Here is a 72,089-nt window from a genome sequence, read left to right as displayed (position 1 = left end):
ATCCCACTTATCGTCGTTCCACTACTGGTTACTGTTTGTTTCTTGGCGACGCTCTCATTTCTTGGCGTGCTAAGAAGCAAACCTTCACCGCTCGCTCAAGCACAAAAGTTGAATACCGTGTCCTCGCTGACACCACTGCTGAGGTTATCTCGGTTCGTTGGCTTCTCGAAGATCTGGGTGCTCCTCAGTCGTCTCCTACTGATGTTTTTTGTGATAACCGTAGTGCTATTTAGATTGCCCATAATGATGTGTTTCATGAACGCACCAAACACATTAAGATTGATTGTCATTTTGTTCGACAACGTATTCTTATTGATGCTGTTCGTCTCATTGGTGTTGGAACACTGGATCAGATTGCTGATATCTTCACGAAAGCTCATCACCCGACTCGTTTTTGGGCTTTGTTATCCAAACTCAAGTTGGTCTCTTTAGCTCCCACTTGAGTTTGAAGGGGAATATTAGAAAATCATTAGAATCAATTTAGATAATCATTAGAATCAATTAGTATCGTCTATATTTATATAGTATATCTGTACATTAATTATATGATTCTATATCTTTATTACTTTGATTCATTTAGTATTTATAAATATTCTTTGAATATTGTACCTTTGATCATACTGAATAATACACTTTTCATATTACTCTTTCGGTCTCTTGGTTCTAACATACAAAATCTAATATATACACATTAACGTACGTGCGAAAGAGATTCATATCAATAAACCATACGCACAATGAGACAAAATTGGTATATATTATACAAATTCTCCTTTATATATCTTAAGTCCTGTTTGAGCTATAATAAATAAAGATGATTTAATAGCTGTTAAGTTACTCCAAAGAAACAATAACTTCTAGCTATTCAAATTGATTTTATTATGGAAAAGTATGAGGAGCCAATGGAATATTTATATAATGTGTATAATGAAGGTTTATGGAGTATTAGAGATATAATTATTAGTGTTACTTTTTTTCATCAGTTGAAGTTTTTGGGATGAATGGTATCATAGTATAGTATTAGAATTTTAAATTTGAAAGGTTAAAAGATCGATTTTTGGTGAACTCTAAAATCAGTTTATTTTGTAACTCAATAATCTATTATACATATACAAATCTCATTGTCTCCCTAGCAGAATCTTTTTATTATTTTAAATAAGTATAATGATAAAACCCTAATTAAAAAAAAACAATAAAGAATTTTAAATTTACTTTGAAAGATTAATTTTGTTAGTCAATGGCATGAGAAATTTTTTTTTTCAATGCCGTTCCTTTGCTATTGAACCGACAAATGAGGGATAATCAAATCAAAATCAAATAGCATAGAAATTCATATAAAAAGCGAAATGCTGATTGACAGATTTCGCAATTTGAAATTCTTACTAGTAAAAGACTAATTATTGCATTTTAATTTATGGTGAAATTTTATGCTTAGTTTTATGTAAATTAATAATTAAAAATTATTATATAATTTAATATATTTAATTAAATTATTGTTTAATAGTGTTTTAGTATTAATTGTATATAAAAATAAGTGTATATAAATTTTTATTTTATCTTATTAGGTAAAAATTTAAATACAGTTAAATTTATGTGAAGTTAATAATTGAAAATTGTTAAATGATAATTTAATTAAAAGACAAAACGTGCATATAAGTCAATTGAATAAACATTTTACACAATTCAGCCAAAAAGAAAAACTGAGATATGAATCAATTAGGAGGATGTGTCTATATAGTTTGAATTAGACTAATTCGATCTAGACCAATGAATAGTAATTTAAATCACTTTATCTCAAATTAGACATGAACATAGTAATTCGAATTGGTGCAATTCGAACTAGGCATGCATGAAAGCATCATAGTAATTCGAATCACCCTTATTCGAATTACACACAAACAATCACATACTAGTTCGAATTGGGTGATTCGAACTAGCACCCGATATATTGGCCCATAATAATTTGAAGCATGCTGATTCGAATTACCAACAAGTTAGTAACCCATGGTATTTCGAATTGCACCAATTCGAATTACAAGTATTTTGCTTATAAATAGAGTTTAAATTAATCTCATCCGAACCACTATTCCAAACCCCTGTCCCACCAAATTCCAGAAAAAAGGACCCGGTACGTGTGTTCTGGATATTATGGTTTTCTCACGCTTATCGTTGGCGACAATAATGTATATCCCACAACAATATTATACAGGTTTTTAATAGGCCATGTAATATGATTCATTGCTGACCTAAATAGGCTTCAACATAACATAAGACAATAGTTGCAAAAAGAACACATCGTATAACACAGTACATAAACTAAATAAAGCGAACTGAACTAGGAAATAGCTAACATACTCAAGTGCAAATACGAAACTAAAACAACTAAACCAACAACTACACATCGACCCCGGTCCCCGTGGTGACACCTCCCTGTGGACAGCTTCGACGCGTGTCTCCTGGTTGTCTGCACAGACCACATTTCTTGGGACTATTTGGATCAGCCTCGTCCATACTAGTCCAAATCCTGGTGGTCTTAGGACGTCTCTCACTCGCACGCCTCTTGGTGGGATCTGGTATGACTGTGAATCCATCATACGGTGGCCAAAAACCTTCGGAGATGGGCGAGGTGAATCCCATCTGGTACACACTGAACACCGAGCTAAGATGATACACCTGGTGGACGTACGACTGCCAAGTGAGCCATGAATACGCACAACATGCTAAGGCGTGAGAGCAAGGATAATGAAGTGCCTGAAAATATCCGCAATCACATGTCTGATCCCTGAGTGACACTTTGTAACTACCAAGTGAGAATGACCCAGTAGGAGTGGTATCTGAGATGGTGAACTCGGAATTATCTTTGTCATACACAGTCATCGTGAAGCACCTCAACATCTTCAAGTTAGCCTTTATACTCTTCACCAGATGTTGATTGAATTGCTGTCCAGTTCCCAGCTGGGCCTCTGCTTCTTTTTCCTTGCGAACAAATAGCTCTGCCAACTTTCTGTAAGTGGCCTTCACTAGTGAGCACACCAGAAGGTTCCTGACCCCTTTTAGATGGAGTTAACACACTCAAAGATATTCGTCATCATGTGTTCGAATCTTCTATCCTCATCCTGATGCTGAGTCCACAACGAATTGTCAATCCTGTTAGCCCAGTCACACATGGCAGTGTCTTCAGACCGTAGAATATCAAACCAGTAATCGAATTCCACCTCAGTCTTGGCATACGCTGCATTCACAAGAAGCCTCCTTGCATCCTTACCCATTAAATGTGAGGGAAAAATTTGCGGCCACATGTTGAATACAGAATGAACGGTATACAGCAGGTGGTAGCCAACCTCCGTTAGAAGCCTCAAGTGCAGCCTTGATACCGTTGTGCCTATCTGATATCACCAGGATACCCGGTTGCGGGGTCACGTGCTGGCAGAGATGGGATAGAAAAAACGATCAGGACTCCGCATTCTCACCCTCCACGAGTGCAAATGCAACATGCAGTATGTTGGAGTTCTCATCTTGTACAATCACAACGAGCAACGTACTACCGTATTTACCGTACAAGTGGGTCCCATCAATACTCACCAACGACTTGCAGTGCCGGGATGCCGCAATACACGTTGGGAACGTCCAGAAAAGTCGGTTAAAATAGGCTTGCGAGTCGTCCACCTGCCCCCCCACTCGAACAGGACTCGTACTCAACACTGCAACACTACTAGGCATCGTCAGCTGCATACCTAAGACCCATCATGACAGCTCGTTGTATGACTCATCCCAATCTCCCTAAATATGGGTGACGGCCTTCTGCTTGGCCAATCAAACCCTCCTATAAGTTGGCCTGAACCCAAAGTGTGCCGCCGTCGCATTCAGCAGTACCTTGATGAAGGCCGATATCACATGATAATCAAGACTCCTGTGATCAACGTTGCGAGACAAGTATGAGGTCTATTATACCGTTTTACTTCCCAAATACCCTTGCACTGTCGGAGACTTAGCTTAATCAACCATGTGCACCCATTCCCAAATTCGGTACACTTCCCAACGTACCTGCGATAATTGGACTCCACCACTTTGCACCGTACCCCGCGTCGGATGCTATATGTCTTCACGCTTAACACAGCCTCCTCTTTATCCTGAAACTCTGCAAGACCTCCAGTAGCTTGGGTATCTCTAGCACCAAATCCAGTGGGTTCCCTAGGAACCCCCTCCTGTCTCATGGCATCCAAGTCCAAAGATGAAAAGTGCGGAGGGTACTACTGTGTCCCAGAGCTAGAACCACCACCAGCCCCAGCTAGATTACTCACTGCAATGCATCGTCACTGTCATCAGCAATGAGGTCCGACTCCACATAATCATCTTCATCATCATCCAGCAATGCATCACCCATACCAGCCGGTGCCCCACACTGTAAAGAAATCGGCACCCTATCCATGATACCAACATCTCTGCCACCACTGCAATTGAGATCAACAGCAAACGACGAGGAGGCAACAGGCTCGTCCCAAGGTGCATTCACAGGCACGGACGAAGATGCACCAACAGGTCTCGAGCTAGAACCGGCTACCGTGCCTATAGTTTGGGTATTCGGGTTCGAACCCCTCGAGCTAGATACCACATAAATCAACTTTGCCAACAGCTCAGGTGTCCTAACCTCGGGAAACTGCCGACGACAATGGAAGAGGACCTGCAAATCCTCGTCACTCCCTATGATGAAACAATCGTACTTCACGTCATCTCGCAACACTGAGATTGAAATGCGATAGAATAACTTCTGAACTCGTTTTACGCCTTGCAGCTCAAATTTCTATATTATAGAATTCAAGAATTCATCGAATCTCATCGTAGGCCTCATAAAAATACTCAGAGGATCTTTATCAGTGAACTTCACACCAGATCCTGTTTTTCTCTTAATGGACCCTTTATAATGCACCAACACTACAAAACTCTCTTCACTAGCCATTTTATCACTCTAATGAAAGAAATTCACGTTCACACCATACTTATACACATCTGGAGTTTCATAATTCGAATCAGCTAGATTCGAACTGCCTATGATTTGCTCACCATATAATTCGAATCAGGTCTATTCGAACTACCTACGAATTCATGTATGCATAGTTCGAATTGATCAGCTTCAAATTACCCTCGCTATAATTCGAACAGTCCTGATTCGAATTACTCCTGTCTATAGTTCGAGTTGGTTTGATTCGAATTACATATAGGCAGCTTTGGTTGATTCATATTTTGTTTTTCTTTTTGGCTGAATTGTGTAAAATGTTTATCCAATTAGTTTATATGCGCGTTGTGCCCTTAATTAAATCTATCAAATCATTTAATAATTTTCAATTATCAACTTCATATAAAATTAACTGCACTTAAATTTTCATCTATTTATTATCATGTGTTTAATTTGTTTTCTCTTTAGAAACGGCGTGACTGTACATGCTCATTAAGATTTTGAAGCCTAAAAAACAATATCAGAGCTGCATCTGAACCCGATCTGGTAACTATGCAGGCCGTGAAAACGTTTTCGAGTGTCATTAGCAATTAAGTTATTGAAAGTCAAAACCAATCTTGCTACGATTGGATTCGTTAGTATTATAAGCGGCGTAGCAAAGTCATCAGATGCTAATAATGTTTCCAAGATGATTTTTTTTTATCATTCAATAAGTCAAATGCTATGTCTAGACTTATCAAACGGATAGATCGATGGCTATATGATAAAATTTGTTCCTAGAGATCACTTGTGTTTTAAATTAATGTTTGAAATATTTTTCAATTAAATTTATTTTTAAAAATTTTAAGTTTGTCATATTAATCTTTTTATTATTTTGTTACTTATAATATTAAAATTTATTAATATGACACTTAGTGATATTATAGTACATAATTAATTATTTTAATTAGCTATTAATATAATATATAAATTTATAAAATTAGATAAAATTAATTTAAATTGAAAAATTTAAATGTTTTAAGATCTCTTTCATTTTAAGATTGATTTGATTTAATTACATAAATTTATGTTTGGATTAGTAAAGTTTTTATTTTTCAAAAATAGTTTATAAAAATTATATTTTAAAAGACAATTTTTTAAAAATTATAACACCTGGCATTTAGTAAAATCAAACTAAAAATAATTTTCAATAAACACAAGCACCACAATTATGTTTAATAAAATAGCTTTTAAAATTAAAAAGAACCATAATAGACATAAATATAAAAGTTAAATTTAAAAATTAATAAATATATGAAGTTATATTTAATAAACACAAGTCAATTTTAAAAAATTTAATTCTATCTTAGATTATTTCAAAAGTATCTTTTTTTTTTAAAGATGCAAACACAAATATATATTTTTTATTTATGAAACAAAAAATAAAAAATTTATATTTTTAAAAAATATAAATATCTCTTCAAAAAAAATTTACTAAATTATACCTTATCATGTTAGCAAATAAATTAGAACTGATATATGTGTGCGCTTTAATTAGTATAATATCACTTAACATACTCTATCGACAAATTTTAATGTCATCAACAAAAATTAATATAAATAATTTTTCAAAAATAAATTTGATCATTTACTGACACTTCTACCATTATTCACTCGTTACCGGTACTATATGCATGATGCGTTAACGAGGAATATAATAATGGCACCTACGTCAGTAAATAGCAGTAATTTAATTTGGCGCTTTTATTTTCCATACAAGTAACTGTATCGCACGTTATAACCTAAAAACTTAAGAGGAATAAATTAAATAATTAGTAAGTAAGATTTTGTTATTTTGACAACGCAGTTACCTATATGTGAAGGGGGAGCAAGGAGCAGCATTGCCGGGCATGCATATATCACAACTCACAAGTCACAAGAGCCAAATAACAATTCAATTTTGGGAAATTGTTGCTACAGAATCATTATATTGACGTCGTGACGTATTACTTACAATTCTTAAACTCAAACTTTTACGCAAATAATAATATTTGTATTTTGCTTTTTTTTTTCCCAAAAAAAAAAAGATAAGGTATTAAAAGGGTGATCATAAGTTTTGAGGATTGTAAAGGTAAGAACAAATATAATGTCAGAAACAAGGAGTAATGCACTGATGCACAAGCATGTAAGCTGACATGTGTGTCAACCTTCAGTTCATCAGTTCCTCAACTCGACCACGTCCTTATTGTTTTTTTTTCCCCTAATAATTTTAATGTTTCTTTATTTTTTTTTTCCCCTTCAAACGGATTAGCTTTCTTTTGGGAAATATATGTTGAATTCATAAAAAATAAATGCAATAAATTAATACGAGAATAATGTATTATAAACATATAAAATAAAAAATATTTCTATCATATATATAAAATACATATGTATTTATATTGATCGATCGATTTAGTAAGAGTAAGATTCGTTGTGTTTCATGTCTCCAAAAATCAAACATACCTTCAAATATCCTATTAATAATCGAGAAAATTAAATGAAAGCTATATGTATCAACAGTAGTGTAACATAATTAACAATTTATCTTGTATATGTAACATGGTATCAAATAAATATGTTCTATCAATAAGGGTTATATGATATGAATACATATAGAAACCAAAAAATAAAAACTTTTGAAGATGTTTTAACGTAAATTATAGAGTATTTATTTCAGAAGATGACACTCACTTCTTCTATGATATGTCTTAATAACAATTTTTTTCATCTAATTATAAAATGTATAATTTTCTCTCCTACAAGATTAAAATAACATACATTTTATTCTGTTTAACAAAAGTATCCTTCAATAATCATTATAGTTATATATAAAGATTTGTAATAATTATTTGGTTGATTTAAATAATAATAATATAATATTATTAATAATGAAATATATAAAAAATGTTAAATAAATATTTTATAACATGTTAACATATTTTATATTTAATTTAATTTTTTATATATTTGATGATTAATGATAAAAATATTTAAAATAAATAAATTGTATTACAACAATAATACATATATGTTTTATATTATTATTGTTATTTTTAAATCAAGTAAATAATTATCATTAATATAATTATTATTGAAAAATATTTAGGTTAAATAAATTAAAATGTATTTATGTTAATCTTATAAAATAGAAGATGTAAATTTTATAAATAAAAAAAGAATACTATTTAAACATCTGATAATAGAGAGGAGGTAATTTTGTATTGTGAAGGATGGCGGAGAAGATATTAATGTAGATGGGGGAGGGAATGGGGAATAGTATTAGCATGAGGAAAGAAACACAATAAAGAGAAATAGTGGTGGTGGACCCAGAAGACAGACACAGAAGATGTTGTTGTGAGGGGCAACTAAGAAATTGTGGTCTATTTATACATGGGCAGGTCTCTGCTTGGGTTGCATTGCCACTGAGAGTCACACCCACTGTGGCTCTGATTTGCAATTGAAAATACAAAAAACAGAGTGCTCTTTAGAGAGTATCTCTGCAGAATACACCGTACCATGCCACATTAACACAAGTTGCATTGGATCTTCATAGCTAGGTGTAGCACAGAATGGAGAGTACTAAAACAGAGCACGATTACCACTACAGCTTCATTGAGGACAAAGAAAACACCTCATCATCATGCTTCTCAGAAATCATGGAAGAACTCAAATCCCTCCTTCTCCTGGCCTTCCCCATCGCACTCACAGCCCTCATTTTCTACTCCCGCTCCATCGTCTCCATGCTTTTCCTCGGCCACCTCGGAGACCTCCAGCTCGCAGCAGGCTCCCTCGCCATCGCTCTCGCCAACATCACCGGCTACTCCGTCCTCTCCGGCCTCGCCCTCGGCATGGAGCCACTCTGTTCCCAGGCCTTCGGGGCCAACCGCCCAAAGCTACTCTCCCTCACACTCCACCGCTGCATCATCTTCCTCCTCCTCTCCTCCCTACCAATCTCCCTCCTCTGGCTCAATATCTCCGCCATCCTCCGCTCCCTCCACCAGCACCCTGACATCGCCACCCTGGCACGCACCTACCTCCTCTTCTCCCTCCCTGACCTGGTAACAAACTCATTCCTCCACCCAATCCGCATTTACCTTCGCGCGCAGGGCATCACCCACCCTCTCACCCAAGCCTCCCTCGCTGGCACCCTCCTCCACCTCCCCTTCAACTATATCCTCGTCACGCGCCTCCATTTCGGCGTCGCGGGTGTCGCTGCTGCCTCCGCCGCCTCCAACCTCTCCATCCTCCTCTCCCTCGTTGGACGCGTCTGGCTCTCCGGCCTCCACCGCCCCACGTGGTCCCCGCCCACCCGCGACTGCCTCGCCGGCTGGAAGCCCCTCCTCCGCCTCGCCGCTCCTAGCTGCCTCTCCGTTTGCCTCGAGTGGTGGTGGTACGAGATAATGATCGTCCTCTGCGGGCTCCTCATGGACCCCACCGCAACCGTCGCTTCCATGGGTGTACTCATCCAAACCACTTCCTTCATCTACGTGTTCCCTTCCTCCTTAGGGTTCGCGGTCTCCACTCGGGTGGGAAACGAGCTCGGCGCCAACCGCCCCTTCAGAGCTAAGCTCTCTGCCGTGGTTTCCGTCTTCCTCTCTGCCATGATGGGCTTCTCGGCCATGGTTTTTGCCACCGCGATGAGGCACATGTGGGGGAGGATGTTTACCACTGACGAGGATATCCTGCGGCTGACATCGGCTGCGCTGCCAATTCTCGGGCTGTGCGAGATTGGGAACTGCCCGCAGACGGTGGGATGCGGGGTGGTGAGGGGGACGGCGCGGCCCAGCATGGCGGCCAACGTCAACTTGAGCGCATTTTATTTGGTGGGGATGCCTGTGGCGGTTGGGCTTGGGTTCTGGCTGGATGTTGGGTTTCGCGGGCTTTGGCTGGGCCTGCTGTCGGCTCAGGTCTGTTGCGCGGGACTGATGCTGTATGTGATTGGGACCACTGAATGGGAATACGAAGCCCAGCGGGCCCAGCTGCTGACGTTGGCAGATGACGTGGAGGGGGATGATTCCGGCGTTGATGACGATGGCCGGAAAGTTTCGTTGACTGGCGTGGCCACCGTAACTCCATCGCCGTGTTGATCATCTTTTCACGAAATGAAATCAGCCTTAATGAATGATGCTGCTTGATGGTGACGCTGTAATATCTGATTTTGTTTTGTAATTTTTCCGATAGGGAGACAGAGTGAATTTACAAGTTATTATTAATTACTATTTCTTTCATCTTTCTCTCTCTCTCTCCTTTTTCTTCTGAATATGGGACCTGGACATACAATATAACCTATAGCAAGAGTGAATAATTAACAGATGATTATGTCGTTTTCGACATAAATTCCGAGATAAGGGAAAAATACATAAATAGCAGCACAGAAATGTCTTCGCCAAAACAAGCTAGTGATGTGGATGCTGCAACTTGGAGAAGTAAGTTGTTTACCATCCTTTTATCATTTTCAAAGTCTATTTTAACCTTTCTAGACCACAATCAATCATTCAGGTTTACCTTGTTATTAAGCCCAAACCCTAATATTTCTTGAGTGACATCTCTAATTTGAGTGTCAGAATTCTTTAAGTACAAATTCCATTCTTCATATTATTGTTATTAGTCTATAAAAACGAAAAATTTATATTTCTGCTCAAAGATTCAAAGATCAAGTAACTACAAAAACTAAAGAGATAGAAAACCTAGCAAGAAAACTCAAACAATGATGACGATGAAAGTGTGTGCAATTTATTTAAGATTGGCTCGTACGTGAAAAAAATATATATAATCCTTATGGAAATCTTATTGGTGGTACACTGATAAATTATTTTTCCATAAAATGCTGAGAGAGATTGAGTATTATTCTTTTAATTTAACTAAAATTTTGTCCATTAACAATAAAACAGAAGATAAAACAATGAATAGGAAAAAACTCGAGCGATAGTAATGCATAAATGAATAATTAGACGTATAAAACTTTTCTTTTTGTGACTTAGCTTTGAAAGGAAAAGATTATTTCTAAACAAAACGTATGGTATACAACTCAAAATATAAATGGAGAATATGAAATGGAACTAAAAGAATGGAAACAAATTATTTGATTCAATTTCCCAACAAAGGACCAAAATTTGAAATTGAATAGAATCATAGAATGTAGCCAAATAATCAAAGTTAGGCTCAAACTATTTTGATAGGCCAGAAGGGTATCATTATAAATTAAGTCCATTGTATCACGAATAGAATATAAGGATAAAAATGTTGAACATGTTAAAGTAGTACTTATTGCATTGTGAGGGTGATAGATGCTTTGACATGTCCTTGAGGGACAAAAATAAGAGAGAGCATAGACTATGCTGTATGCGTGGTCCTCTCTATGGTCAAGAGAGGCGACACATGGTTCATGGTTATATTAACGGGTCAAAGTCAAACCCTCAAATAAACATGTTAACTAAGAGAGAAATTAGTAAAGGCATACATACATGACATCGCTGCATGCTACTGTGACTAATCTGCATTTTCCTTTTTGAACAAGAATTGCATCCTGTCGAATTCCACTTACATGATCTTTAGAAAGTATATAATAAAATAATATTATATATTGTTGGTGGATGGAGGAAATTAAAATGGTTGGGGAATTTGGGAAAGAAAAGATAATGGAGGGGAGGAAGGAAACAGAGAGTATAAGGTGAAAAAGGAGGTTTGGTCAGAGCTGAGAAAAGAAGGGAACAAGGGAAACGGCAGACACAGAGCGATGAGCGCACGAGTGAGTGGCCACTATGACTACTGTGGAGTGCGGACTGACCCCGTTCGTTATTCTTTTTTTCCCCACATGCATACACCGTACAACCCATCCATGCCCATCACACATCGCTTTCTGTAACTAGAATCTCCCATTTATTTCTGCACCTCCCATGTGATGTGAGAACCTTAGTGGACCTTTCGGTACCAATCCGTACCTACTTATTAGCTTACCCCTCTCATCTTCGGATCCATGCCTTCTTTCTTTTCCTCAATTCTTCCTGTCAAACTCATTATATGGTAAGTGGTAACTGGTAGCAATTTGTTCTATTCATAGATTCATTCCTGCTTCTATTACCTATAATAATATGTACATAGAAAAATATAAACTAATCCAATTCACAAACATCGCATTCGCATTTATAATTCCATCGGCGCGCTCCATTCTTTGACCTCCACAATTAGGGATCACAATGTGTATCTCTTGGGTGAGAGATCTAATCCATTTCTGTTTAAAAATGTTGGGTTTGTTATAAAATGGCCATTATTGTGGTTGTTATATTATGGAAGATGGAGCCTTATCATATATAATAGAATATTGGACATTTTTATACATAGTGGATGATGAAATATTATCAATTAATAAGAAATGAGTTTTTATGTATTTTTACTAATTAGTAAGTAGGTTAGATAAATAATATTTTATTATATATTATTTAATTCAAAATATTTATCTATAAATAGGTTTTAAAGAAAATTTTTTAACACATATCAAATTTACATTATCCTAGCTCTTGTATTATATTTGTGTAATAGAAAATTTATTTTCACAAATTATTAAGTGTTATATTGTAAAGATATCATTAAGGTATAATTCTTTTATATTTTCATATATAAATCTCTACTCTTATTTATCTACTTTTATCATATTTTTACAACACGTTATCAATATGAAGGCTTGTAAGGTAAAAAAATTTAATCATGTTAAATCTCTTTTATTTGAAAGTTATATCATTTTATATTCTGAAAAAAATATTTATCATAGATTGGAGATACTAAAATCTACCTTGATTTAACGGGTAATGTCATTAAGGCAAACAATAATACAATGCTAAAGAATCGCACTATTGCAATGATTTTCGTTCGTTATTATCTTGACGGTTAGAAAGGGTAAGAGAGAGCAGTAGAGAAAAGGTTTGTGTGTATTCAAGTTGTATGGAATAATATAATATAAAAGGTTATTTATAGGTATTGAGAGAATCAAAATAATAAAGACGTAATATTATATAATAAATATTCAGATATACTAAATAATTATAATAAATGCTAATTGATCTTAATATATTCTGACATTGAAAAATTGAATATCTTACTAAAATTATGGAAGAGCCTAAAAAAAGATATTATCACCTTGATTCTTTTAAATGCCCAATATGAATGGTTATATTTGTGATTACAGAGTTTTAAATTTATCGTTGAATATAATTCCACAATATTCAAAATAACCTTACAATTAAAATTGTGTGAAAAAATATTACTAACAAATATATGTTAGAGAAAATATTTTATACCTTTCATGACTCGAATATGCTCCTGTAGTAATAATATCTAGAGAAAGAATTTATAAAATATTCTGAATTAATTGCATGTCTTCTTGTGGCAGAACATAATAATGAATTGCTCACGAAAAATCATGAATGTCGCCCTTCTAACTCTGCTCCGTTTTCTGAGGTAAATGTGAAATATTGTAATTCAAAAAATGATAAAGATTACTATTTTGGTAATAAATATGACAAAAAAAGAAAAAATATTCTCCAATAATAAAAGATTCTACAAAAAATAAGATAATAAAGAAAAAAATAGACACAATAAAAATATAAAAAGCAAATATTATTATTGTGATGGTAAAAGTCATTGATCGCATATTTATGGTTCGCCAAAACACTTTGTTAAACTTTACCAAACATCTTTAAAAGAAAATAAGAAAAATATGAAAAATTAATTTTATCTCAAAAGTTACTCCTATTGCAACTCATCATGATGTGCCTAATTATTTTAGAAATGCTAAAAAAAATATTGATCATCAGACCAATAATAAAAATGTTAAATATTTTCTTTTCACGTTTTTGTTTTATTTTCGATATATTAATGTACGTATATTTTTATTTATTTATATTTAAATGTATTTAGGTTTTAATTTTTTTTCTATGTAAGTTTCAAATAATTAATAAATAAATTTGTACTATTATAATATGTGTACAATAAATAAAATAGGGGGTAAGTACGATTTTGGTCCCTTAAGTTTAGTGCCAGAATCGAATTCGTCCTTCTTGTTATTTTGCCATTAAAATCGTCCTTAATGTTGCATTTGTATTTAACTTTCGTCCTTTGTAATTAAAATTTTTTTTAATGACAATTTTACCCTTCTCCTTTCCCCCCACCCCCACTGTCCCCTCCCCCTTCCCCCTTCCCCCCACCCCCACTGTCCCCTCCCCCTCCCCGTCTCCCGTCTCCCCTTTTCCCTTCCCCCTCCTCGCCTCCCATTCCCCCTTCCCCCCACCTCCACTGTCCCCTTCCCCCTCCCCACCCCCACCCCACGCGTCCCCTCCCCCTCCCCCTCCCCACCCCCACTGTCCCCTCCCCGTCCCCATTGTCCCCTCCCCCCCCCCCACCCCACGCGTCCCCTCCTCCTCCCCCTCCCCGTCTCCACTGTCCCCTTCCCCTTCCCCACCCCCACTGTCCCCTCCCCCCCCTCTCCCGTCTCCCCTTTTCCCTTCCCCCTCCCCGCCTTTTCCCTTCCCCCCCCCACCCCCACTGTCCCCTTCCCCCTCCCCACCCCCACCCCACGCGTCCCCTCCCCCTCCCCCTCCCCGTCTCCACTGTCCCCTTCCCTTCCCCACCCCCACTGTCCTCTCCCCCTCCCCCTCCCCGTCTCCACTGTCCCCTTCCCCCTCCCCACCCCCACTGTCCCCTCCCCCCCACCCCCACCCCAACGCGTCCCCTTCCCCCTCCCCTCCACCCCCACCCCCACGCGTCCCCTCCCCCTCCCCGTCTCCCCTTTCCCCTTCCCGTCTCCCCTTCCCTCCACCCCAAACAGAAACAGAAATAGAAAAATAGAGAAACAGAAATTCAAGAGAAACAGAAACAGAAACAGAAGTCACGGCGACGACGAGGTCACGGCGGCGACGACGGAGGCTCCTCGGCGCCGTCCCCTCCCCTTCCCTCCCCTTCCCCTTTGTATACCCTTTTCTTTCCCAACCCCTCCCCCCCCCCACCCAACGCGTTTTCTTCCCCTCCCCAAACACTGCGTTTTCGTTTTTTTTTTATTTTATATTTTTTTTATTAAAATAGGAATAGGGGTAGTTTAGGAATGAAACAAAAAATTTTATTAAAAAGGACGATTTTAATACAAAAAAAAACATTAAGGACGATTTTAATGGCAAAATAACAAGAGGGACGAATTCGATTCTGGCACTAAACTTAAGGGACCAAAATCGTACTTACCCCATAAAATAGCTATGCAAGTAAGAATATGATTTAGCACATTACATATGCAATAACAAAATAATTGAGTTATGAATTTCATAAAAAAATTAATTTTAAAGATAAATCATATATTGAATTGTATTTTTACATGTTTATTTTTTTTTTTTGAAAAAAATGATAAAGGTACAAAAAAAACATTTATCTTGCAGATAATGCAAGTACATATATTATTCTTAAAAGTAAAATTTATTTTACCAATCTATTTATACATAAAAAGCCAAGTGTCATTATTATTATTAGTACAAGTAAAATGATTAATGACTTTGGAAGAGTTATTATTTTATCTTTTAGAGGAACAAATTAATTCTCATTATAAATAATACGTTATTATCTATAAAGTCACAAAAAAACTTGTTAAGTTATAAAGATAGCAGAATAGATATCATATTGAGATAATAAATGAGAAATAAAGAGTTCTTGTATATTATAAGTTGTAATTGAAATAAAAAAATTATATTAAAAAAATTATTTATACTTTTTTCTTATATATTTTATATTTATATTAGTGCAATTAAATTACATGTTATAGTAAATTAGAAATTTATTAGTCTAAATGAATTTATCATTTGGTATGATCAATTATATCATTCTAGAGCAACAATGATGCGAATGATTATTGAAAACTCACAAGGGCATTTATTGAAAAACCATAAAATAATGAGCTAGTAGAATTACTTATTAAACGTCTCTAATTGATTGCTAGACTCTTACTTATGAAAACGAATCTCCCAATTACCTTAAGATAATTGATTTAGCTTATCTGCATATCATAAGTTAAATATGTATCTAATAGATGGATCACAGTGTATCTATATGAGTCGTTAGATTATGATATTTATATGAGAGTTTCTAAAAGACTAAAGATATCAATCATCTAAAGAGAATTTTTGAGGATGATATATTCAATTAGATTACAAAGATCTTTATATAGTTTAAAACAACCTAGATGGATGTAGTACGACCGTCCTACAGAGTATTTGATGAAAAAAGAATTAAAAATAATAATATTTGTCCATGTATTTATATAAAAAAATATACATATGGATTCATTATAATTATTGTGTATGTTGATGATTTAAATATTATTGATTCTCTTAATGAAATCCTAATAATCATAAATACTCTGGAAAAAGAGCTTGAGATGATAGATTTAAAAAAAATAGGTTTTGTCTTGGCCTCCAATGATTATTAGATCACTCTATGTGAAGAAGGATCCATTCCGACTAAAAGAAGAAAATGAAAAAACACTTAATCTTTAGTTATCATATCTTAGTGTCGTAGGGGTATTAATGTATTTTATTAATAATACACGTCCCGTTATAGTATTTGCTGTAAACTTATTAGTAAGATACATTTTCTCTTTAACTATAAGACATTGTAATGAAATAAAAAATATGTTTCAATATCTTCGTAGAACGACTGATATGGGATTATTTTATCCTTGTAGATCCAAATCACAATTAGTTAGCTATATAGATGTAGATTATTTATCTGATTCCTATAAAGGTAAATTCTAAACTGGATACTTGTTTACATTTAATGACACAACTATATTGTAAAGATCTACGAAACAAATTATAGTTGCAACATCTTCCAATCATGCTAAAATACTTACAATACATGAGGCAAGTCGTGAATACCTTTAACTCAAGAGTTTGATTAGATATATTCAATTATCATGTGGTTTGTTTGACAAAAAAATAACTTCTACAACGTTGTATGAAGATAATACGATGTGTATTGCTCAACTTAAAAGTTGATACATCAAATGTGATTGAACAAAAAACATTTATCCTAAGTTCTTTTTACACATGATCTTCAAAATTAAGGAACAATTAACGTTCAAATGATAATTTGGCATACTTATTTACCAATAAATCACTTTCTAAATCTTCCTTTGAAAATCAAGTACATAGCTAGAATTGTAATGTGTTGCTTTCGATATCTTATTTAATGTTACTAAGAGGGTAGAGACTGTACTCTTTTTTTTTATGATCAGATTTTTATTTTATTGAATTTTTTTATTAGGTTTTTGAATGAGACAGTTCTCATTATAAAGGATATTGTATTTTTTTTTTAGTCAAATTTTTATTCCGTATGACTTTTAGACATATTTCTAATGACATCTAAGGAGGAGTATTATAAAATAGTTATTTTTTATCTCATTGAATTTTTTTTATTAGGTTTTTGAATGAGACAATTCTCATTATAAAGGATATTATATTTTTTTTTCTTAGTCGAATTTTTATTTCGTATGATTTTTCTTAATTAGATTTTTAACGAGACATATTTTTAATAACATCTAAGGAGGAATATTATAAAATGGTTATTATTATTGATGTCATATTATGAAGTATGGAGCATTATCATACTTAATAGAATATAAAATATTATTAATTAATAGGACATGGATTTTCATAGTGTGTTTTCATTTTCACTAATTAGTAAGTAGGTTATGTAAATAATATCCTACTATTATTTAATTCAAAATCTTCATCTATAAATAGACCATAAAAAAAAAATTTCAACACACATCGAGTTTATAAATTTATATTATCCTAACTCTTATGTTATTGTGTATCATATTTGTGTAATGAAAAATCTATTCTCATAAATTATCAAATATTATACTGTAAAAATATCACCAAAATACAACTCTTTTATATTCTCATATATAAATTTCTATTGTATTTATCTATTTTTATCATATTTTAACAACATATTTTTGTTTCTTTCTTATTATGAGTCTCCGTTTAATTTTTTTGGGTATTGATGAATAATATTTTAAAAAAATAAAAACATTAACACAAAAAAATAACATAATTCAATACAATTTAGCACAAATTAACATAATTTAATACAATCTAACACAATTCAACATAATTTAATATATATATATATATATATATATATATATATATATATTAAAATTTTATATAATATATTCATTATAAAAATAATATTTTTTTAACAGATTTTTGTGATACGGAATACCTATGTTTTCGTTGGTCCTTATTTATTTGCAAGAACGACTACCCGTCTTCATAAATCTTTCATAGGTCTTCATTTAGCCAGCGTTTCGAAGATAGATTTTTTTTTTTTTTTTTTTTTGCTGTTGTCATCCCTATCCACAATCTAGTAGAAAGTAGAAACCCAAACAATGTAAACAATTGTCTGTATCCCCTCACCTCATTGCAATCACTACAAGATGTTTTATTTTTGTCTGAAAAACACTAATAATAGTATTTCAAACAAAACTGTGACTTACATATAAAATATTTTAGAACATATAAATTTAAAAAAAAATATATATATATATATTAGTCGATAGAAAAAGTTTCATGGTTAAAACCAATGGAAAAATGATCCAGTTAATTCCCATATATATATACAGGAAACATGAGGAAATGAAATTAAAGGTATAGGGTGAATGGAAGTGTCTATAGACAGCATGATTTTGCACCGTCGTAGCCATCACATGGCTACCCTTTTGGGCAACCAACCTAATCCTTTGAATATTTGTTTTAGTCACTTTCCTTGTCCCCTACTCCCCTTCCATGAGACGAGCCTCCTAATTTTTATTTTTGCCAATAATAACTTTGTGTCTTGGCTACGTGATGAAACAAGGAATAACATATATGCGATTATAATGAAGCTAAGCAGAAAAGACGACCTTTGATTTGAGGATAATACACGGGATAGATAGATAGATAGATGGATGATTAGGGTCATCAACAACTAACATAAGCACCAAGAAACAACCCATGATCATGATATGTATAATGAATAACCATCCGGACCCTCGCCATCATAGCTGTCTCTATATATATATGTGCAAAAAGAAACACAAAATCGCTGCCATCAAAGATGTATACACACACGCACAACATGTAGGGGTGGCCTTTTGTCCACAGGTTTGGAATATTCTCATCCTCTTCACTAACTTTACATATAGGCAACTCAATCTATCTATCTATATTTGTGTGATAGCTAGCTACTAATAATATATATATATATAAAATAGTTATAAGACGGGCTGCCTAGCTAGCTAGTTTTGCATCATTTGCACAACAAACTTTAGTATCTGAATGCAAGTTGAGTATGGACATGTTCCCCTCTGACCCCTCATCACAGGGGTGGACATACATGAGATGCTTAATAGCTTGTTTTCTCCTCCACACACATACACATATGCCACCAATTTCCTATTATCTTTATTTTCATATACATTTACAATATATAGTTAGCAGGAATTTGTTTTTTGGTTAGGTTGTATTCGACAATCCCGCATTATAACATCGCAATATTCACGTGTACTACACTCTCAAACACATAATATTAAGGATTTTCATTCACTATTGGTCTTAGCCAAATCTCAAATCCAAATTCACCTGTTATAAAACAAGGAATTTCACTCTTTTTTTTTTTTTTTTTTTGTCTTGAAGAAATTTCACTCTTAAACTAAGATCTTGTGTGCGTTGGCAGGGTTATTAGGATTCACTTCATCAGGAACCATGTGATTGATTGGGTAGCCCGGCCCGGCCCCTTTGAGGGACCATACAGTCCCTGCTCCTCTCCTCGCCTTCATTCTTAGGCATACAACTAGGATCCAATTTATGCTATATATAATAACTAATCAACAACACATGCATTCCCCCCTTTCCATCTCCTATAAATCTACCTTAGCCTCAATGTATAATAATACCTTTTTTTTAATATATTTATTTATTTCTAAAAGAAATAATCTCTGATAAGATGGCTGCACTGTAGAGATTTGAAAGCAGGGTATGGATAAGATTTTAAAATGTTTTTCCTGCTGATATTCATTATTGAAGCTTCAAAGTTTGGTCCCACCGCAAACCAACAAAGCCTTTACTTATATAAATTATTATGAACCAAGAATCTGGCTATGAAAAAAAAAACAAGAAGAAAATAATTGTTGAGATAATTCAAACACTTCACATTTACAATGATAATTTTGCACATGTAAAAAGGTAGATGTTTCGTTTGGACATGCATGTTTTATGATTACTGCTTAAAATTCTGTGCTCCAACTTTAAATTTAATAAATGTCCAATTAATAGATAAACACTTATTATTACTTTTAAATGTACGTGTAATTTTTTTTATATAATTTATTTCAGTTTTTCCAATGGAGTATAACTTCTAGGCTTCTAGCTTCAATGAAATTACGAAAATAATAGAAAGGGTTACAAAGTCTCTTTTTTTTTTTTCTTTTCTTTTTTTTTTTTTCTCTTTAACGGGAACTAAATCAATTTAAAGGTTCATTTTCAATTTTTGTTTTCTATCAATAAATTTCATTAATCAGAGATTACAGGCTCAATCTCTTACTTATATCATACATGAATAACATGATGCAAGACTAAATCCACAATTTTAGTTAATGAAATATATATACACACTCCAGTAGGCGAAATGAAAAATACACTCCAGTAGGCGAAATAGTTTTTATTTTTGTCAGGATCCAACCCAGTTAGAGCGAAGCCCAATAAATCGGACCAAAAAAACCCAAACAGTACCCGACCTAGACAAAGATCCATCCCCACACAGACCCCATCCCAACCCAATTCACGTTCTATCACATCCAGCTACAGCTGGGAATCGAACCTGGAGAATCGAACCTGGAGATGTGGCTATATAAGGCCAACAAATAGGCCATCGGTACAAAGCAAGGCAAAGTAGTTTATATAACCTGTGACGATGCAATTTTTATTTTATTTGACGGAGGTCAGAATATAAATTATAGGCTAAGATAGCGTTCAGGAGAATGAAAGGTCAAATTAAAAACAGAATATGCCATAAGTAAAAATAAAGTGTAGTTGGGCCTGTGAAACAAAAACAGCAGATGATTGCTTAAATACGCCTCCTGCAGATAGTGAAGCTATCACCAACAGAAGCAAGAGCAATTTCAATGCGAGAATCTTGTGACATTGCTTTGTTGAAACTGAGTACGGCTTCCCTCTGCTGAAACATCTTCTTCCTTCCATGCAACGGTTCCACCCCACAGCGTGTTATCGTATATTATCATCCCTCTAATCCTAATCAGTTTTAGAAGGCGCTCATGGTAGTTCCAATAATTGCTTTTATCAGCGTCAACAAACGCAAAGTCAAAACTGCCCTCGTTGCACTCATCTTGCAAGAGTTCATCAAGAATCGGTAATGCCGGAGAGTCTATAAAGTCGATCTTGTGTTCGACGCCAGCATTCTTTATGGATGGGAGTCCTATTTCATAAGCTTCTCTGTCTGGATCCAGCCCTATAATTTTTCCATCTTGAGGAATCGTAAGCGCCGTGTGGAGATGAGAGTATCCAGTGAACACTCCAATTTCAATTGTCTTTTTTGGCATTAATTCAACACCTTCAACAGTTACGCCATTAGCTGACTGGCATCTGGTGCCGCTCTCATGAACCCCCTGAATTGATTAATAACCGCATGGTTAGGTTAAGTTAGGTTAGGATAATGCAAATTAAATTAGTAGTAGTTAGAAAGAATAGTTAGTTACATAGGGTGGTTTGCAGTGGCATTCCTTATTTCTTTGAGAGCCTCTGCTTCTCGTGGAAAAACGCTCGTCTCCAGTATATACTGCCATGACATTATTAATAAATTAATACAAGCTAAGTGGAGGGAAATAGAAGTGTTGAACATCCAAAAACACTACTACCTTGGTCAAGTTGTGGCTCTGTAGTATAACTGGGTTACGGATCATTCCCCATTATTTCTATATTTCTCTTAATAAACCATAGTGTAATTTATAGTGTTGCGAGTAGCACGGTCATAACCTCCATTCTTGTGCTGATCTTCAATTCACAACTATCAGTCTACCACGTTCTCACTGCTCAGAAATTGTGTACAATACGGTGGATCTTGCAAACGCCATTTACTTCTTGGACTATTACATAGTCGTTGCGTTGCTTCAAATGGAAAATGAATGGAAAAGTACAGGGTACCAATATATTATCTGCGAACTTATTACCAATAATAATTAATTATTATATTTTAAACACATATATAAAGAGACACATCCAAAAAATATATCTATAAAGATACTTCTATTAAATACAGGTATAAAAAAGACATTTTTATTAGATACATCCACAGAGACACTTCTATTAAATCCAATTATAAATAAGAGTTGGCAGAAGTTGGCAGATATGTTGTTGGTAACGTAGCGGAGTTGAAAATGAATTAAATGCAGCAACCATGCTAAGAATAGATTAAAATCAGCTATCAAATTTAATAGTTAGTGTAAAATTAGTATTTTTGTCCGTAATAACATTACGAGAATATAAATTTTTTAAAATTACGTTGATTTTGTTTTATATTATATATGATGACATAAAAAATTTATAGAATCAAATTATTTTTATAAAAAATTCGTACAAGACAAAAGTCTCTGTCCATTAAAAAGACTAGCATCTCCGTAAATAAAAAATTTAAATAATAAAATTTTTATTATTATTTTTATATTAAAGAGTTTAATTAATTTTAACATTCATTATCTACAATTTAAAAGAATTTAATGTGTATATTTTTATATTTAATTAGGTGTTAAGTCTATTATACAAATAAAAATAATTAATTTATATATACTTGATATTCGAAAATAGTAGTTTCTTCTTCTATATATATAAAAATATAATTAGATATTAGTATAAAATTTTATATTAATAGTTATAAAATTAATTTAAAATTATTTTTTTGAAAAAATTGAATCTTGATGCTAATTATTAATCACAATATTAGTATTCTCTCCAAATTATATATAATAAATATTTGAAGGAAAATAAGTGAATATATAAATTGGAAAGATAAGCGATGAAAATTCGAAACTAAATAAAAAAATTAAAAAAATATGCATATAATAATAATATATTTTCATGTGAATATTATTACATAATTATTTTGAATTATATTTAATTATAAATTTAATAGATTCTTTATAATTTTATGAATTTATTTGAATTATATTATTTTATTAATTTTATTTTCTTAGAATAGAAAGGTAAAGAGTATTAGAGAACCAGAATGAAATTAAAAAAGAAAAAAAAAAGATAAGGAAGACCAAGAAGGAGAGAGAAAGTTTGTTAATTTTGGATGAAAAAATTATTTTAATTGTAATGAAAGAATATCTCGTGATACATTTTGATTTGTTAAATTAGTAATATAAAATATAAATTATAAGTTATATATAGAGTGGGAGGGATAGAGAGAAATAGAGAAGGGGAGAGAGAAAGATAAGAGGATGGAAGAAGAGAATTTATTAACTTTGAAAAAAATATTTTATCTCAATTTTAATGAAAGAGTGTCATATAATATATTTTACTTCTTTAATAGTAATATAATATAGCTATATTTTAATTTTAATTTTAATTTTAAATTAATTTTAATTGTAATTAAAAAATATTTTGTCACATATTTTGATTGTCAAATTTATAATTAATTATTGATAATAGTATATAAGAGAGATAGAATAAGTGAAGGAATAAGAGAGATAGAGAAAGAAAGAGAAATGAGGAAAAAATTCTTTAATTTAAAAAAAATAATTTTAATTGCAATGAGGGAGTGATGTGTGGTATATTTTGATTGTAAAATTAATAATATATAATAGATATGAATTAAAAAATAAAATATATATTAAAAAATTAAATTTTATATATATTTATATATGAATTAATTTAATAGTTGATTTTGATATTCGAATGGTATTTTTGTAATTAATTATATTGTGGGGGAGGGATATGGTATGCATATGTGGTATCTTTAATTAATATTTAATAGTAACAAAGGTGATTCCTAACTCTTAATATAAGTAGGTATTTGCAGTGCGGTTTGGATCGTTGAGTAAAAAATTCATCCGATCTGAACACTATATTTATTTGCGATGCGATTTGGATTGGATTGGATTGAATTTGCGGTTTTGTAAATTAAAAAATTAAATATATATAACAAGTTTCAACATCAAATTTTAAATAACCAACAATAACATAACAAATTTTAACAATATCTTCAAAAACCAAGGATAACATAACAATAGAAATAAAATTATAGGTTAGTTAAAATAAATAAATAAATCACACTTTGAACATAAAATATCTATTAAATAATAATAATACATGAAAATATAAAAATGTATAACAAATTGAATATATTATAAGTATAATTGTAAACATAATGATAAAATAATAATATTATAACACATTGTGCGGTTTGGATTGGATTGGATCGGTTGTGAAAAATAGATTCGAAATCCGATTCGATCTAGTGGTTTGTAAAAAACAAAATCCAATCAAATTCAAATTAATGCAGTTTTAATTGATTTTTGGTTTGGATTGAATTGGATGAACAGTTTAATTTAGATCGGTTTAAATTTGAACACCCGTAAATATAAGGGTATTTTAAATAGGTGGTGTGTGACCTGTGGTAAATGATCTGGTTTGATGGCTAAGGTAAACTTGAAGTAGCCAATGTAAAAGTGACATGTGTGAGGTTTGAATGGTTGACAAGGGAGAATTTAATTCTCTTAATGGTTGACAATTTTTCAATGGAGGTACATATATATTTGTATATATACTTTTATATATTTTTTAAAATGTTAGTTGTTTCCACAAATTAATAAATAAATCTGTCCTTTTGAGGAGTCAAATTAGGAAAAAAAAATTTATTTATAAAGGGGCTAAAAGTCCAAAACAACACCTAACCACATAATAAGAGTCTAGGTCTAGAGACTCTCATCGCATCATCAAGTAATGATAGATTCAGATCAGATGAAGATGAATTCTATATGATTAAGTCTTAACTCTGTTCTACACCATAGTTTGCTAGCCAATCAACACAATAGTTGGTGGGCATGCGAGAAGCGTATTTGCCAACCTCTCGAGATAAAATTTTGGATTCTGTAATACAAGATCGATTCCACTCTTCTTCTCTATTTGGTCTTTGATATACTTTCTATTACTGCTTTAAGTCTCACTCTAATCACACATTCTTGAACCCCATAGACTAGGCTATCTCCAATCCAAGACTGACTCTCCAGAGTTCCGCTAAGAAAGATAACCATTTTTCCAGTTATTTTGAAAAACACATCACCTATTTGCATCTTTGTTTCGCAGTAAACCATCACATCCCGTTTTGTTCACTCTAATTTTCGCTATTTTGTCTGTATTTACTTTGATCTAATTCTTCATAGGAGTCTGCCATTTGATATTGGTTTCTATCCTAATTGGGTAGACTGGTCCAATCTTCTTTTTATCAAAAACTTCATGAACAGTGTCAACATAATCATGAATAATAGAAACCACTACATTGGGACACTTAAACGATTCTTGAAAAATCTCTATATTTCTCCAAGTCCACAATTTCCAACAAGTAACAAAAAAGTGCTAATCCACCTCTTTTTGGATAAATACAGAGATCATAGGGGTGATTCAATCCAATCCTTCAAATTAGAAGAGGTGACGACATTAATTTTTTGCAGGTGGATAACCTTCCTCCGAATATTCATCTTTTCCTCGCAATCTCTTAGCACATGGACTATGCTTTCCACCATACTCTGGAAATTATGTCAGAAAAGAGAAACTCCAAACCACTTGTGTCTGCATATGTTAGTTAAGAGTTTGTCGTGGTTGGCTTGCCACATTGATGCGTGAGCATCTTTTTTATCTTTTCCTAGTAAATTTGCATGGATTTTGTTGAGTTTAATCAAGAATTAATTATATTTTAGCCACTATGGATGCTATTTTGAGTTTTGTGCAATACTGTTTATTCTAGGTAGCATTCGGCTGGATTTGATGGAGTTTTTGTAGCACAAGAATCAAAGGAGATAGCTGCGAGGAGCGACGCCCACGCGTGCCTGACGCGTGCGCGTGATTTGGAGGTATCCATGGCGACGCGTACGCGTGACTGACGCGTACGCGTGATATGCGCCACATGAAGAAAAACGCAGAAAAACGCTGGGGGCGATTTCTGGGTTGTTTTGACCTAGTTTCTAGCCCTGAAAACACATATTAGAAGCTGCAGAATGGACAAATCAAGTGGTCCCCACCCATCAGCTGAAGACTTGTTAATTAATTCAAATTTAAATTCAAATCTTATTTTTAGGAAAAGATATTATTTTTAATTTTAGATAATTAGATTTTAAATTCATTAGGATCAGTTATAAATAGGAATTTAGATGCCATCAGATGGGAACTCGGTACATTTTACCAGAATCCTAGTTTTCTTCTCTGAACCATGAGCAACTAATCCTTCATTGTTAATGTTAGGAGCTCTATCTATTTGTATGGATTGATTCGTTCGATCTTTCTAATTTAATCCATATTTTGATTTATATTTCAATAATTATTTTCGTTCTTTATTTTATGAATTTGGGTGGAACGGAAGTATGACCCATGTTCTAATTGAGTTCTTGTAAAATTTGGAAAAGCTCTTTACTTGAACAACAGTTTGAAAACATATTATCCTGAATTTCTAATTGTTTGTATTTAATGGGATACGTAACATATAATCCCCTTATTTTGGGATAATTAGGATTATTGTGGCATATAAACTGGAATTTGATCATCACCTTCTAATTGGAATTAATTGACCAAGGAATTGGCAGTTAATGAATTTTAAAGGAGACTAGGAAGGTCTAAGGAATTAGGGTCTAGTCACATATAGTTTGCCATGAATTAAATCTTGCATGATTAAATTAGTTAGTAAGAAAAATTAATTCGAAAAAATAGATAACTCTGAAACCTTAACTGTTTTCTCAATATTTTATTCCCAACTTATTTATCTGCCTGTTTTTAATATTCCAAATTTACTGTTAATACTTTTGAACTTCCAAACACTATTTTCTGTTTGTCTAACTAAGCCTATCAAACACTATTGTTGCTTAGTCCATCAATCCTCGTGGGATCGACCCTTACTCACGTAAGGTATTACTTGGTACGACCCGGTGCACTTGCCGGTTAGTCTGTAGTTTATAAAACACCGCATCAAGTTTTTGACGCCGTTGCCGGAGATTGACTGTGATTAACAACTATTAGTTGTTTGATTGTTTAGATTAGACGTTTTAATTTTAATTTTATTTAAATATTGTTTTATTATTTTTCGAAAAAAAAATTTCCCTTGTTTTCTTTTTCTCGTTTCCCCCCTCATGTTTCGTTTTATTTTTTTCGTTTTTATTTTTTTATTCCATTTTTATTTTATTTTCATTTTTTTTTCCGTTTCCTTCCATTACTTTTTTTTATTTTTTTATATATTCTATTAGTTTTGTTTTATTTTTGTCTTTAATTTTTCTTTAAAAAAAACTTTAATAAATAAATAGCACTAATATTTTTCTTAATTTCTAAAATTAAGTTTGGTGTCACCTAGTTATTTTTATTTTAACTTTTTTCTATTTATTTATTTACTTTATTTAGTATTTTTTATTTCTTTACACAGGTTACCTCACTGGAAATTCTCTGCACTCTGACGTAGAGATTCTCATCTTTTCGTGTTTTCTGTTTGTTTATGCGCAGGAACAGAGACAAAGAACATCTCCTAGACTTCGATCCTGAACCTGAAAGGACTTTCAGGCGGCGTTTACAACAAGCAAGACTTTATATGGTTGCAGAATCCACTATGGATCCGAATAATACTGATAATGTCAATGTGGCAAACCCGAATGGGAATGAACAACAAAGGAGAGTACTTGGTTCTTTCTCCGCTCCTACAGCAGATCTGTATGGAAAGAGCATTGTGGTGCCTCCTATAACTCCGAACAACTTTGAGTTGAAGCCACAATTAGTCACCCTGGTACAACAAAACTGTCAGTATCACGGTCTTTCCCACGAAGACCCAAATCAATTTATTTCTAATTTTCTGCAAATATGTGATACTGTGAAGACAAATGGAGTAAACCCAGAGGTGTACAAACTCATGCTCTTCATGTTTGCTCTGAGAGATGGAGCAAAGCTATTGCTAGATTCTCAATCCAAGGAGACTTTGGATACTTGGAATAAGGTGGTTATTGAGTTTCTCACTAAATTTTTCCCACCAAAGAAGCTGACTAAGCTTAGGGTGGAGGTTCAGACCTTCAGGCAGAAGGATGATGAAACTCTGTATGAAGCTTGGGAGAGATACAAGCTACTGACTAGGCAATGTCCTCCGGATATGTTCTCCAAATGGACTCAACTAGATATCTTTTATGAAGGCTTGTGTGAAATGTCCAAGATGTGCTTAGATAATTCTGCAGGAGGTTCATTGCACAAGAAAAAGATACCAGAGAAGACTATTGAGCTGATTGAATTGGTTGTAAGTAACCAATATTTATACTCAAATAACAGGAATTTTGTAAACTCTGAAACCCCTTAGAAGAGAGGCGTGTTGGAAGTAGAAGCTGTTAATGCTCTTCTTGCTCAGAATAAGCTGATGTCTCAGCAAATAAATCTACTTACTCAACAGATGGGTGGTATGCAAGTCTCAGCTATTAACACACAAAATTCACCACAAGAAATCTCCTATGACATGGTAGGTAATTTTGTGCAAAATGATAATTATGATTATGCTCAACCTTCTTGTGATCAGATGAATTACATAGGGAGTGGTCCTAGGAATCCCAACAATGATCCATATTCTAAGACATACAATCAGGGGTGGAGGAATCACCCAAATTTTGGATGGAGGGATCAATCTCAGAGACCTCAGAACTTCAACAATAGTTCTCAGGGCAGTTTCCAGCAGAACAATGATTTGGAAGCAATATTGACAGGTTTTAGACAGGAAACCAGAGCGTCCATCAAGAACCTGGAGATTCAAATGGGTCAAATAGCCACCAGAGTTAATGAAATTGATCAGAAAACTACTAATAGCCTTCCTGGTAACACAATTCCAAATCCAAGAGAGGAATGCAAGGCTATCACCTTGATAAGTGGACAAGTGAAAAGTACGGAAGCACAAGTTATGCAGGAAACCAGAGCCTCCATTAGAAATTTAGAGGTGCTAGTGGGCCAACTGAGCAAGCAAATACTTGAGAAGTCTGCAAGTACATTTCAAGGTGATACAGTGGTGAATCCAAGAGAAGATTGCAAGGTTATTCAATTGAGAAGTGGTAAAGTAGCTGGCTCTGAGACCAAGGTCAATGAAGAGTTAGTTGAAAAAGAAGCTCCAGAGGAGAAGAAGGAAGAAGTAGAGCACGCCCCTCCAAAGCGTGCAGACAACCCATTCCCAGACTCTCTTGACACTTATCCTACACTACCAAAGGCTCCTGAGTACAAGCCTAAAATGCCATATCCTCAGAGACTTCAAAAGGAAACCAAGGACAAGCAGTTTTCAAAGTTCTTGGAAGTCTTCAGAAAGTTACAAATCAATATTCCTTTTGCTGAGGTTTTGGAACAAATGTCTCTCTATGCCAAGTTCATGAAGGAACTGTTGTCAAAGAAAAAGCTTTTAAAGGGAGATGAGACAGTAGTCCTGACTAAGAAATGTAGTGTTGTAATTCAGAATAACTTGCCAAGGAAGATGCCAGATCCAGGGAGCTTTCAAATTTCATGCACCATTGGGAGCACAACCTTTGAGAAAGCCCTATGTGATCTGGGGGGCAAGCATAAATCTAATGCCCTTATCTGTGATGAAGAAGCTGCAAATCCAAGAGGCACAACCCCAAAGATAGCATTACAGATGACAGACAAATCTATGAAGCCTGCATACGGATTAGTGGAGAATATCTTTGTCAAAGTGGGTAAGTTCTTCCTCCCAGCAGACTTTGTGATTCTTGACACAGAGGAGGATGAGAATGCCTCTATAATTCTAGGAAGACCATTTCTAGCCACGGGAAGAGCTCTGATTGATGTAGAAGTGGGTGAATTAGTGCTTAGAGTGCATAATGAGCAACTGGTCTTTCATGTCTTCAAAGATATACATTCAACAGGTGAAGAAGAGAGGTGCATTCAGACTGAGCTTATTGATCCAACCCTTTAAAAACCCTTGATGATACACAGCAGAATCTGCAGCTCAAACCTCCCTTGGCAACAATCAATAAAATTCCTCCTGACATCAAACCTAAGTTTGGTGTTAGGAATGCATCATCTACCAAGGAGGAGATTCCCAAAAAAAAGAAAGTACCCAGAGCCTGGAGAAACAAAAAGATCTCCACTGAAGGTTTGTCCCCGGGAATGAAAGTGGTGTTGACCAGCAATCTAGCATGGGTTTATACAATAATCAGAATCCTCTCTCTGGAGCATATTAAGCTACGTTATGGAGACACAGGAAAGAAGTTCAAAGTAAGGGGTGAAGAGTTGAGCCCCTATGATCCTCCTCCTTAGAGGAGCTGGTCGTCATGCTAGTGACAATAAAGAAGTGCTGTCGGGAGGCAACCCGATAATTTCGTATCCTTAGCTATTTTTATTTTTTGTAGTAGTAGTTTTCTTATTTATTTTATTTTTATTGAGTTCTTACTAATTTTCTGATCATGCAGCTATTTTAGAACAGGAACCGGACACTTCTAAAAAAAAAGATAAGAAGGCACACGACGCGCAAGCGTCGCTGACGCGTACACGTCAGATGGGTGTGCGTGAAAAATAAATTTGAACAGAGGGTTGCGCGGGAGTGGCGCAAGAATGATGCCTCTAGCACAAACAAATCCACGCGTACGCGTACCCCACGCGTGCGCGTCGTTTGTGATTTTCGCCATTCACGCGAGCGCATCAGCGACGCGAACGCGTGACTTGAAAAATCGACGTAAAAGAGTGTTTTGGCAGAGAGTTATGCTGGCTTGGGGCACGAAGTATGATAGATGCACAAATTTTGTCACGCGGACGCGTCCCTGACGCGTGCGCGTCATTTGACCAAACGGCCATCCACGCGTGCGCGTGCACGACGCGAACGCATCGTATGCCAATATTGGTTCCCTAGCCACGCGAACAGAGAGATGCGCATGCATGCGGCTGGCTTCGTGCGAATCGCACAAAACCAAGGGCACGCGGACGTGTGCCTGACGCTTACGCATCATTAAGAAATTTCCGTGACCCACACGTACGCGTCGCCAGCGCCGCACAACTTCACTAGTTCGCCGCCCAATTTTAATTTTCTCTCCCCCTCTCCCAATCCTAATCCTCTCTTGTTCTTTTATCTTTTTCTTTTTCTTTCATCATAATATTTGTCTCTTTCTATTTTCAGTTCTTTTTTGCTTGAGGACAAGCAAACCTTTAAGTTTGGTGTTGACGCTTCGCTTAGAAGTTTTCTGTTTATTCCTATGGCACCAAAAGGAAGGCGAATCATCTTCACTGAGGAACACAATCTGAAGAATAAAGCGACCGCTAGGATAACTAAGGTGGTTGAGTTCCTTTCATTTTTTATTCCTCCCCTCTTTTTCTATGTTATGTTCTATTTTTTGCTATTTTGCTTTGTCTGTTACATGATCCTTTATTAGTGAGAATTTTAGGTCTAGTTTAGTTTTCCCTTAAATAATTTAATTCTGAAAAGATGTCTCATGTATTACCCACTGAGCTTGAATTCAAAAAAAAATAATACAGAAGTGATGTATTTCATGAGAAATTGAGTTAATTTTAAGAGTTGTCTTATTTACTTAAATGTGGTGGTATTAATTGTAATTCTGAATGCATGATATGAATAGTGCATATTTGAATTTGAATCAAGGGATGTTGATGTATAAGGAACAAGAATTTAGAGAAAATTATGACTTCTCTAAAATAAACAAAAATTTAATCCTTGAAGCAAAAGAAATACCAAAAGAAAAGAAAGAAATAAATAAATAAATAAATAAAAGCAAGGTCCAAGGCTCTGAGCATCAATGACTAGGGAGGTCAGACATGATTAAAAGCTCAAAGAGTTGTTTCCCTAGTCATATGCTTGTAGTGTGATTGTGTCAAGTAATCCTTGAGACAGTGACAAACCCCAATTTGAAGGTTTATTTTGTATTGAATTTAGGGTATTTTGATAACCTTTTGTCACATTTAGCCTATGAATTAGCATGGTTTTGTAATCTCTCCCGTATTTGTGCCTAAGTGTAAAAACATGCTTTTTAAGCCTTATTTTGATGAATTCTAGTTTCTCTTTGATTCCATAAGATGCCTTGATATGTTTGCTAGTAACTCCAGGATTGAAATAGGCTAGGCATGGATCAAAGGAGGCAAGGAAGGAAGCATGCAAGTGGAGAGAAGCACAAAAAGCCAAAGAATTGATCTAGGCCATGCACGCGCACGCGCACAAGGCGCTCGCGCGCACATTGCGAAACAGGCCAAGGACGCGCACGCGCACCGTGCGCGCACGCGTCAATGATGGCACATGACCTCACTAATGCAACACGTGCCTGGCGATTGGAGAGGGTTTCTGAACCCATTTTTGGTGCCAATTGCTAAGGAAGAGGAATATAAGGATGACGGATTAAGGGGAAGGCATCAAGAATCAATTAATGAAAAAAATACACACTCATTAGGATTAGTTTAGAGTTAGTTTCTAGAGAGAGAAGCTCTCACCTCTCTCTAGAATTAGGATTAGGATTAGGTTTAGTTCTTAGATCTAGGTTTTAATCTTTGCTTTCTTCTACTTCTACCTTTCAATTCTTTGTTGCTACATTCATCTTATTCTACTCCTTTGTTGTAATTTCCTTTATGTTGTTCTTATGCTTTGTTGTAGATCTACTATTGTTACTTCCATTTTCTTTCAATTCAATAAGAGGTAATTCATAATAATTGTTCTTCATTGCTTTCCTATTGTTGATCTCTTGTTTTTTGTAGTTGTAGATTCCTTTAGTTCTTGCATTTAATAATGTTTACTTGTATTGCACTCTATGTGTTTGATGAAATGTCTCTTCTAGATATAGTGTAGGTTTTGTTCCTCTTGGCCTAGGAAGAGTAATTAGTGACTCTTGAGTTATCTAATTCTTTTGTTGGTTGATAATTAGAAGTTGCTAATTGACTTGAATGCCTCTAAAGCTAGTCTTTCCTTTAGGAGTTGATTAGGACTTGAGGAATCAAATTGATTCATCCACTTGACTTTCCTTCACGGTAGAGGTTAACTAAGTGGGAGCAATACACAATTCTCATCACAATTGAGAAGGATAGCTAGGATAGGACTTCTAGTTCTCATATCTTGCCAAGAGCCTTTTATAGTTGTTAGTTTATTTTCATTGCCATTTACTTTCATGCCTCTTATCAAAACCCCAAAACAACTCAAACTAATAACAAAACACTTTATTGTAATTCCTAGGGAGAACGACCCGAGGTTTGAATACTTCGGTTTATAAATTTTAGGGGTTTGTACTAGTGACAAACAACTTTTTGTATGAAAGGATTATTGTTTGGTTTAGAAACTATACTTTACGACGAGAATTCATTAGTGAAATTCTAAACTGTCAAAAATCAATTCATCAAAATGGCGCCATTGCCGGGGAATTGCAATGGTGTTATGTTATTGGTTATTGTACATATGTGAAGATTGTGAATAGGTTTATCTTTTGTTTGTTTCTTAATTTTTGTTAGTTTTATTTTGTTCTCTCGTTATGAATTCTCACTTTGGCTTTGAGTTTGGTTCTAATTGTGTTGTAGGAAATGTGGACTTTAATGGTAACATGTACCATGGATGGAACCAACAAAGATGGGAGGAGCCTCAAGGAATTGATCACTCCTATTGGCAACAACCTCGGATACTTATAGGTATAATTCCCATCCTAATGCATGTCAATTTAACGGCTATGATGACTCTTTTTGTGACACTCGACAACCACAATCATATGCCTATGAATCCTATCCTCAACATGAACCTCAACCATTCTCACAAGCCTTTCATTACCAAACACCGCCCTATGATCCATATCCATCATATGACCAAATCCCCATACCATACTCTTATGACCATTATGAGCAAGAACCCTTAGAACCACCACAACCCTATCAAGATTACCCCCAAGAACCACCTCAATACACACAATCTCCACAACCTTACCAAGAAGAACCACCTTCCTATTATGAACCCTCTCTCCAAAATGATGAACCTTCCTACCCACCACAAGCCCCAATAGACGATTCTCTCGCTTTGTTACTTCAAGGACAAGAGGTCATGAAGCGGGATACACTTGAGTTTGTGACCAACTTAACCAAGGTAGTGTCTACCTTAGCCTACCAATGCTTGAACACTCAAGGTGCTTCCGTAGCCCCATGTGAAAAGTCAAAAGAAGAACAAAGCATGAAGGAGAAAGTGGAAAATCCGGTGGAGAAGGAGGAGTCGAATTTTGTGTTGGAACAATTGGAGGAGCCTACGATCATTGAAGAAAAGGAAGAAGTGGTTGAAGATTTAGGAGATGTTGAAAGTCCATGAAAATGTAGCATCATGGAGCACTCTTCCAAGAAGCTTGAAATTGATGTTGAGGAGGGTGCGCAACCTCCAAGGCATATCATAGTCGGAGACTTGGAAGAGGCTTATCAAGAGATGGATTCAATCATGGATGAATTTCTCTCTACAAGGGAATTCTCTCCCATTGGACATGAAGTTGAAACTATAAAAAAGTGTGCACAACCTCCCAAGGAAAGCGAAAATGGCATGGTGTATATTGAAATTGAAGAATATGAAAAGGTTGATCAAGAGATGGATTCATTCATCAACGAATTCCTATCCCAAATTGAATCGCCTCCCATTGGGCAAGATGCAGTTTTTGAAGACAACACCAAGCCAAGTGAAAAAAGGGAAGAGGTTGAAATTGAAGAAGCTTATGAAGAGGTGTAAATACACAAAGAAGAGCAGAAGGAAGTGGGCCTTGCATTGTCTAAGTGTGGGGAAGCCTCCCTTCCCGAGTTACCACCCAATACAACATTCAAGTGGGTAAAATTTCTATCCCTAAGCTTTACTTTCTCACTTGAATATGGTTTAATTGAAAATGATGGTCAACTTAGAGCTCTTTGTGGAACTAAAAGCAAGAATGAGTTGTGTAGTGGTTGCAAGTTAGAAATGAGGCTCATCAAGGTGAAAGCTTCAAGGTATAGGGATGATGTTGGGACAAGAATCACCATATATGGGTCTAGAAGAAAGTATTGGTGGAATAAAGAGAATTCTATGTGTCAATCACCCTTATGTCAACCGCTCATCCGACAAAATCATGAAACTCAACTAACGGACGGATGTGAAGATAAGATATGGGATCCCGGTTCGCTATGTGAAGACCAACTATGGGGACTCATATCTTGGGTGGAACTTTGCCCAAGCTTGATGAAGATGGTTGGAAATTCTGTCAACCAATTGATGAGCAAAGATCCTTGGAGATTCAAGGATGAGTACAAACATAAGCCACCATGACAACAAGCATCTCAAAATGTCCAACTTAAGGACTTAAACTAAAAGTGCTAGGTGGGAGACACCCCACCATGGTAAACTCTTTCCACTCTCTTTTGAATTTGCTTAATAAGTGACTTGAGTTGCCATTGTAGGTAGATGTTTCATACAAAATTTGTTTGTACAACTTAATTGTTAGCTTAGTCACATGTATGTTGTGTTTAGTAGTAGATGAATAATATCAAATTGCATTTTTGGTGAATTGTATGATGGTTGATTGAATAAGGAGTTGTGAACAGTATAGGGAGCAGATTTGTCTTCGAAAAAAAAAAAGGGTGTGGACGCGCGCGCACCATGTACGCGCACGCGTCCCTGAGTTGATACAACATCGCCCACGTACCCGAGAGTTGGGCCTCTCTTGGGCAAACATTATGCCCTGAGCCCAACCTGACCCGCGCGGACGCGCACTATGTGCGTGCGCGCCGATCATGCGAACAAGGACATGTACGCGGACGCGCACCTGCCGCGTCCGCGTCGATTCGCTGATGCAAGTTTTTGAGCCAAGCCCCAGAGAGTTGAGCCAGTTCTGGGCCATCCTTAAACCCCTGGCCCAACTCGATTCGCGCGGATGCGCACTTGCCGCGTGTGCGCCCATCTTGTCACAAATCGTCAATTCACGCGGACGCACACTTGCCGCGCGCGCGTCCTTGCGTGCTGCCACCACTCTAGGCTTCTGACCCGAGAGTTGGGCGTGCCTCAAGCCCACTCTAAGCCTCAGGCCCAACCTCATGTACGCGTGCGCGCACTGTACGCGCACGCGCCCTTGCCTAATCTGCCAACCCGCGCTCGAGCGCACTGCACGCTCACGCATGGACCTCCATTTTCCTCAATGCATGCGGACGCGTACATGCCGCGTGCGCGCAGGTCTGGTAGCGCAACCTCTAGGCCATTTTCCAGAGAGTTAGGCCTCACCTGGGCCACCTCTAAGCCCCTAGCCCAACTCTAAGCATGCGTGCGCGCATGGTATGCGCACGCGTCCTCGCCTATTTTGATCATCCACGCTTGAGCGCGTTGTACGCGCATGCATGGGTCCCCAATTTTCATCAATATACGCGGACGCGCAAGGTGCACGCTCGCGTCGATTCAAAAAAATGGGAACCCTAAGACGCGAAGAGCGTTGCGCCGCAGCGCACTTCTTTCTTCTCCCTCCCCATTTTCTTTTTTTTTTCTTCTTCCTCCCCTCCATAACCGCCGCTGCTCCGCCAGCCACCACCGCACGGCCAACCCCTTCTCTCGCCATCACCCCAATTGTCCACGTCCTCTTTCTCTCGTCCATCCACCCCTGCCCGAACACCCACAACCGCAGCAACCACCGCCGCTGCTCTTCAGCCATAACCGCCACCGTTCACGGCGGCGCGACTTCTGATTCTGTTGCCCTACTCCCCATTTCCTTTCCATTCTTAGTTCCTCTGCCCCCAGGTTCTTGTACCAACTCTGCTTGTTTTAATTTTTCGTTTCTATTACTTACTGTTATTTGTCTGTTAGTTAGTTTGAATTCAAATGTTGCATGTTAGGTTAGATAGAAATATCTGCGGTTAGGTAGCTAGGACTGGATAGAGGATTCTAGGCCTGATAAGTGCTCTGTATGTGCCTATGTGCTGTCTGTTTCCTTAGGTGTGTATACTGCTTTTTGGAATTGCTGTTTTGTGCAAATTGTGCTGCCTGCATACTATTTCACTACCGTTGTGCTTAATTGGTGTTGTTTTCTATGCTAATTGTGCTATTTTGCTATCCGGGAATGTCCAATTTTAAGCCGGAATGCTGCCCGATTTTCAAGGAAATTAGTCTCATTTTGGTCTTTATTTCAATTTTGGGCAAATTTCCGTTTCCTTTTGACTTCCCGGATTTGCACAATTATTGTGAACATGAACCGCAACTTCTCTTTTAATTGAGCCTATATATCATCATATCACTAATCCACTTTTCTAACTCACTAATTTCTTTAACCATCTAACTTCCACTCACCTTTAACCCTCTTTAACAATTCTTTCAAAAATATGATAATATTATTGCCTTTTGAATATGAGTTGTCGTCTTTAATGAAGCTTGCATTCTTGGTTTACTTGTTCACTTTTGCATATTCATTGCAACATCATGATTGTTATTTGACAATTGTATCCTGAACATGCCTTCTTTGTTACATGCTAAGTGTTTTATTGCTTATATACTATCATATTCTTTTTCAGGATGTCGGATAAAGGAAAGGCTATAGCCACTGCCACCTCTTCTAAGAAAAGAAAGCACTCTACACCCTCTATTCCCTCCATCTACAAGCATTATGCTAAGAATCCTTTAAACGATGAGGAAAAAGCAAATCAGCAGTTACCTTCTACCGATCCAGCCAAATTCCCCAATCTTTACTATGAGCTTCGATTTTCTAAATATCGAACAACAAAGCTGAATATTGAGAAGAAATTGCTCCTACCTAATGATGTGAGAAGGTCGATTACTGGTCGGATCCTTGAGCTAGGCATAGACTTTGTTGACCGAGATTTGGGGGATATCAATATATCTTGGGTGAAGGAATTCTACTGCAACTTCTTCCGTCCGACTTTGGATTCGGTTCAGGTGAGGGGTAGAGAGATTATGATTACTGAGACGGCTATAGCGGAGGCATTACAGTGTCGGCACATTCCTGATGACACGTGTGCCCATCAGCAGGCAGAGATAGCCATCCATACCATGACTTTTGATTATGACGCTTAGGCCCGTGATTGGGTTACCTGATGCTAGTTGGGTCATGGATGCGACGAACACCAAGCCTAAGGGGATGTTATTTGCTCACTTGACCAGAGAGGCCAGGACTTGACAGATGATCTTTGCCCACTACGTCCTGCCTACCACCCACTTCTCTTAGATCCCCATGGAGATGCTCCTGCTGATTGGGTGTGTTATGGAGGGGAAGGATGTCTCTTTTCCTCGACTTATCTGACAGTGTATGTGGCGGGCGCATATTCGTGGCCTACTCCCATTTCCTACTTTGGTCACGAGTATGGCGGCCCTAGCTGAGGTCCCATGGTTAGATGATGATGTACGACCACCACCCCCTGATGCAGATGACAGAGAGATTACCATTCCCTGGGGTGGTTGGGTGCATGAGAGGCCCCCTGCTAGACGCCGTTCTAGGGCCAGAGCAGTAGTGGGGACACCTTCACCATCAACCCCTACAGCAGCCCCATCTTCTTCTACAGCCGCAGCTCCATCTGCATCTACAGTTCCTCCTGCAGTACCTGAGCCTACTTACCTACTGGTCCAGCGTCTATTCCGATTCCTCGAGCGTGAGAGACTCCATGTCAGACGTCGACTAGATCGGATGGACCAGGCACTTATTTCCCTGGGTGCTGAGTTACCCCCGCTTCCCGATTCTCCGGCCTCCGATGAGCAGGATTGTCAAGAGGAGGATGCGGAGGCACCAGTTCAGCAGGATGCCCCTGACACTACAGAGCCACCACAGACTCATGAGGAGCCGGTCCCAGAGCCAGAGCCAGAGCCTATCGTTGTACCCCCCACTGATCCTCCGGTTTAGCATCGAGAACGATGCTTGGTTCTAAGTGTGGGGAGGGCACCGGTAGCATTATTTGGGAACCGGTGAACTTTTCGGCCTAGTTATCTTATTTTGCACATCTTTTGTATATATTTTGATGCATTTTTAGTTTACTTTGGATACTTTTATTGCTTATTTTGGATTTTAGATACTTTCATGCTTTTGGATATTTTTAGATATTTTAGATGATAGCTTTCATATCTTTATACATTTTTCTTTATACATTTTTGCATATCTTTCTTTTTAGTTTGTGGTTGTGATTAGAAATCATACTTTGAATTGCAAATACTTAGTCACCCTTTTTGCATAAGAAATTGGTTTTAAGTGAAAAAGAAAAGGGTGAACTAAGAAAATTTTTGAACTTTTCAATCACAACAATGCTTAGTCAAACATTGAGACTTTTCAAGAATTTTAAATATAAGGCATTAACCCAATTGATTGGAAGAAAATTTTTGGTGAAACTTGCTTGAATTTCATACTTTGTGAAACATGTATTGAATTAAGAACACAAGCTTGTGAGACTTGAGCCTATTGATGTGGTTACATTTTATAACCACTTATTTTCCATTCTTGTGTAAAATTGTTCTCTTTCTATGATTGTGATCCTTGATTTGCTTGATTCTATATATCCATCTATTTCTTGTATTTATGCATTTATATGATTGAGGCCATTATTTTATTAGCCCACTTACCCAAATAGCTTACCTTTTACTCTCCATTGTTAGCCAATTTGAGCCTATGCTTAACCAAATTATTCTCATTTTAAGCACATTACAAGCCCAAGGCGGAAAACCAATGAAAGTCCTTGTTTGGATCTTTGATTAGCCTAGGCTAGTGAAAAGTGTTTATTATTCGAAGTTGGTGAGGTTTGGGAACATTGGATGGGATAAAAAGGGGTAGTACACTTTTATGTTTAGGAATTGGGTACATATTCATGTATTGATTAAATGTATAGACCTTATGCATTGATGCTCTTGTAGATAGTTCGAAAGAAAAAAGGAAAATGAAAGAAAAAGAAATAAAAGTGAAAAAAAAAAGAAAAGAAAGAAAAAAATTGTATATAGAAAAAGAAAGAAAAAAATAATAAAAGGAGACAAAATGCCCCAAAGTGAAGTCAATAAAAAGGAATCAATGCATAAGTGTTATGAATCAAATAAGAATGCATGAGTATGTAAGAAAAAGTGAAGAATGGGTAGTTAGAATAGTTTGAATTTGTATAAGTCATTATATAGTTAGGTGGGAAAGTCTATGCTAATCAAAGATTCAAATCCTAAGTCCACAAATCATATATGATCCTACCTTGACCCTAACCCCATTACAACCTAATTGAAAGACCTCATGATAAATGTATGCATGCATTGAATAAATGTTGATTGTTAGAAGGAAATCAAATTTTGGAAAGCTTGAATAGAAGAGAATTGAGTGAATTAACCCTTAAACACTTGAGTGAATAGAGCGGATACACATCCGGTGAGGGTTCAAAAGTTCAATTACATGTATTCACCCATATTATCTATATTCTTGCAATTTTGAACTCTTTTTGATAATTCAATACAATTGTGGTTTGGACTTAATTCCTATTGCCTAGCTCTTGTGCTTACACATGCTCTCTTGGGAATTAATTTGTTTGAACTAAGCATTTCTATTTGCTTAGATAATTGCATTTAGATAGGATTCATATAGTTTAGTTGCATGTAATAAATGTCATACCCCTTAGTTCTTTCTTATTTTAGCATGAGGACATGCTAAGGTTTAAGTGTGGGGAGGTTGACAAACCCCAATTTGAAGGTTTATTTTGTATTGAATTTAGGGTATTTTGATAACCTTTTGTCACATTTAGCCTATGAATTAGCATGATTTTGTAATCTCTCCCGTATTTGTGCCTAAGTGTAAAAACATGCTTTTTAAGCCTTATTTTGATGAATTCTAGTTTCTCTTTGATTCCATAAGATGCCTTGATATGTTTGCTAGTAACTCCAGGATTGAAATAGGCTAGGCATGGATCAAAGGAGGCAAGGAAGGAAGCATGCAAGTGGAGAGAAGCACAAAAAGCCAAAGAATTGATCTAGGCCATGCACGCGCACGCGCACAAGGCACTTGCGCGCACATTGCGAAACAGGCCAAGGACGCGCACGCGTACCGTGCGCGCACGCGTCGATGATGGCACATGACCTCACTAATGCAACACGTGCCTGGCGATTGGAGAGGGTTTCTGAACCCATTTTTGGCGCCAATTGCTAAGGAAGAGGAATATAAGGATGAAGGATTAAGGGGAAGGCATCAAGAATCAATTAATGAAAAAAATACACACTCATTAGGATTAGTTTAGAGTTAGTTTCTAGAGAGAGAAGCTCTCACTTCTCTCTAGAATTAGGATTAGGATTAGGTTTAGTTCTTAGATCTAGGTTTTAATCTTTGCTTTCTTCTACTTCTACCTTTCGATTCTTTGTTGCTACATTCATCTTATTCTACTCCTTTGTTGTAATTTTCTTTATGTTGTTCTTATGCTTTGTTGTAGATCTACTATTGTTAATTCCATTTTCTTTCAATTCAATAAGAGGTAATTCATAATAATTGTTCTTCATTGCTTTCCTATTGTTGATCTCTTGTTTTTTGTAGTTGTAGATTCCTTTAGTTCTTGCATTTAATAATGTTTACTTGTATTGCACTCTATGTGTTTGATGAAATGTCTCTTCTAGATATAGTGTAGGTTTTGTTCCTCTTGGCCTAGGAAGAGTAATTAGTGACTCTTGAGTTATCTAATTCTTTTGTTGGTTGATAATTAGAAGTTGCTAATTGACTTGAATGCCTCTAAAGCTAGTCTTTCCTTTAGGAGTTGATTAGGACTTGAGGAATCAAATTGATTCATCCACTTGACTTTCCTTCACGGTAGAGGTTAACTAAGTGGGAGCAATACACAATTCTCATCACAATTGAGAAGGATAGCTAGGATAGGACTTCTAGTTCTCATATCTTGCCAAGAGCCTTTTATAGTTGTTAGTTTATTTTCATTGCCATTTACTTTCATGCCTCTTATCAAAACCCCAAAACAACTCAAACCAATAACAAAACACTTTATTGTAATTCCTAGGGAGAACGACCCGAGGTTTGAATACTTCGGTTTATAAATTTTAGGGGTTTGTACTAGTGACAAACAACTTTTTGTATGAAAGGATTATTGTTTGGTTTAGAAACTATACTTTACGACGAGAATTCATTAGTGAAATTCTAAACCGTCAAAAATCAATTCATCAGACAGAACACTTAGAGTCGAGACCAAGTGCGTTTAACAGAGTATGCCAAAGGCTTTGAGCACCACTGTCTGGGAGTAACTGAAAGAAAAATCAAGACTCAAAGAGAGTCTCCCAGTTAAGTGCTTGTGGTGTTTCTGTGTCAAGTAATCCTTGGGAAAAAACATTTAAAGTCATGGCTAGGCTCAAGGTGCAAAGCACCAAAGAAAAATAAATTGAACTAAATTTTGCTGTGTTCAAGGATCAAACTGAAATATAAAGATCAGAGAATTCATAATATTATCAGGATTCTAATTCTGAATGACAATGACATCCTCCTGATTCAAAGGAGAGTGAGATGCCAAACCTAATCAGGATTACAGTTATAAACCCCACTATAAAAAGAGACATGAGCTTAATCGAACTCTCATTCTCATGCAAATTCACATCCTAAGCCTATGTTAGTTTTGGTTGCTTGAGGACAAGCAACAGTTCAAGTTTGGTGCTGTGATGCATGAGCATCTTTTCTATCTTTTCCTAGTGAATTTGCATGGATTTTGTTGAGTTTAATCAAGAATTAATTATATTTTAGCCACTATAGATGCTATTTTGAGTTTTGTGCAATACTGTTTATTTTAGGTAGCATTCGGCTGGATTTGATAGAGTTTTTGCAGCACAAGAATCAAAGGAGATGGCTGCGAGGAGCGACGTGCACGCGTGCCTGACGCGTGCGCGTGATTTAGAGGTATCCATGGCGACGCGTGCGCGTGACTGACGTGTACGCGTGAATTAAAGATTTGCTCAGCGACGCGTGCGCGTGACCGACGCGTCCGCGTGAATAGCAGAAAAGACCATCGACGCGTACGCGTGACATGCGCCACGTGGAGAAAAACACAGAAAAATGCTGGGGGCAATTTCTGGACTGTTTTGACCTAGTTTCCAGCCCAGAAAACACAGATTAGAAGCTACTGAATGGACAAATCAAGTGGTCCCCACCCATCAGTTGAAGACTTGTTAATTAATTCGAATTTAAATTCAAATATTATTTTTAGGAAAAGATATTATTTTTAATTTTAGATAATTAGATTTTAAATTCATTAAGATCAGTTATAAATAGGAATTTAGATGCCATCAGATGGGAACTCGGTACATTTTACCAAAATCCTAGTTTTCTTCTCTGAACCATGAGCAACTAATCCTTCATTGTTAAGGTTATGAGCTCTGTCTATTTGTATGGATTGATTCGTTTGATCTTTCTAATTTAATCTATGTTTTGATTTATATTTCAATAATTGTTTTTGTTCTTTATTTTATGAATTTGGGTGGAACGGAAGTGTGACCCATGTTCTAATTGAGTTCTTGTAAAACTTGGAAAAGCTCTTTACTTGAACAACTGCTTGAAAACATATTATCCTGAATTTCTAATTGTTTGTATTTAACGGGATACGTGACATATAATCCCCTTATTTTGGAATAATTAGGATTCTTGTGGCATATGAACTGGAATTTGATCATCACCTTCTAATTGAAATTAATTGACCAAGGAATTGGCAGTTAATGAATTTTAGAGGAGACTAGGAAGGTCTAAGGAATTAGGGTCTAGTCACATATAGTTTGCCATGAATTAAATCTTGCATGATTAAATTAGTTAGTAAGAAAAATTAATCCGGAAAAATAGATAACTCTGAAACCTTAACTGTTTTCTTAATATTTTATTCCCAACTTATTTATCTGCGTGTCTTTAATATTCCAAATTTACTGTTAATGCTTTTGAACTTCCAAACACTATTTTCTGTTTGTCTAACTAAGTCTATCAAACACTATTGTTGCTTAGTCCATCAATCCTCGTGGGATCGACCCTTACTCACGTAAGGTATTACTTGGTACGACCTGGTGCACTTACTAGTTAGTCTGTGGTTTATAAAACACCGCATCACACATGAAAGTTTTAATTCATTGTGTGCCTCTCCATTTCCAAATCTTCATCCATACATTGTTGCTACTTGCTGGAGGGAACTCAGGGCCTTATAAGCGGACTTAACAGTAAATCTCTTGTCTTCATTATGTCACTTTGAAAGATTATCTGGAGGATCTGACGGCATGGACACTGGGTGTGCACGAATTCTATCTATACACTTCGTTGGGAGCAAATTTTAGATCAAATCAAAATTTCACTATCCCTTTTTTGTCGCAAACTGTTTACCTTCTATGGGTAGTTTTTGTTGGACTCTTGATTATTCGTTTTGGGTCTTTTTTTCTGTGTATTTGGTGAAGATGAGCAAGAAAGGTTTGTTACTCTCACTTAGTTTCTTTTCATTTTATTCGTTTATTGTGTCTTTTGGGATGGAGAAAGGGAAGAAGGTTGTGATAGGGAGGAATGTTAGGGGTCAGGGTAAAAAGGAAATTGCGGCTGATGAAAAAGATAAAATTGTTGAAGATGTGTGGGTTTGGGATCCTAATGATTCTTTTTGCATGGGTAGCGGAATTGGTGAGGGGATGGTCTTCTGTGTACGATGATGAGCAGAGCGTGACTCAGTTAGGCTTAGCGTCTTCGTGGGTTAGGGAGGGTGGGGGTATTAATATTAAATTTTTGCCTTGTAATGCTGATGACCGCGTATACCACCGTGGTGAAGGATTTGAGTTTTTTTTCATGTACAATTGCATTTTTGTAGACCTTGGTGTTAGATTTTTGTTCATTGAGTTTGAACGTAGAGTGTTGATGCAGCTTAAGTGTGCGCCTTCTCAATTGCACCCAAATTCATGGTATTTTGTTAGGGCATTTGAGGTGTTAATGGAGTACCTTGAATCCGAACCATTGCTGGAGGTATTTTTGCTCTCTTCTAGTGTAAAGGTGTGAAAAAGGGGTGGATAGTTGAACTTGGCGAGTGCTCCTGGTCGAGCCGTCTTTAGTTTGTATAAGTCGTCTTATAAGGGGTTTAAGTCAATGTTGATGACTGTTTGCTGGAGAAGTTTCCTTTATTTTGGTGTTCTACACCTAAGCAGATATTGGGGATGGATGAGATGGAATATAGAAACGAGATGATGGTGGAATTTTTAGTTAACAATGTTTCCTCTTCCGGTTTGTTGTTTGTTATGGAACTTCTTGAGTGGGAGTTTGATAAAGATGTTGTTTCAGAGTACATAGGTAAAAATTTTGTTTGGACTTGTCTGGTTTGTTTTATGGTTTTTGAGGTTTCTCTTGTATTGGTATTTTTGCAGTTGAGAAGGCTCCGAAAGTGACATCGAGCAGTTTGAGGGTATTCTTCTGAGCGAAGAACATGGATAAAGAAGGGTCTAGTAGTAATGCGAAGGCTGAGAAAAGAGCCGAGGTTAATCAGCCCTCTCCTACTAGGAAAGTAAATTATAAGCGAAAGAGGGGAGATGGCAAGAAAGAAAAGGTGGTGAATTTGGTTGGTGACAAATTTGGCGGGAAGGAGGTCGACTTGGATCAGGTAAAGAGGTTTACCGAAAATCAAAAGGCACTACATGGTTATAAAGGAGATAACGATCTCACCTCACTATGGAGTGAGCATTTTCTTCTGTCGATGGTTGCCGATGAATATTGTCAAAGTCCCGCTGATATCAGAGTGGTTCAGGACGTTGGTGACATTGGCGTTTGTCAATATCTTTAGGTATGATATCTTTGTTCGTCTTTCCTTTGCAATGTTAGTTTGTGCTGGTTTGATTTGATTGTTTGTTGTTTCAGGTGATAGGAGCTCGGCTGATGTCTATCGGCCGAACTCAAGAGTTAAAACATGCTAGGGACTTATTTGACAAAGCTGATGTGGACCAGCTGATGCAGGATAATTTGGATAAAGGTAACAAACTTTGCACTACTTTGGATTTGGTGGACTCTTTGCAAGAGAAGCTAACTGCTGCCGAGAATGTCAGAAAGAAGTTTGATGAAGAAAAAACTGTTTTAGAGGCTAGGCTGACTGTGCTGGTTGCTGAGAAGAAAAAGCTCGAGACTGACAAAGAAGACCACAACCTCGAGGTGTTCGCTGTTGGATTTAAGACGGTTGTTGAGCAAGCGAAACTTCTGGCGCCTGCTGCTGATTTGTCTGCAATGGATCCGTGTAAGGTTGTTGTTGGCGAGGAGTTAGTTGAGGATGATGAAGATGGTATTGAGGGGGAGGGTGAGAACCCAGATGCCCCATGAACTTATGTGATAAATTAGTAGTTGTATATTGTTTATCTTTTGTATGATTGTGAAACTTATGGCTTATAGCCAAAAACTATTTTGATGTTGTTTGCTGGCTTACTTAGCCGAAAAACGTTTGTTACTGGTATAATTTGGTTGAATGTTGATGCATGTTTAGTAAGTTGTGTGGTTTTCTGACTTGAAAACCTTTTTGAATACTCATTGCATGAGTTTAGTAGTATTTTGTTTAAATTACTCGGCCGAGTAGGATAGAAAATAGATGTACGAAGTAACTAACAGTTATTGTATTATGAATTTAGTAATTGTAAGGGTGCAGGGTGGTGTGCCTCATTAAAACCTCTCTAACAAAATCCAACTTAAGGATAAAATCTGGTAGTAGGAAAAAGAGTGCATCACTGTGTCCGACTTATAGACTAACTATAATACAGTTTTAAAGAAGAAATGTTCCAATTATTTGGTAGTATTGTGCCATCAAATGTTTGTATTTTGTATGCTCCTTTGCTGATGACTTTGCAAATCCGGAATGGGCCTTCCCAATTGGCGCTTAGCTTCCGTGTCCTGGTGGATTTTGTACGTCTTCTATTTTCCTGAGAACGAGGTCGCCCTATAAGAATGTTCTTGACTTGAGTTTCTTGTTGTACTTCCAAGCTATAGCTCGTTTTGCTGTGAGTTGTTGAAGTGCTGACTTGTTTCGATTTTCTTCGACGAGGTCAAGCTCGGTTCTTCTGTTTTCAATGTTGTCGTCTTCATTGACGCTTGCAGTTCTGGGAGATTGTAAGGAGATTTTGACAGGTAGCATGGCAACACATCCATACACCAACCTGAAAGGGATTTCCTTCTTTGAGGATTGCTCTATTGTATTATAGCTCCATAGTACTTCTGGGATGAGCTCAGCCCATTCTCCTTTGGAATCTTCAAGCTTCTTCCTGAGCCCCTATAGGATAATCTTATTGGTAGCCTCAGCTAGACCGTTAGTCTGTGGGTGTTCTACAAATGAGAACTGTTGAACTATTTTGAAATTTTGTAAGAAAGTTGTGAATTTTTTATCTATAAATTGTCTACCATTATCAGTTATAATGGATTGAGGGATACCAAATCTACAGAGTATGTTTCTTTGTACAAAAAATATCATTTTTTCGGAAGTTATTTTTGCCAATGGTATTGCCTCTATTCATTTTGTAAAATAGTCAATAGCAACAATTAAAAATTTAACCTGCCGTGATGCTAGTGGGAAAAGTCCGAGGATGTCCAGCCCCCACTTATTGAACAGCCAGCTTACCTCTGATGAATGCAACTGCTCGGCTGGGTTATGGATGACTGGTGCATGACATTGGTAGTGGTCAAAATGTTGAACTTTATGTATGCAATCTTGTTGCAAAGTTGGCCAGTAGTAGCTTGCTCGAAGGATCTTGGAAGCTAAACTTTGTCCTCCTATACGCGTTCCACAAACGCCTTCGTGTACCTCATCCATGGCTAACTTGGCATCCGTAGTATCTAGGCATTTTAGAAGAGGTCTAGTGAAACCTCGCTTGTATAATTCGTAGCCAAGTAGTGTGTAGAAACTCACTCTTCTTTTGAACTTTCTCTTATTTTGAACGTCGTCAGGTATTTGTCCTGTTTGTAGATAGTGTACGAAAGGTTTTCGCCACTCTTCTTCCTGTGAAATACTCGAAATTGCTGTTAGCATAACACTAGGTTCATCAAGTGTTAGTTGAGATAAGGTCGGAGTTTTAGTTTGACTCCTAGTTGTTGCCAATTTCGAAAGAATATCAGCTTTATCGTTTTGTTCTCGAGGTATATGGGAAATATTGAAATTTTGGAAACCACCAATAAGGTTATTGACAATAGCATTATATTTTTCTAACAGTGGATCTTTTACCTGAAAATTACCTGTTATCTGTTGCACCACGAGTAGGGAATCGCATTTGATGCTTAGTTGTGTTATGCCCATTGTGTGGGCTAGCTTTAGTCTTGCTATTAGTGCCTCGTATTCTGCCTGGTTATTGCTTGCATGGAAGGTAAATTGTAGGGATTGCTCTAGAGCTGTCCCTTGTTCGTCTTCAAGCAGAATTCCAGCTCCAGAACCCTTGTTGTTCGAAGCCTCATCGACGTATAGCGTCCAATTAGATATGGTTGGACTGGATTTGTCTAGCGTCAGCTCTGCAATGAAATTAGCCAGCGCTTAAGACTTTATAGCTCCTCGTGATTGGTACTGGATGTCATACTCAGATAGTTTGATTGACCATTTGATGAGTCTTTCGTCAAGCTCGGGTTTTGCCAGAACTTGACGGAGGGACTGATCTGTTTTTACTATAATGGTATGACTCTGAAAATAGTACCACAAACGTCTGGCCATTATTATTAAGGCCAATGCGAGTTTTTCTATCCTCGGGTATCTGACTTCAGCTTGTTGGAGAGACTTGCTGATGAAGTATACTGGATGGTGTTGCTTTCCTGTTTCTGTTACCAAGACAGAACTGATAGCATGATTAGTAACAGATAAATAGAGGTATAGCAATTTACCCAATTCCAGTTTGTGAAGTATAGGTGGTTTTGAAAGAATGGTTTTGAGTTCGGTGAAGGCTTTTTCGCATTCCTCAGACCATTCAAATTTTTCCTGTTTCCTTAGCGCCTTGAAGAAGTGATGCGATCGGTGAGCTATACAAAGCAAAAATTGAGACAATGCTGCTAGCCGACTAGTAAATTGTTGAACCTCTTTGACCGTCCTTGGGCTTCTCATGTTCAGTATCGCTTGGTATTTTTCAGGGTTGGCTTCAATACCTCGGCAGGTGAGTATGAAGCTGAGGAATTTCCCTCCTTGTACTCCAAAAGCGCATTTTTTGGGATTGAGTTTCATGTTGTATGTTCGAAGTTGTTGAAATATCTCCTTTAAGTCTTTAATGTGGTTCGTCGCATGCAGTGTTTTTTCCACCATGTCGTTAACATAGACTTCTATATTTCGACCAATTTGGTTTGAAAAGATTTTATCCATGAGTCTTTGATGTGTTGCACCTGCATTTTTTAGTCCGAACGACATAACCTTATAGAAAAAATTTCTATTGTTAGTAATAAAAGCAGTCTTATCCTGGTCAGCTGAATGCATTAGTATTTAGTTGTAACCAGAATAAGCATCCATAAAGCTTAAACATTGAAATCCGAAAGATCTGTCAAATAGTTTATCGATTCATGGTAGGGGGTATGCGTCCTTTGGACAGGCCTTATTAAGTTCTGTGTAGTCCACACACATCCTCCACCTACCGTTATTCTTTTTAACCATTACCACGTTGGCTAACCAGCTAGTGTATCTAAGCTCTTTTATGAATCCAGCATTGAGGAGCTTTTGGGTTTCTTCCAGAGAGGCTGCCCTTTTATCTGTGCCAAGGTGTCTTTTTTTTCTGAGCTATAGGTCGGATCAATGGATTGATTGCCAGCTTGTGGCAGATGACGTTAGGATCTATTCTTGACATGTCTGCTGGAGTCCATGCAAATAGGTCGATGTTTTGTCTTAATAGCTCGGCCAGTTGTTCTCGCTCTTCGTCCTTCAATGCGTTGCCGAGGTATGTATATTTACCCTCCTCGGCTGTTAGTTGAACCTTTGTGAGGTCATATGTCAGCATCGATCGCTCTTGGTGGTTGGTCCGAGGATCTAGGTTAGCTAATGGGGGTAACTGTTCTGAGTTGTATACTGCTTGGACGTGCTGTTGTTCAGGTTGTCTTGAATATTCATTTTTTAGGCTGGCATTATAGCACTGCCTGGCCTCCCTTTGATCTTTATGAATTGTAACTACTTTGTTATCTTGCGAAAGAAAGTTAACACATAATAGCACGGTGGAAATAATAGCGTTGAAAGCATTCAAGGAGTGTTTTCCTAGAATTATATTGTAAGGACTTTTGCAATCAACGACTAAGTATTGTATGTCTATGATTTTACAGTCAGGGTAATTGCCAAGCGTGGTTTGTAACCAGATATAACCTTGGAATAAGAACTCGCTCACCTGAGAAACTTACCAGTTCCCCAGATGATGGTTGGAGGGCTTTGTCACTTAGCTTCATTTTCTAAAATGTTGAGTAGAATAGTACGTCTGCACTGCTCCCTGGGTCCATCAGGACTTTCTTTACCAATGGCTCTCCGACTTGTGCAGAGATGACCACTGGGTCGTCAAGGTTGCAGTCGCTTGCCTTGTAGTCCTTGGGGAGGAATGAGATCTCCGATAGGATCTCTTCCTAGCCGAATTAGTGCATCCTTTGCTTGCAAAGCCTCCAGAAATGCAATTTATTACTCTACGAGGTGGATTAATATCTTCGTCTACCTTTTTCCCTTTATCTTGGGGATTGTCAGTTGTTTGGAATGTTGGCCGAGGTCTTCTGTGTTTCGCTTTCTTCCTCGGGTATCAATATACTTGTCTAATAGGCCTTGGCGGGCCAGCCTTTCGAGGAGGTCCTTTGCTATAACGCGGTCATCTGTTGTGTGCTCGTATTTCTGATGGAAAGTGCAGTATTTAGATTTGTCTACGTATCGCTGGTCTTGGTATGTGCCAGCCCTGTTTGGAGGCTTGATGAGCTTTGAATGTAGGATGTCTTTGATGATGTTCTCTCTCTTGGTGTTGAGGGGAGTGTAGCTGTTAAATTTAGGTGTAAGTCTGAATGACCTTTGGTCTGTCCTGCTACTTGGATGCTTATTTCGCTTCTCGTTCTCTCTTTTGAGGTGGGCTTTTCTGCTTTTCGCAGTGCTCGGAGCTATTCAATCTCGATTTGGGTTGTTGTCTTTTCTCGAAATTCAGATAGGATTTTTGGTTTTGCGATGACTATGGTCTCTTGGAATTTTCCAGGACGGAGGCCGCTTTTTAGGCGTGAAGGTGGACTTCTGGGTTTTAAGTTGGGTATCTCATTGGTTGCTTCAGAGAATCTGGTCATGTAGTCCTTCAGGCTTTCGTGCGATCCTTGCTTTATAGTGCTCAGGTAGTCAGAGTTGTGCACGTATATATTGGATGCTGCGAAATGGTTGATGAACTTGTCGGCCAGCACATCGAAGTTGGAAATGGAGCCTTCAGGGAGGTTGGAGAACCAGATTAGGACGGCTCCATCTACGAAGGTGGGGAAGGTTCGACATAGGATTGGGTCAGATTCTTTGTTCAGGAACATCATCATATAATACTTGGTGACGTGGATGTTTGGGTCTCCTATTCCCACATAGGGCTTCAGGGTCGTCGGTAGGGTAAATTTTTTAGGCATGTGAAAGCTCATGATCTCCTTCGAAAAGGGGCTAGTCCTTTTGGTGGTTGTTTTTGGGAGAGTGGGTATGACATGTTTAGCCTCCGACGTGTTTTCATCGTGGTCGTCCTTGTTTTCGGCATCTTTATGCTCTCCTTCTTTGCTATGACTATGCTGCCTCTGGTGTAAGAGTTCGGTCATTCTTTAGTTCTCGGCCCTAGGGTCTCATTGATGGCCATCAGTTCGGCTGGATTATGGTTTGAGGGAGCGTGGCTATGTTCGTCCGCCATGTGTTGTGACCTGCAAAAGAGATGAGAAAGCATAGAAGGTAATTTTCAAAGAATTATAGGGTTAGAAGATCTCGGCCCCATGGTAGGTGCCAAATTTTTCTGTGTGAATAAAGTTCTTCGAGGTATAGCTCGTTCTGCTGTTGCTCGAACTTACTTCCCTTGGGATAAAAAGGAGGAACGTCGTCTTCTTGTAACAGTGGCGGCGTTGGGCACCTGCAAAGGGACTCTAACGCTCAAGTAAGTAAGAGTGTGAGAGTATTCAGGGTCAAAATGGGATGGATTGCGTACCTCTGACTTTATTGGTCACTCGTTTATATTGAGTTTGTATATGGCCGTTATCCGTATTATTTGTTACCGGTTTTGTGGAGTCTCCTGATAGTGCTCCAATTTATGGGAATTTAGTGGTTAAGGTTGGAGAGATTTTCGAAGAGTTTATCTCTTTTAGTGGAATCTGGTTCCGAGATTGCCGTGGTGGACCAGGGTTTAGGTAACGGATCAACTATAATTATTTCCACAATAATATTATTAACATTTGTAATTACCTAAAACAAGAATGTGAACCTCTTTTTTGTGGTTTTGTTCTCTTTTTGAAAAATGTTACTTACGATTTTGAGTTTTTATCCCCGTCTTCACGACCCACCCCATAACAATCAATTTTTTATGCTAATTTTCCTATGTTGCCCTCGTAGTAACTTTTGAGTTTTGAATTTTGATACACACTAATAGCCATTATCCATCTCAACCCGTGTAGCAAGGGAATTGATTAGTCAACGCTTAGCCACAGTTAGCCACCAACCATCAGGCCACCAGAGAAAGAAAAGGATGTGAATGGTGACATAATATATTCTAACATAATATTTTTTCAACCACCGCGATTTTATATTATGCCTATGTTAGTAAAAGAGTGCAAACGATGGAACTCGCTGTTGAATTTTATTTAAGTTTGTTAGCGTGGCAGGCGAAGAGGAGCAGTACTGAAATAAACAGTAGTAAGTTACAGTCAAAGGCGTCTAGCGTAAGTGAGTGGTTTTTCCGTTTCATTATTTTGATTACCTCAACTCTTTGAATTTGAATAATGAATATGGTCCCCATTATTCCCTTGATCCCTTCCTCTTCCAGCTGGAATTAACAAAACTCTAATAAAAACCATCTCAAATACAAGTATATAACCATATGCTTTACGAGTTTATTAAGAGCTTAAACTGAACTGCATCAAAAAGTAGTAGTACTGTAACTACAATACGCCATGCCGCATGCACCAACGTTAAACACCTTAATTAAATATTCTTATTATTGAATCTCTGCTTTGACCTTTTACTAGGATCCAAAGTGGCACTGCAATCGTAAATGGGGACATGTTCAGCGAGATTTTGTTTTCATCTGTTCCCATTCTGGTCACCAACAGCAAGGTACTTACTACCAGTACCCTAGTTTAAGTTCACCAAAGTTCGCATTATATAATTATTTATTGGGTTTACTTAACACGAGTCCTTAATTACCAACTATGAAAGTTTTTATAAAAGAATATAAAATTTAAAGTTTCAATGTATTTGTTATGTATTTATTAAAATAAAATATTTAAAAATTTATATTAATACAGTAGCTTTTATATAGCATACTCGATTCTAATAATAAACATAAGAATAAATGAAATGATGTGGGGAAATGAACTAGGCAGGGCAGTGAGGACCCTATTTATATCCAAATGTGGAAGGCATGATGCCTGAGTTGCGTAAAAATGATAGTAAAACCAAATAGAAAGATTGCAATTAGTACATAAATAATTGAGAAACAGTTAAGCTTAAACGATCATAGGGCTGTAGTGTTTGTTGGTGCTGCAGCATAGGTACTTATTGGTTGAGAAAAAGAAGCAACATTTATTCCACTAATAATTAAAGCTATCTTCTTTGTTTTAATGCTGAATACAGAAAACAGCAGAACAAAAGATGCATTATTCATTTATTTGCAGTAGTATTAATATACAACACAACACAGAATGATAACGGTTCATTTATTGACCAAGTGTTAAAGATGCATGAGAGAAGTGAAGGGAGGAAGCAGAGTATATGGAATGCTGCTTCACGAGCGTGTCAGACATTTTAGGACAGAGATCTCTTTCTTTTTGAGGACACGTCGCTCCACAACACAATAGAGAAGGGGACAGATGAACAACAACTAGATGCAGAGATTTCACTCTCTTTTCTGAGTTCCCCCATTGGAGGAGTGCCCATTTTTTAGGGTTCTGCAACTTTTGAACTGCTTTTTTCTTTCGAGAATTTGATTATACCAAGGTGACTTCTTGTGTGAACAATGTCAATATTTTACTGTTGCACATCATTTTCTTAACAGTAACATGCCTCGTTTTTAATGTATATACGTAAAGCCCCACAAGTATAACTGTATTTTTTATCTTATGTTTTTGTCATGTAATGAGGATTTTCAAGAGCTTGTTTAGTTTTGAAAAACTGTGGGGTGTGTGTTTAGTAGGCTTTCACACGCACACACTTGCATAATTCCAAAGGCCTCATTTTGTCTTTGCTTCAGAAACTGAAGCCAATGGGGAGAGCCACAAGGTGGTTTAAGAGCTTGTTTGGGATCAAGAGAGACAAAGAGCGCAGCCATAATTCAAATTCTACCACCAAGTTGTGGGGTTCTTCTCATTCGCGCTCAGATTCCGGAGTTTTGTGTCACAATCCGGCAACCATTCCACCCAACATTTCTCCTGCAGAGGCTGCTTGGCTGGAGTCCTTCTACTCCAAAACAGAGAGGGAGCAGAACAAGCATGCCATCGCAGTTGCTGCCGCCACAGCCGCAGCAGCCGATGCAGCAGTGGCTGCCGCTCAGGCCGCGGTGGCAGTTGTGAGGCTAACTAGCCACGGAAGAGACAGCATGTTTGGTGGGCTTGAGAAGTTTGCAGCTGTGAAGATCCAAACCGTTTTTAGGGGATTCTTGGTGAGTTTGCCTCTGTTCCTTTATCATATGCAAATGATAGTCGTTATGTGTATATTAAGGTTCAGATTCAGATCCAAATTTTACTTTCTTTTTTTGGATTGTATGTGCACAGGCAAGGAAGGCACTAAGGGCCTTAAAGGGTTTGGTGAAGATACAAGCCATTGTGAGAGGGTACTTGGTGAGGAAGCAAGCAGCAGAAACGCTGCATGGTATGCAGGCTCTTGTTAGAGCTCAGGCTGCAATTCTCTCTCACAAATATGGCCGCGGACTCAGACACATAAGGAATGATGCTTATTGGTTGCCTACACAAGCAAGAAGATCCTTGGTACACATTTGTTATTACCTAACTAGATACTAACTTCAATCAGTTACAGTTAGTTAGAAGTAATTAGAAAATAGTTAGAGTTGTATAGTTAGAATGATGAAGGATGAAGAATATATGTGGCTGTAATTCACTCAATTTGTTACAACTGGGTGACTGGTGGTAGAGTAGGTAACATCTAACTGCATTATATATTATTATAGTGAGGGATTGTAACTTAAGCTTTTCATTTTTGGTTCACATTTACAATAAAAGATTCAAATTTTTATATTATTCAATGCATAGGAAAGTTAAATACTTTAAATGTTTGCAGGAAAGGTTTGATGAGACAAGGATAGAGTATAGAGGTCCAAGCGAGAGCAGAAGGCTATCATCATCATTTGATGCAACAATGAATAGCAGCTATGATGGCAGCCCAAAAATAGTGGAAGTGGACACTGGCAGGCCTAAGTCAAGGTCTCGGAGGACCAACATATCAATGTCTGATTTTGGGGATGACCCTTTGTTTTCATCTCCCTTGCCAGTCCCGTGCCGCGACTGGGGACTAACGGGGGAAGAGGGGAGGTTGTGGACGGCGCAGAGCACGCCGCGCTTGAACAGTTGTAGTTGTGGTGTTTTCATGGATAGTAGCTTGTTGAAGGGGCAACAAGGTCCGAATTATATGGCTAATACAGAGTCATTTAAGGCGAAAAAGAGGTCTCAGAGCGCTCCAAGACAAAGGGGAGAGGCAAGTCCAAGTCCAAGGAACAGTTTGAGTGGGGTTGGGATGTCCAAGATTCATTTAAAGAATGCTGTCATGGCTAACCTTGAAATGTCCGCAGAGTTTTGTAACCCACACAAGATGAGACACACATAGCTTTTCCTTTCTAACACCCATTATTAGCCAATACTTAACTCATCATCATTGGATGCTCCCCATTGCTTTGCAGTTTGCATCTTCAATTTTCTTTAGTATATTCGAGATTATTTATGATATTATTAGCTTTAGAACTTATGTTGTGTGTTCTACTAGCAAAGTGGGCTGAGCTTAAAATACCAAATTCATCATTTTTCTCCGAAACAAACCCAATATTCATAGAAAAAAATTAAAAGAGGAGGCTCGATGAGAAAGCCCAGCAAAATGTAATTGAATTCGGAGCAATCGACGCGAACATGCTTAGCGTATCTCAAGCAAGCCCCTCTAATCTTCTTAAATGTGATTAAAATCCCGCAAAAAAAATATTACTAAAAATATAGTTTCTACTTAACCTTATTAAGATTTAGGAATGAATGAATCAATTCATGTAATAGGAAATGAATATAGTTCTTAGGTGCCAGTTGTAATTCCGTTTTATAATCATGATGCGGTGGAGAATTGCCAAGTCAAATGAGTCCGTCAGTGACTCTAAGAGGCATCTTTTATTTTTCATTTGAAAATTCCAGAGTCCAAACTCCATAGTTGGTAAAAGATTAAAAATGTGATTATTAAAATTTCACACAGAAATCTAAACGTGCAATGAAATTAGGGACTCTGAAACTTAGAGGCACTATCGAATTGTTTTATATTTATACATAAAAAATTTGTAGTGGTGGAGGGATTATAGAAGGCAATCAAAAAAGGGATTTGATCCACTCAGAGCCATCAATGTAGGCAAGTGAAATAAATGGTTTAGCTTCCTGATCAGTGAGTTCCCTTGACCATGCTACTCTCCCAGCAAAGCTTGCTCCAGGTCCTGTGCATTTGTATTGCCCATAGAATACAGTCCTGGTAATGGTGGTGGTGGCCCATTACAATACAAATACATAGCAACAAATGCAAATGCGCATGCCAATAATAATAATAATAATAATACAGATATCTCTTTTCAGACCCCTATATATGCTATGCTATAAATTTAATGCGCATGCGGCTATAATCTAATTGTATATAAACAAAAGATGTAATTGGGTGGATGGACTTTACCTATTGGAGGACGCATACATAAGAAGCATAAGAAGAAAAAGGAACTCACATTTCACGGTTGGGGTCACCCCAGTTATACCAGCCTTTGGGAATGATGATATTGTCCATGTAGGTGTAAGCAAAGACAACACGAGAGAAGGGACCCCATGCCCTTCCAAGGTACAGAGCCCCTGACCCCGTGACCTTGCAGTGCACAAATGAGAACCCCGTGTCCTCCAATATGCTGCTCCTCCCTTGCGCTGTTACTGCCCCTACATTCTGTGCTATTGCATGCACGTGACACCCCTATACATACACCACCATTATTCATTCACAATGCTTTAACATGTTTCACTCAATCCACCTCGTGGGAGTACTAACCTCAAACAAAGACAGCGCGTTGCCGAATATGAAATCAACGGACCCTTCAATGTAACAATCCTTGTAGTAATGCCTCCCAAGGTGATCATACAGTGTGTCCTGTGCTCCCAAGAATTTGCATCCAAGAAACATGGCTGTGTCTCCTGAAATTCTCAGCGCCACTGCCTGCTTCCCCACTGCTCCGTTCCTCGGAACGGGTGCCGTGTTCTTGAATGTGATGTTCTTGGCTATGAAGTATGCTGAATTCACCGCGAATGTGGCAGAGCCAAAGGTTCCTAGTAATTGCCCTTTAGTCCCAGGTGCCGCCTTATCAGCAGTATCACCCCATTCAACTATCGTCTTATCTGCGCCTTCTCCTTCTATCGTTATGAACGATTTCAATGGTGGAATGTTAACTTTCTCTCTGTAATTATTTGTTACACCCAAAATATTGTTAGATCAAGAGGAGAGGGGCCAAAAGAAAAGACACTTCATCGTATGCTGCAAAAGTCCTCTGCTAGTCAAAGACATAATTCTGAAGGCATTGGCAAAAAGACGCGCAATGTTTTATTATTATTCCTTTTATTTGCTGTCAACAAAATAAAATAAAATAAAATATATATAACGGTGAATGTGGACAAGACAATCGCCAACTTGCATCCACATATTATTACAGTGCCATCAAGAAAGGGTAGAATGAATACTTACGTGTAAACCCCTGCATGGACCTTAATTACAACTCTAACAAGGTTGATGAATGGAAGAGAATCAATGGCTGATTGAATAGAAGAGAAGCCCCCCTTGCCGTGTTTCTTGGAAACGTGAAGTGTGTGAGAAGGGAAGAGCTTGTTCATGGCAATGCCGAAGACAGAGTGTTTGAGGCCACCGACGAACTTGACCCATCTCATGAACTGCTCTTCTGATAATTGGGCTCGTGTTCTGTTTATGGGAATCACACTCCCCACAGAAGAACGCCCCGGTCGAATTCCCTTGGTGTGGCATTCTGTTGCTCTTGGATTTTGCAGAACAAGAAGAAAGAGTAATGTCACATGGAAAATGGAATGAAAATTTGACATTTCTGGGAGAGAATTGTGGGGAAGAAAGGAAAAGAATGCTGTTTGGGACTAACAAGTAACACAGCTGGTTGTGGTTTATATATGTAGTATTTAGTTAGGGAGCAATTGATTATTGAGTATTGATTATGGTGTGGAAAGTGAGGTCAATTATGGGAGAGAGAGTTCACGGGTCATTCCTTCTACTCACATCCATCAACACAAGACGGAGAGAGAGAGAGAGAGAGAGAGAGAGAGAGAGAGAGAGAGAGAGAGAGAGAGAGAGAGAGAGAGAGAGAGAGAGAGAGAGAGAGAGAGAGAGAGAGAGAGAGAGAGAGAGAGAGAGAGAGAGAGAGAGAGAGAGAGAAGAAACAGAGGACAGGTAGCACTTTTTTGTTACATAAATAAAAAATTTCATCTTTTGTAAGATTGTAATATTTTTAGTTTGGACACTTTTTCCTTTTGTTGTGTTGTTTGGTGATGCCCGTGAGCCCCCTCTCTTTCCTGTTTGTTTCATCCTCAAAATATTCTTCTTGACATCATATCAATATCATAGTATTAGTTGGAGCCTCATATTTCAACACTATTCATGGCTGAGATTAATTACCAATTCTAAATTCCAAAGTAGTAGGTGAATCAGAGAAGCACCTTCAACTCCAACGAAGATTAAGTTACTCTTTCGTGCTAAAGCCTAAAGGTAAAAATAGTAAAATACCCACAACTTGTTTGCATTTGGAGGATTATAAATCTTCCCTCCACTTGTTCTTTTTTGCCCCTTCTTTGTTTCTTTGTTTATTTTCTTTTGGTTGTAGAGAAAGAGTACTAGTGTTTTTTTCTGGATAAAAAGAGCTACTGGTTAATTTTTCTTCTTTAGGTAGATTCTTTGTGAGCTTACTTTATGTCTTTATCCTTAGTCCCACTATCTTCAGTTGAGTGCTTTTACCTTTTTCTACATAGAACAGAAAAGTTATGATGATGCATGTAATTTGTACAAGTAAAATTTTGTTATTATTTTTGCAAGAAATAGTGTGAAAAAAAATAGAGTTGTACAATCAAATAATATACTTAACTAAATCCAATCAAGCTGTAATAACGTTTTTTACATTCTGCGCACTATTTTTTGTAAAATTTCGAGTTTTTGAAAATTAAAATAATAAGTTATTTATTATTTATTATATTTGTTTAAAATTTTATTTTTAAAAATTTATTTTATTAAAAGTTATTAAATCGAATTGACAATAAAACTATTTAATAACTTTTAAACTACTAAAACTCATAAAACTACTATAAATAAAAATAAGCTTTTATATTTAAAATAACTTTTAAACTATTTACAATCGTTAAATAAAATTTAATAATAACTTTTAAACTATTATAAATTGTAAATAATAAAATTTATGAGTTTTAGTAGTTTAAAAATAACGAAGATTTGATTTAATTTAAATAATTGAGATTTAAAATTTAATACTTTGATTTTATGAACTAAAAAAATTAATTAAATTATCTCTAATTTTAAATTAGAGTATTTATTTGAGATTAATTAATAAGTTGATAAATAAATAATATTTTAAAATAATTATATTGAAATATATTTGACTTTCAATTACTACTTTACTTTTTAATTTTATCAAAATTCCTACACTATTCTTATTCCTTTTACCAAACTCTAATCCCAAATTAAACTCACCCACACTCTTTTTCACACACACACCCACGCACAAAGAGAACAAAAGAGAGAAAGAGGATCGAGAAGGGAATAGAGGAGAGAAGAAGAGGAGGAGAGGGGAAGACGGCACCGGCAGAGGGATGACCGCCGTTTGCATTGCCGTCGCAGCTGGAAGTCGCAGGGAGGCGCGAGGAAGGACAAAATGATGTGCACGCGAGCTTGAGACGGGGAGAGAGGTTGAGAGGCTGCAATCACCATTGTTGCCTTCGAAGGAGCTGCCATCGGCAGGAAACATCATTGTCGCAGCGGGAAGCATAGAGAACAAAGAGAGGGTGGGAGAGCTACAAGATAAGGGAAAGGGAGGGGGCAGTCGCAAGCGGTAATAACGATGGAGGCTTTTTGCCATTACTGCGACCGTTGTCGTCGTTGGAGCTTGCTGCTGGTGCACCCGAAGTTACTTAAACCCCAACTTTGCTCCACTGTGGCTGATCCCTGGCATCCTCGTTTTCACTGAAGCTACTGATGCCACTGCCGGAGGAGAGAATCTGATGTGACCAGTATTTTTCTTTACCAATGTCGCTTCTACTATTATCGAAAAACACGCTAGAGCTTCCAAACTTGCCAATAACACTGTCTTGTCACTGTTCTAGTGTAGTTTCTTCCCTTAGTTTGTTCCATTTTTATCATATCTATGCCATCATTTTATTTTTCTTCCTTGTTTTAATTTATTTTTCTATCTCTATTCGGTTTTGAATTTTCTAGAACTATATATGCATTTGTCTCTTTATTCGATTTGGATTTATTACATTTACCTGGTGTTGTGGTCATTTTTTCTGCCATGAGAATTGAAGTTGTTGCCATTGCCTCAGTCCAAATTATGTGCTCTGTCATTCCATTGTACTTCAACTTTTCTCATCTTTTAATTTGGCACTCCGATTTGTTCTCTTTGGTCCCTGTGGACCAAGTTGTGAGCAAGCTTTTATATTTACAATCGTTAACTTTTTAGTTTATGTTATTCTGAATTTTTAATTATATTTATAAAACTATTGTTGAAAAACTTTGATTTGATTAGAATAATTGATTTTATTATAGTTGAATAATTATTTTTATGAAGCTTATACGTTTGAAATTTACATGAGACTATATATATATTTGATGAAGCTTTATATTATTTTAGAACATTTGATTTTACTCAAATATATACTTTTGAAGCATTGAAGTATTTGTTTGTACTCACTTACTTTGAAATTGTGAAATATGTTTTAAATTTCTTATGATTGAAAAAGTATCATTGAAAAAAATTTCTGATGAGAAAGTATTATTTGATTTGATTCGATACCTTATATATTTGAAAGATCAAAGATTTGTTGTATTTAAAATTATATGTTTTGAATTGGTTTGGGAGGCTCGTATTAGAAAAGCGTAGTTAACGACAATCATGACATTAATTTAGATGTATCTGACTCATACTCAACTAGCAGAGACGTTGTTAGCCTAACGTATAGGCCACACATTAGATCTGTTATTCTATTTGGACACACAAGAGAAAATGACTACCCTTAGAAGTGGAGCCGCCTAAGTGTGGACTATTTGATTTGGTTTCTGCACTGAGAACTCCCTTATTGATTCACTTATTTGTATAAAATACTATTCTCTAAATAAAATTACTTTGATACTACTGTTTATATGGTCCCATGTAGATTATAGATGTATTGTCTAGTCACTGAGTTGTAAAATCCACTACATTTTCCCAAAAAAAATATTTTCAGGAACAAATTTTTGAATCCGTCGGCAACGAGGCTTATTCTTTGTTGAGTTCCTAGACGTTACATGCTTCATATGTCACAAGCAGGATCAACCATATTAATTTAGTTTATGTTTTTGTTAAAAACAATGTGTGACTATTCATCCTAGTCCTTGTAAAATTATTTAAAATATTTGTAACTTTCATATTTACCTTATATTTGAATTTGTTAGACTTGCTTAGGGAGTATTTTCCTGAGCGCTAGTCATAGCTCTTTTGGACAGTGACATTTCTCTTTCTTATTTCTCATGCCCTTGCTACTGCTTCTTCTTCTCGTCCTCCTCCTTTTTCCTTATACCTTGGAGAATGCGGATGTGATAGAGTTATAATTTGAGAGTGATTATGTTAGGGTAGAAGGGCAATTTAGAAATTTTATTAGTTTTTTAGGATTTGAAAAATTGTTTGTCGAACCTCATTTTTTATGGTTACAAGTTAGTTTTAATTCTTTTATGGTTAGATTTGTTAGCGACATAATCTTTCATGGTCAATTTTGGTACTTTAGTCTAATTTGTACAAGTAAAATTTGGCTCTTTTCTTTACATGAAAAACGTATGTGTATTATGCTTTGATATGGATGTGTAGTGTGTTATACTATGATGTAACAACTTTTTTTTTTAAATTAAGAGTAGAGAAATCTAAGGGTCCGATTTCTTTGTTGCAGAAGATAGACACAAATCAGACTGTCCGATTTATTTAGGAAAAGAAAATCTTCAAATTTTGAGGTACTTAAATTAGTAGGTCCGATTTGTTTTTTTTTTAAATTGAAAATATATAATTACAAATCAAATCATCCAACTTGTGTGTGTGTGTGTGTATATATATATATACACACACAGAGTTCTCCTTTGCGAAGTGTCAGAACTCTCCTCCTCTTCTTCTTTTTCTATTTTGTCCCTCACTTCCTCATACTTCCTTTCTTTGTTTCTAGAAATTATAGTGAGTTTTTTTGAATGTGAGTAAAAAAATAAAATGGATGATAGAGTTAAGTTAAGAGTATGTTATCATGGCCAGATTTTATTACAAACATCTGAAGGAGTAAAATTTGTATGTGAGAATCTATTCGATATTGTTATTCCTTTCATACTTTCATTTGAAGAACTAAAATGTGTGATATGTGAGAAGATATATTCTCAAATACCAAAAAGACTATCATGTATTTTGTACAGATATTCTATATCAGTATTTAGTGGGTTTGTTCAATTTCAAACCAAGTATGTAACGATGAAGCGAGTATGCAAGAGATGTTTTTAATGTATATTGAAAATTACTCATAAATGTCATTCATCAAGCTGTATATTGAGTTTGAACAAACTGAAGCTGACTGAAATATAGAATGGGAAGATTACAATAGTGGTAGCGAGGAGGAGTTTAAAAGCAACTATGAGATCGTTGATCCAAATGAAGACGAAATCAAGCTGACGGCACTATGGAGACAGATTTCATGGAGGTGGCAAATGCAATAGAAAATCAGCATCTGTTTGAGGAGTCATATTTCATGATCGCGTTAGATTTGGAGGCCATTCATACACTGGAGTTTCCTAAATATATGAATGCAGATATAAAATTTAGATATTTGTTTGTATGATAGATGAATATTATAGATTTAGTTGAGTTTGGGATAATTATTTGACTTGTATGAGAAGGAATAAAATTTTGTCATTAATGTAACACCCTACTATACAAAGCCTTACGCTTAAGTCATAACGCAGAGGTAGCGATGTATTACGACCTTTAAAAGTAAAAGACATATACATATATAGTTAAAAGGAATTATAACTAGGAGCCTTGAAGAAGAAGAAGTTAAGCAAAAGCGTAACCGAAAAATTGCAACACACTTCATAACTACACGTACAACGATAAACAAGATCGTAGAGAAGGCTAAGAGCATATATATACAGATCAGAGTTCCAAAGATACAGATATTAAGCTCCAGACTTGACCTGCAAAGCCAAGGCCGGCCGGAGTACACATACATACATACATACATATATATACAACTCAAAAGTATACATCATACTATAAAAATAAACACCTGTTTCACCGAGTCAACCTTTAGGAGGAACAAAATACAATATATACAGGAAGAGAATCTATATACATATATACATAGCCTAAAAACAAAACAACCCAAAAGTGTATCTTCGCTTGCACACACGGTTTCTATATGCTCAACAAAACGCTCAACGAGGTGCCTCTCGACCTGCATCTAAAAAATAGTAGAAATATGTATGGAATGAGAACTGGGGATTCTCAGTATGGTGAAAGTGCCCACATAATTAATATATAAGGTCTCGAAAAAGCCAGAGGTATTCCTAAGACTCCAATACTCAGAAATAAATTTAAAACTTATTCTAAACCAGAATTTTCGATAATGTATCTAAGGGATTGTAAATTCTTTCAATCAATCTAACTCTTCACCTTCTACCTACTCAACCTCCTAATCACTGGAAAAACAACCCTCATCACACCTCTGCCCAAAGAGGGTCTCTCAGATACATACACATACAAATCAAACAAAGAAGACACAGATAAAGTACAGATACAACAAGTAAAACAAGTAGCAGATAAGCATAGTTAAGTAGTTAGGAAAACTAGAACAATGCACACACTAAACCAAAACATTCAAATGCACATAATGTATGCCTATCCTATGGCTGATAAGTCTCATCTGTAGATTATATAGCCAACCCGACATGACCTGATAGCTAACCATTAGACAGTCCCTTTGTGCGCGCATCCCCAATCTCAAATTATCCATATATATGCATGGTCATGGGGGAATCGAGGGAGTTAAAGTGTCCGATCACATCTTACAATAGAGAATCAACAATTAATCTCAAATATACAAGCCAAATAGATTTTGAAGTCATCATTTATCAATTTTGTCATCATTCATCAATTCATATCTCATTTAATCTCAAATTCATCATTGTTATCATCATCATTATCAATCACTTCTCATTCAGCATTACCAACCCCTCATTACTTAGTTATTTACTTCACAAATATTTCTCAATATCTACTTAACTTTTCCAACATATTCACTCTTGTTCCAAAGCTTGAAAACTCACTAACGAACCCTAACAAGTATTAAAGAGGTTTGGAAAATTAGAGAAATAGTTTAAAACTTAAAAAATGTATTTTTCACCAAAACAGGTCATGTGTACGCATTCCCACTCTTGCATACGCATGAGTGCTAAAATGTCAAAGTCGCATACGCGAGCACCATCTGCATACGCGAGATCATGAAATAGAAGGGGGTCCCCACGTACGCAGGCCCTTCGTTGCGTACGCATGAGTGTAAATAAGGCATTTTCGTGTACGCATACACGATCCCGTGTACACATGATAGAAAAATTGACATATTTGCGTACGCATCTACCTCATGGGTACGCGAGCATGTTAAACAGAGGGAATCCTCGCGTACGCATGCATGTTTTTGCGTACGCATGCCTTAGGTTTTTCAGAAAAGATGTTAAGTCTGCAGAAATCAGTTTTTTTGCACCAAACTTCAAACGCGCATAGCTTTTTCGTTAAAAATCATTTTCTGTCCTTTCTTCAAACGTTGTAAACTTCATGGACCCAATTTTTATTCAAAACTAGTTTTACAAAATTCGAGGGTCCAGAAGCCAAGTTATGACCTGCCGAAGTTGGTAAAAAAATCAGTGTTTACCAAAATTTACAAAATCTCTAGTTTTCCAAAATTCTCAATTTCAAGCCACTAATTCCACAACCAAAACAATGCCAATTGCCCCTACATCACATTTCTCAACCAAAACAATGTCAATTGTCCCTACATCATTTTTCAATCATTTAACACTTAATTGTTCAATTTAATTCAAAATCCACCATTTGCAATCTTCATCAAACCTCATCAACATCAACAATTATCATCAGTTATAATCATCAAATCATACTTCAACACGTACAACTTACTCAATCTTCACTCATAATTCATATACCATATACACGATTCAATCAACAATTCATTCAATTCATTTCTATCCTAAGGTCTTCTAGCCTAAGTTTTCATGTGACATTATATATTAACTACGAGAAACTAAAATCATACCTTAGCCTATTCCTCCCTAGGCTCAGAACACTTTGAAATGCCTCTCCTTCACAAGTTCTAAGTCTCCAACTATCGAATCCACAAGCTCAACTAACAGAATTTTGTTCCAAACCACCAATTGGACTCCAATTCAACATGAAACTCAATCTGATTCATACAATTTCACTATAATCAACATAAGGTTACTAATTTCAATAATTTACCAAGATTTAATGGTTCTTACTGTAGCCACGGATGTTTTAGACGAAACCTAGTGATTACCCGCTGCTAGAGTTCACCTAAACCATCAAAATCATTCAATTTCTTAACACTAAAATTCCAAATTTTTGAAACTGAAGAGGAGAGAGCTGGGTTAGAAAATGCAACTTCTTTACCTCTTTGTTCATATGGTTTTAAAGAGAATTCTGAAACAAACGCGTGGTCGCTGACGACTCGTCAATCGGAGTTACAGATGGGAAGATATGATTGATTGGATTTTGAGACAAGGGTTAGGGTTCTTCCCTTTTCCCCCTTCAGCAATCTTATCATCATTAATAGTGTCGATCAAGTCTTCAATGACGATGTCAAAATCTTTTAACAAAATGGCCAAGTTGGTCTTTTCAGTTGATTGCTCAATTGATTCTTTGCCTTTGTTTTTTGTAGGGGAAGGTTTGAGTGATGAAGGAGATGCCATAGATGAAGGAGATATCATTCCTACAAATTGGGATTGGGATTAAGATTAGTCAAACAAACTAAAAAAATTGTAACATTTCCACCACCATAATTTCTAGTTCGCAAAATAAAAAAAGAGAGAGAGAATAAAATTCCTTCTCCTTTTTGAATAATTAAGGAAACGTAAAATAGTGGAGTTCAAAGAGAGAAGAAAAGCAAGTAAACTTGAATGATACGGGCAATACCTAGTTTTAAAGGGTGGATGAAAGCCTTGTGAAGCTTGAAGCTTGGGAGATAATAATGGAAGCAGTAGCAACAATGGTAGAGACATCTCTTTAGAGAGGAAAGAATATTTTTCTGGAAATAAAAGTTTAAAGTGGAAGAAAAAAGGAGACATTGGGTTTTTATACGTGTGTCTTAGGAGTTAAAAAATTGAGAAAGGTGAGAGGTATGAAAAGACTAATAAAACATGGAAGGACGTGAGTGCATTTAATGGAGTTATGATGATGGTGGCAATTACTTGGGAAATGAAAGGGTACATTTTTGGAATTAAATTTGAATTTGATTGGTTGTGTAAGATCGATCATCCTATCTCGAAACAAAATCTCGATGAGGTTGATGATTCTAGGGGTGCACTTTGTTAGTTGATGAAGTTCTTTTTTACAAGCAAGGTATTCGATCAATATGAGATTGACACATGGCAATATGAGATTGGTCGAGGATGTCTATAAATAGAGTGGTGAGTGATGAACAAGAGGTTGAAAACTCTTTCCAAAAAACACACTCATACAAACTCTCACATCCCAGTGACTTTTTGAGACTTTGTCTTGAGTCAGTTTTTTGTAAGTTTTCTTCCATTTTCTTTTTTATTGTTCTTTACAAATTCTGTATTTTACATTTATGCAATTTCATTTTATTGTAAAGTTGATTTCTTTTCTTTTGTACTTATTAAGTTCTTCATTTTGGTTAAAACCTTTGGAATTCTATGAAGGTTCTTTTCATTATATGTTTGTACTACTTTGAAATTTTGAAAAGTATTCTTTATATTAATATGTTCCAATAAAGTCATCAGTTTATTTTATTTCATTGGTTAACTCTATAAAATTATCTTTTTGTCATTGATAAAGTAAAAATTTTGATGCACGTGAAATTGGTATCTGCAAAAAGAGTAGGTTTCGCTCCCGCATTAGATTTTGAACCACTATGATTATTTGTAACTGTTAAGATCATTATTTGCACTTGATTGGTTAATAATCTAAAGGGATAAGTATGATTTTGGTCCCTAACGTAGGGGCTGAAAATTTATTTCGTCCCTCGCCTTTTTTTTGCTCCAAAATAGTCCCCAAGGTTTCAGTTTGTTTTAAAATCGTCATTCGAACCAAAATGCCCCTATCCCTTCTTTCCTAAAATCATGCAAAGTACTAGTTGAAACAGAAGCATAAACACTACCACCACCACCACCCACCACCTACCACCACTATCATCATCATCATCATAATGGAATCATAAGAACTCAGAACCAGAACCACCACCACCACCCCCCACCCACTGCCACTCCATCACCATCTGCATCACACCAACCAAAACTCAGAAAATCAACATCATTATCGTCATCCTCATCAGAACCCAGAACTCAGATCCAGAAAATCATCATCATCATCATCAAGAACCCAGACAACAATACTCCAAATTCAAGTTTCAGCAACAACAGTATTCCACAACAAATTTCACAAAAAAATCCAGAAATTTCACAAAATCCAATTCACAGAATTCACAGAAGAAGAAGCGGCGGGTGGCGGGCAGCGGTGCGGCGGTGGGGTCGGCGGTAAGAAGAAGAAGAAGAAGCGGCGGGCGGTGGGTGCGGTGGCAGGAAGAAGAAGAAGAAGAAGAAGAAACGGGCGGCGGTGTGGCGATGGGAAGAAGAAGAAGAAGAAGAAGTGGCGGGCAGCGGTACGGCGGCGGTGGTGCGGCGTCCCCCTTCTCTTCCCCCTCCACCCTCCCCCCTCCTCTCGCCCCCCCTTTTCTTTCTTTCTCTCCCCACCCACCACCCTGCTTTCTCTGTATACCCCTTTCTTTCTTTTTTCTTCTTTTTTTATTATTCATTTTATATTATAATTTTTTTAATAAAGGGTAATTTGGTAATAAAAAAATCTAATTGGTAAAAAGGACGATTTTAAAACAAATAGAAACCTTGGAAACCATTTTTGAGCGAAAAAAGGCGAGGGACGAAATAAATTTTCAGCCCTACGTTGGGGGACCAAAATCATACTTATCCCTAATCTAAATAACACACTCACAGTAGGATTTGAAGGGAATGGATCCTCTCAAATTTTTTTTTACAATTGAGAGAGTAAAGTGTGATCTCTCACTATTAATTTTATATGTGGGACCAAGAATAAATATGAGAGAGAGAGAGAGCAATGAAGGGTTAGAGATTACACTTTACACTCTCAATTTTTTTAACAATTGAGAGGATCCATTCCTGGATTTAGACTTTTTCAACCACTTCCAACAGTGACCAATGCAAATACGATTCTAGTATAACTTGTTTGTTTCTTAGCAAAAAGAATAAAATCAGACTATTGAAATTCTACAACTTATTTAGTAAATCCTGAATTTTTCACTCAAGTAAAAAGCACCTTGCATGTTTGCAGAAATTAATTTATGAATGGATTAAAAAATGGTGATATGCTAGTATATTGGTGCATGGCGTGTTATGCACAAATGTGGAGCTACCATGGTCAAACCTGCAAAACGCAGGCTACGTTTTGTGAGAAATGAAAAACGAAAAAGTTGTTCCAATGGAAAAATGCAGACTGCGTTTGTCAGGGAGGGAGAACCAAGTGTCCCCTGCATGCAGACATGTTCAGCAGGTTGACTACCTTAGAGAGCGCCAAACGCAGGTTGCAATTGGCAGGTAAAAGAGACAAATCGTAGGTTGCATTTGTCAGCCACCCTTGCTGCATGGACGACACATGTGCATGGAGAATGGCTAAAGCAGTCTTTATAAACAAAACGCAGGCTGGGTTGGGAGTGGAAAAAAACATTTTCACTTCGCTGAGGATGGTTTAGAGACTTACAGTGCAGTAGGTTTTGGTGAGGGAGAAAGAAGAAGAAAACGGTGAAGGGTTAGGGTTTGAGTGAGTGAGGAAAGAAAATTTGTTCGTGATTTTACCAAATCTGAAGAACATATTATTGAGTATCTAAATCATCCTCAATGGATAAGTATATATTTTTTATGATAAATAAGTAAATATATTTATGTATATTTTATGTATTTGTGTTTTAACCAATGTTCTGAAAATCGGTTTGAACCGGCCGGTCAAACCGTGAATCAGACAAAAAGTAAATCGGACAATCATCAAAACCGTGAAATCCAAAAACCGGAATTGAACCGGTGAACCGGTTGGTCGAACCGAACCGTGACTCGGCCGGTTTTTGAATGGCAACAAAACGTTGCCCTTTTTTGCCTCTGAATCCCTAAATGTCCAAAACTCCAGATCCTGAGATCCCTAATTGCCTTCCCTTCTCTGCTTCAGACTTTAGTGCTTCTCATTCATCGAGCAGGCTTCACTGAAGCTGCTTCCAATGCCTCACTGTCATACCGTCACACGGGTCGAGCCACCGCCGTCGAGCCACCGCAACAGCCGTCAAGAACTGAGAATGCCTCACTCTCACCGTCGTCCCTTCGCTGTCTCCCACTCTCCCTATTGCATGTTCTGTTGAAGCCTTGAAGGTGCCTTCGGGCTTCCAGAGTTCCAAGTAATATTTTTTTTAGTTATGATTGTTTGATTCCTGATGAGTTTGATTGAGTATTTCTTTGAATCTTTGATTTTGTGAAGCTCTGTGATATTTGGAGGTAGGTAGTGCTACCGTAAGAATTAATCTGGCCTGTGGCCATTTTTAGCTGACTGTAACTGCTAACTCCTTTTTTGTTTGTTCAGGAACTATCCCTGGTACTGTTGCAAACAAAGGATGGTGGGAATAGACCGACAAGAAATTCCAGGCATGGCCACGCACTGTTGGTCCACCAGTGGTCATGAACCCTATTAGCCGCCAGAATTTCATCGTGAAGTCTCGTTCCGAGTCTTGATTCCTGAATTTTGTTAATTGATTTTTAGTTGGCTGGTTCACTTTGTTCATGGGATCCATGAGCTATATGTTTGAGGCTATACTCTTGTAGTTCAATTAGTGATGCCTACTCGTTCATTACCGACCTTAGCGTCGAATGTTTTTATGTTTAAATAAAATGTTACTGATGAAATCTCGAATTGATTGATACGTATTCTTGGGTTAGAAGTATAAATTTGTTTTGCCTTTATCATCCCACCATGGTATCATTAGGAATCAATGACTACAAATATGTTTAGTAGGGATGTGTAAAATTTTTCATAGTAATTTTGGTCCGAGACGATGTTAAGTATGTTGAGAAAAAAGATAAGGTTATTTATGAGGCTTTATGATACAAATGAGGCTTTAATGTAGCTGCTGCTTGACTGGTTTAATATTTTACTAGGCTTATCATATATTGTATTTAATTTGTTTGGAAGAAAAGAAAAAAAAAGGAAGCAAAAGTTGCAATATGATCCAATCGATATTGAAAGTATTGATATGGTTGATTTTTGGGTGACGGAAGAGGTTGTTGAAAAAGAGCCTGATTTTTCAAGTAATATTGAAGACTTGCTTGGTGAGTATTATAATTTATTGATCAGACAATAAATTACAATAGTTTTGATCTTTAATTTATTGATAATGTGTTATATTTTGTTAGATGAGATTGATGCTGATTTAGATCAAAGTGGTGGTGGTGGTGGTAGTAGTAGTACATTTTATGCTGCACCACTTGCTTTTTTTGGTCCAAGTAGTGGAAATGAAGGTGATGATATCAATGATGCAAATCTGTAGCAAGTTATGGAGAATTTTGATGATTGATGACAAACTTGGATCATTTTGATACTGCTATGTTATGTTTGATTGGTTGTTTTGTTTTTTAACTTTTGAATTTGTATTTGAATGAGATTATAACATTCTGGTTTATGTAATACTTTTAATTTGAATAATATTTTAAAGTTTATATTAGACTATAATTATATTTTCATGTGTTTATTTATATTTTATTTATTATTTTATTATAAAACAATTTTTTCGGTTTAACCACGGTCGAACCGGTTGAACCTATGAACCAATGAACCAATAATTAGAGCGGTTCGATGACCGGTTCGATTTTTAGAACCTTGGTTTTAACTAGTAAGTTTATTATTATTATTATTATTATTATTA

General features: G+C 36.6%; 5 protein-coding genes and 1 pseudogene across 6 annotated transcripts in view; 3 read left to right on the top strand and 3 right to left on the bottom strand.

Moving 5' to 3' along the window:
• LOC130965918 (uncharacterized mitochondrial protein AtMg00810-like) overlaps positions 1-443 on the top strand; it is a 1,155-nt gene extending 712 nt beyond the window's left edge. Inside the window, exons 1-2 of the mRNA XM_057890676.1 lie at positions 1-152; positions 234-443. The exon at positions 1-152 is cut by the window's left edge and continues 712 nt beyond it. Of these exons, the coding sequence (XP_057746659.1) occupies positions 1-152; positions 234-443 (362 nt within the window). The remainder of the gene's footprint in view (positions 153-233) is intronic.
• Positions 444-8,403: 7,960 nt separating this feature from the next.
• LOC130970462 (protein DETOXIFICATION 51) lies at positions 8,404-10,368 on the top strand. Its single transcript, XM_057896555.1, has one exon. The coding sequence runs from the start codon at positions 8,545-8,547 to the stop codon at positions 10,060-10,062; it is 1,518 nt and encodes a 505-aa protein (XP_057752538.1). The 5' UTR covers positions 8,404-8,544; the 3' UTR covers positions 10,063-10,368.
• Positions 10,369-21,118: 10,750 nt separating this feature from the next.
• Positions 21,119-21,971, bottom strand: LOC130965915 (probable caffeoyl-CoA O-methyltransferase At4g26220; annotated as a pseudogene).
• A 25,141-nt stretch (positions 21,972-47,112) lies between these two features.
• LOC130965914 (uncharacterized) lies at positions 47,113-49,443 on the bottom strand. The gene is made up of 3 exons (XM_057890671.1): positions 48,855-49,443; positions 47,788-48,668; positions 47,113-47,442 (listed from the first exon to the last, which is right to left on the bottom strand). The coding sequence occupies exons 1-3, from the start codon at positions 49,441-49,443 to the stop codon at positions 47,113-47,115; spliced, it is 1,800 nt and encodes a 599-aa protein (XP_057746654.1).
• A 4,323-nt stretch (positions 49,444-53,766) lies between these two features.
• On the top strand, positions 53,767-56,256 carry LOC130967896 (protein IQ-domain 26-like). Of its 2 annotated transcripts, XM_057892937.1 has the most exons (4): positions 53,767-54,300; positions 54,554-54,961; positions 55,074-55,286; positions 55,597-56,256. In XM_057892937.1, the coding sequence occupies exons 2-4, from the start codon at positions 54,566-54,568 to the stop codon at positions 56,137-56,139; spliced, it is 1,152 nt and encodes a 383-aa protein (XP_057748920.1). In that variant the 5' UTR covers positions 53,767-54,300; positions 54,554-54,565; the 3' UTR covers positions 56,140-56,256. The 2 variants fall into 2 exon arrangements, with proteins under 2 accessions (XP_057748920.1, XP_057748921.1); XM_057892938.1 differs by lacking the exon at positions 53,767-54,300 and having other exon boundaries at positions 54,477-54,961.
• A 396-nt stretch (positions 56,257-56,652) lies between these two features.
• On the bottom strand, positions 56,653-58,713 carry LOC130967895 (probable pectinesterase 53). The gene is made up of 4 exons (XM_057892936.1): positions 58,273-58,713; positions 57,586-57,988; positions 57,275-57,510; positions 56,653-57,027 (listed from the first exon to the last, which is right to left on the bottom strand). Exons 1-4 carry the CDS (start codon positions 58,638-58,640, stop codon positions 56,874-56,876), a joined length of 1,161 nt encoding a protein of 386 aa, XP_057748919.1. The 5' UTR covers positions 58,641-58,713; the 3' UTR covers positions 56,653-56,873.
• Between the last annotated feature and the right edge of the window lie 13,376 nt (positions 58,714-72,089).

Source organism: Arachis stenosperma, chromosome 3 (assembly GCF_014773155.1).
Source record: "Arachis stenosperma cultivar V10309 chromosome 3, arast.V10309.gnm1.PFL2, whole genome shotgun sequence".
NCBI classification, from domain to species: domain Eukaryota; kingdom Viridiplantae; phylum Streptophyta; class Magnoliopsida; order Fabales; family Fabaceae; genus Arachis; species Arachis stenosperma.
Note: the sequence above shows the minus strand (reverse complement) of the source record. Positions and strands in the feature narration are given on the sequence as shown.

Excerpts from the sequence above, each read along its gene's own strand:
- LOC130970462 (XM_057896555.1), top strand. The coding sequence starts at position 8,545 with ATGGAGAGTACTAAAACAGAGCACGATTACCACTACAGCTTCATTGAG.
- LOC130965914 (XM_057890671.1), bottom strand. The coding sequence starts at position 49,443 with ATGGTGGAAAAAACACTGCATGCGACGAACCACATTAAAGACTTAAAG. Across the intron at positions 48,669-48,854 it reads CTTAATAATAATGGCCAGAC|AGCTGACGCTAGACAAATCC; the intron begins GTTTGTGGTACT and ends ATTTCATTGCAG. Across the intron at positions 47,443-47,787 it reads AGCAGTTGCATTCATCAGAG|GGGCTCAGGAAGAAGCTTGA; the intron begins GTAAGCTGGCTG and ends ATTATCCTATAG.
- LOC130967896 (XM_057892937.1), top strand. The coding sequence starts at position 54,566 with ATGGGGAGAGCCACAAGGTGGTTTAAGAGCTTGTTTGGGATCAAGAGA. Across the intron at positions 54,962-55,073 it reads CCGTTTTTAGGGGATTCTTG|GCAAGGAAGGCACTAAGGGC; the intron begins GTGAGTTTGCCT and ends GTATGTGCACAG. Across the intron at positions 55,287-55,596 it reads CACAAGCAAGAAGATCCTTG|GAAAGGTTTGATGAGACAAG; the intron begins GTACACATTTGT and ends AAATGTTTGCAG.
- LOC130967895 (XM_057892936.1), bottom strand. The coding sequence starts at position 58,640 with ATGTCAAATTTTCATTCCATTTTCCATGTGACATTACTCTTTCTTCTT. Across the intron at positions 57,511-57,585 it reads ACGCGCTGTCTTTGTTTGAG|GGGTGTCACGTGCATGCAAT; the intron begins GTTAGTACTCCC and ends GTGTATGTATAG. Across the intron at positions 57,028-57,274 it reads GGTGACCCCAACCGTGAAAT|GACTGTATTCTATGGGCAAT; the intron begins GTGAGTTCCTTT and ends CACCATTACCAG.